A 65,368-nucleotide genomic window follows, 5' to 3' on the forward strand; every position below is an offset into this window, starting at 1 on the left:
AAAAAGAGAATTTAGTCAAATGTCAGAAAACTTAAGGGTACTTTAAATCAATTTCTAAATAGTAGGGGTGAGTAAGTTAATTTCCTAAAACTTAGGGGTATTTTAAGAAATTTTCCCTTTCCAATATAATTTTGCATATATTGTTAAAATCTCTCCAATATTTTTTGGCCGTTGCTGAAACTATGCCCTTAGTTCTAACTAATGTATCGTACATATCTTTGTTACAAATAAAAGAACATTTATTTCATGTGACATCGGGTTGTTTTGATAAATCCCGCTCATATTAGTATTTTGTATGAAACCATATAGTCATTATAATATGAACTTAAGTTATCACAACTAATAGATAGACTTATCCTAACAAGATTGTCATTCTCACACTACCAAAGGTAGTGGAGCAATGAGTCTCAATTATTTAGATTGTAACAAAATGTGTGAGTACAAGTGTTTACAAGAAACATTGAACTAGACCAAACCTAGTTTGTTCTTGAGCTCTGTGACAAGCGGAATAATTGGGTGTTGCTTTTAATCCATAAATTTAATATTAATATAAGATTGAATATCAAATTTTTCTATCATTGATATGCGAATGAGTAAGACCTTTTGGGGTCAAATACCTAGGTATGTTAGGATATTTAAGGATGATATGTCAATTGATGATGATCAATGTCATAAGATTTGCTATTATGTTAAGACATAGAGAATACTTTGTACAACTCTCTAAATTTTTAAATCTGCTAGTTATAGGATTATATGCATCCTTAATAAAGGATCCATTGGTGTTGGAGTTGGACATCATGTCATAAAGATAATTAGAGAAAAATTCCTTTCCCTAATGTAATGTGAAGTATTATTAATAGAGAGATTAATTACAAGTAATAAATTGGTTTTTATTGACTTAATTCTTATATAATGGGTTAAACCAATAGATTTAGGCCTATATGATGGGTCCTAAGTGTTTTAAGTATTTAGACACTTAATGGGCCTAGTACTTAAGCCTGATCGAATTAAAACATTAAGGGACCGGACCCATTAGCTTATGTGAAGCATTCTCTCATTAAGTTATGGGTTCCACGTCATATAAGATGGAGTCTACCATTTAGAAAATGTTATTTCCTTAATTATTAAGGTGCTAATGATCAGTTAAAGGTCTCATATAAACATCGTAGTCAAACTGTCAACTAGATAGTCTAATATGATTAGGATTTGACTAGTTTCACTAGAAAAAAAGATTCTAGTAGTTTTTGGGCTGGATTAAGAGGGAGATTCTCATCAACTTAATCCTAATTATATTACGAATCATATATAGACATGGAGGGGACTCTAGTGGCCCTCTATGGTCTATAAATAAAGTACAATATGTGGGAATCGAACTATGCTAGTTCTCCTTCACATTGTTCTATCCTTATGAGACAAATTTTTCTGTTAGGATGATGCTGCACGATTTGGGCACTCCTAGCTAGCTGTGACCTGGTTTCTGACTGGAACGAACGATACCTGAGAGGAAGGAAAAAGTGAAGGGTTCCCGGGGAGTTGTCCCGGTGGGAACACTCCGATGGCTAAGTTAGAACTGGAGGAAATCTCAAAGAGAGTAGAGAGTAAGAGTGCTCAAAGTGCTTAAGCTTCAATACCTTTTCTCTGTGTGGGTTTGGGTTCTTTTATGTTGGAGTTTGGTCATACCTGGCATAACCGCCATCGCCCTTGCCATTACTGTCAGGGCAGGTGTGGCAGAAGCAGGTTGCCACCACAAACTGTCATTGCCAGGTACGGGCGTGACAGACGTGTCATGCCTTCCAGAGGAGGCAAACAGAACGCCGCCTAGCAGGCAGAACGCCACCTGGCGAGGGATCAGAGCCCTGCCACTGGGTTCGGTGGGTACGGATGTTAGACAGGGCTCCCCATAGCCTACCGAGCTACCGCGCACCGGACTGTCTGGGGCAGGTTTGTCCCTGTACCGAGGTGCTGAGGTGCCTGCACTGGGGGGAGGGAGGACGATGCTGCCCCAAGGTGCTCGGGACACTTAACCACAAGCCAGGGTGCTTCCTTTTTGGGAAGGAAGAGCTCCGGGCCCCTTAGAGGGAGCTCGGGCCCCTGGGAGAGCTCGGGACCTTCCACACTTGGTGGAAGTCAAAATTGGCCAGACGTCAGTCCCCGGCGAGTTGCTTAAATCGCCGAGTGGCCAGCGTTGGACTCAGCGTGTCTCTCCCGTCGAGTTGCGGTCGTGTTGTCAGGCTGAGCTGTACACTGGGCCAGGTCATATACACGTGTCCCCGGGCTATGAGGTCGGGCCAAATCACCCTTCATCAATTGCCCCCACTCCCCGTGCTGGGGGTGGTGACCCAACGCGGAGAATTCATGACGCGCCGGGTGGATTTGGCTTGGTTCTCGTGCCACCCTGTCAGGTGACTCGTTGGCCAGACCGCTCTGGCATTCGATTCGTTCGGAAGGAAGACTTGGGTCGCGTACAGCTTACGTACAGACGTCACGCGATCTAGACTTCGCGGACGCCAAAAAACGTGCTAAACCGATTTCGCCTTGAGAGTCCCGCAACCGGTTTTCTTGAGGACCGTTAGATCGCTTCGATCCTGGCCATTGGCGCACGGGCCCATTGGCTATAAATAACAGGGGACCCTAGTCATTTTCTTTCGCCACTAAGTACCTTTCGTCTACCGTGAGCTCCCGTTTGGGGTCTTCAGCTCGGGTCTCCTAGTCCGGTTTCGTCATTTTCCTGGTGAGTCCCCGAGCTTCCCTTTCTCCTTTTTTCCCAGTTCATTCCTTTCTATGTCTAGCGGGGACAGTCTTTTAAACGAATCTGAGGTGGGTACCTCGGGTCGGGGTGACCCTGCCGTCGCCCGTCCTTCCCACGAGGCTCGGGTGACCTCGGGCAAACTGGTGTCTACCTCTCGTCGAGGTCGGGTGCCGGACCAATTCGGTCCATCTGTCATGATGCAGTAGAGGCTTCAGCACCTCATCCAGCAATTCAACCTACCCCAGGAGTACTCGTACAATCTTCCCATCGGCAACTTCCCTTGGGAGCACGGTCCATATGAGATTGTGATCTTCAGGGAACAACTCATTGGTGGGCTTCATCTCCCGCTCCACCACCTTATTCCCAAGGTGTTGAGGCTCTTTAGCATCACGTTGGACCAACTCCACCTCAATTCTATTCGGAACCTGGTCGGGACTATCTCCCTCTCTTCCGAACAAAACTTCCGTTTAGACGCAGATATCCTTTGCTCCATCTTGTTAATGAAAAAGTGTGCCTCTGGTGCTCCACCCGAGCACGGGTAGACCTACTATCTGTCCCCTCGCCCGGGTTTCAAAATGCTACACAAGTTCCCAAGCAAGGTCCCGGCTTAGAAGCGGGACTACTTTGTAGTCTGAAGCAACACAAAGTGGCCATTCCTTACCAACTGGAGGGTGGCCACTCAAGCTCCCAGCATTGCTCTTAACCAGAAGACGTGGGAGACCTTTCATTCATGGGCTCAAGCCGGGTTCAATCACAAGGACTACATTGCTGAAGAAAAGCTCATTCAGGCCGGTTTGAGCCTGGGTAGGTCGATTTCCACTTTAGCGTTTTGTTCAATCAGCCTAGTGTCTTCGAATTTTACTGACGCCGAGCTCTGTTGCAGGTCCTATGGAGGAAGAGAGGATTATCGGTCCAAGGCTCCTCCGTCAGATGAAGAAGAGGAAGGAGCGGGTTGCCAAGAAGGCGCACGTGGAAACCTCAAGGACCCCTACCCCTGAACCCGATCTCCCGCAGGTCCCCTCTTCGAAGCCTGAGCTCCCTAATGCCCCTCCCGTGATAGACTTGGAGGGGGACTTACCACCTCGGGGGCCTGAAGCGGCGGTAGAGTCAATCGCCGAGCCAGCCGAGGCTGCCGCTGAAGTCCCAAATCTCGTCGGGGCTGCTGCCAAGGTCCCAAATCCTGCCGGAGCTACTGCCGAGGTTTCTGAGGGGTCGGCCCATTGTGCCGCGGATACGGCGGCATCCAGCTCGGGGACTGAGGAGGAGGCAGAGAGCATCATGAATCCCGATATCAGCCTTGAAAGAAGTAAGAGGGTTGTTATCACCGCAGAGGTTGTAGATTGGGCCGAACTCTCTCCTGGTCAACTCGGGGCCCGCGCTGCAACCCATGCCATGGTGGTGAGTTCACTCCCTAATAGCCCCCTCTCTCTCTCTCCTTTCTTTCTTTCTTCTTTCTTTAGTATTGACCAACCTCCTTCTGCCAGGTGAACACTGTTGTGCACACGCTGACCTTTCAGTCCAACAAACACTTGAGGCGTGCTCTGGCTGCTGAGGAGTCATCTCGCGCGGATCACACTGATCTAAGGGTAGCTTGGGGCAAGATTCACCAGTTGGAAAGTGACGCTACCGCCCAGAAGAGCTTTATCGAAGCCTACTGTTGGAGAAGGAGGAACTGGCCCGCGAGAGGGATAGGCTGAAGGCCGAGGTGAACGGGCTCAGAGCAGGTCAGGAAGCCTTGAAGCTCGAGGCGGAGAGTCTCAAGGCGTGTCAAAGGGCTTTGCAGCTCGAGGTGCAGGGGCTCAAGGAAGCCAAGGGGGTCTTGGAGAACGAGGTGGAGTACCTCAAAGATGACATCAAGGAGAAGACTGAGATCTTCGACGAAGCTCTCGGAGAGGCGAAGGTCCAGGCCGTCATCGACTATGTCAAGTCGTCTATGTTTGACGATGTGATGTCGCAGGCCTACCGTAGGGGTTCAAGCTCGGTAGGTGGTGGATGAGGCGCGCATACCCTAACCTTGACGTAAGCGCCTTCACCACTTATAAAATTACCGACGACACAGCTCGTCAGGCCGTGGAGGACCCAGACTCTGACGATGAGGGCGGCAACGAGGAGGCCGATACTACCAACCCAGCTGACACCCCCGAGGAGGCCCCGAGTAAGGTTGATAAGCCTTCCAAGTAGTTATGTGTGTACTTGTATTTTCTTTTCTTGTTTCCTTGTACTTGGGATTCTGTAATGAAATTACACTCATGCAATGAGAGTATACATGTATATCCTGTTAAGCGCTTGTGTAATTTATTTATGCCGGAGTGTTTGCCTTACCCGAGCTGTTGAGTTAGTAAATTCGGTTCCCGAGGTGAGCGACCCTTTACCGCTGTCACCCCGAACTGTCTTCTTGTATTTAGTAGGGGCGGTCATCAGGTTTTGGCGACATACGCCGAGGTAGGCATAGTAAGGTGCGTGCCCGATCTGCCTGCTTGGCTATTTAGGTTGGCATTTACCTCTAGTAGTGTATATCGAGGTAGGCTAGGAGTCAAAAAGTCTGTTCTCGAGTCGCCTTTGGTCTTTGGCGTGCTAAGCCTTTGGTCTTCAGTTAACCAAGCGCATTGACCCTTAGGCTGGAGGGAGTGACCCGTGGTCACTCTAAACTGTTTTCCTGGAGTCTGCCCCTACTAGGGGGGTGACTGGACCTCGTGCTGCTGAGGTTGTCGCTTAGATCGGCGGATTGGCCCTAAGGCTAGAAGGGAGTGGCTCACGGTTCACTCAGTTCGGTGATTCACGGGCAATATAGTCTTAGGTTGACGATATTCCACGCCCGAGGTACTTGTTTCCCTTCTAGGGTTTCGAGTTCGTATGTTCCTTCCCCGAGTACTCGCTTTACTCGGTAGGGCCCTTCCCAGTTCGGACCGAGCTTGCCAACGTCGGGCTCTGGCACCATAACTTTGCGGAGAACCAAGTCACCAACGCGGAGAGTTCACTTTTTTACCTTGGCGTTATAGTACCAAGCTATCCTTTGTTGATAGGCTGCAGTCCTAATCTATGCGAGGTCCCACACTTCGTCTAGCAGGTCGAGGTTGGTACGTAGCTCATCTTCGTTTGCTCTGTCTTCGTATGCCTTTGATCTCAGCGATTGGACTTCAATCTCAGCTAGGATGACTGCTTCGGTACCGTATGTAAGGTTAAAGGGAGTTTAAAACTTATACTATCTTTATTGATTAAATTCAGTAAATTAATATGTAGATTATCATGATGTATTAATATATGGTTCAAAATGTGTTATTATGGTTTAAATTTTGTAAATATTACCTTATACATTATTTATTATAAACATTCAAATATTAAAATAAAAACAAATTATCAAAGCACTTAAGTAACTCCATGATAAAGTGAGACCATGGCTTTTGTAACCATGAGTGCTTGGGTTCAAATCTTCACATCCTTAGGAATATTTTGGGGTTTATTTGAAGGCAAGTTTCAGTTCCAAGGCTGATCCTACCAAGGCCAACCAAGACCAGTTTATTGGGTCGATTCGAGTAAACTCCTAGACCCTAGAATCGACCTTGCTGCGGATCGGTTCCATGAATTTGGAACCAAACCCTACCCTGTAATAGATAGGGTTAAGTCGGTTCATGCCTAGTTCGAGATCAATTCCATTCGGTTCAGGGTTGAACATACCCATTTGCTCACCCCTAAACATAACATCAACGTCCCCTCCCATGTGCTAGACCCATCAATTAAATCACTAACAAATTTAAGGGTGCAGTTATTGAGATTAAAGAGATGTTGAAGTTAGGAAGAGTAGGCAACAATGGATCTCCCTAGGTACAAATTTTTCACCATTGTCACCACTGCCTACTTTGCCAATAATTGGCTTGGATATGCTACCAACGATCTATTCCCACATCTCTACCTATAGTAAATTGGAACACTTAATGGGTAGTAGATCGAACTCACATGTTAAAAATTAAAAGGACAAATTTATTGAAGTACCCCTAATGTTAAGTTAATTGACTAAACTATATCCCTACTATTTGACTATTGTCTTAAAGCATTCCTACTATTTTTGACAATTGACTAGCTCTACCCTGTCGTTAACGTCCGCTAGTGTTTAGTAAAAATCCATATGCACGTGACACCACGTGCCATATAAATATTTTTAAAACCCAATACTACCCTTCATCGCTCTTCTCTTTACTCCCCTTGTTACTTACCTTCAACCTTCTCTTCTTTGGCAACAACACCACTAGTAGGAAAATGTGCCTGAAGCATCAGTCCACATACCCAATGACGGTAAGGAACCCCTTCCTTTGCAAATTCCTGGTTAAATAAAATCATTCATGGCATCCAAAATTAAACATGTAGGGTCAACAGATTTGGCAATTTCTAGAGAGGTTTCCATCCTCAGTACCTCGGTAACACTAGAGACTCCTTCCGTTTCACCACCAAAAACCTCAACAAGCCAAGGGAATCCATCTTCTAGCAATAAGACCTGAGAGCTTCCGCCAGACCCAGATTCGCACTTCATGTTTTCTCAAATTCCGTAAGGGTAGCTTCCTTCTCCTCTTGAGCATTGGTAATGGCAGCCAATTCATGCTTTGGAATCGATTTCTCTCGTTGTTCCAAGGCTTCTAGCGATAGAATCGATTTCCACAAACATTAGCTAGCTTGAGAAAATGTCTAGCGATGAAATCCCCATCTCTAGCCGACTTCATTCATCTTCAAGAGAATAATGAGTACTCAGTTGAAGTTGGAACGAAAAAAGAAACCCCTCCTCAAGCCCAAATGGATGAAAGAAACCCCGCCACCCCCGTTTCTTCCATTCTCATTCCTCTTTCTTCTTCCCTCTCCCCTTTCTACAATTGTTGGCCCTTCGCATTCGCATTGGGTCCCATGAGTCTTGAGGAGGGAATGTCACTACTGCTTCCTCATCCAAATTCAAATCTAGTGGTGTTGGGGCTCAAGCTATTACTTTGGTTCGGGCCAAGGGATTGATTCAACCAACATCTTGTTGGTAACTCGATCTGGTGTCTGTTCGATGGGGAAAGCGGTGGTGCTTGCAACAACTATTTGGGAGTGGTTTAAAGGCTTCTACTACACCCAGGAGAGCCAAGATTAATGTGTGAATGTATTAAGGAATCTAAGGAATTTGATTATAGGCTAAACTTGCTTCTTAAAAGGTAGGTTTAAGAATTGTGTGTAAACACACTGAGTATGCAGCTAGCCTATTAAAGGATGCTAGGGGTTCTAGCATAATAGATCTATCTAGTTGTGTAAGTAGGGAAAAGGTGGAAGTTAGTGGTGCATTGTTTTCAATTGGTTGGGTTGTCAAACTCTACAGGTCTTATCTCGTTTAGGCACAAGACCTATAGAGTTAATGGCTCTAGAGTCAAGTGTTTTTAGTGTGTTAGAGAATATCAATCTATTCAAGGACCTCACCTAAAAGCTTAAGCTTTTAGGTTGAATGGTTTTTTGAGATGGTACCAGAGCCACTTTGACCAAGTAGTCTAGTGTTCAATCTTCATTACCTGTATTATAATTAATTTAAGTTTTAGCACAAGGTATGGGTGGGCCTGTGCTTGTTCACACTTCAAGCCCAATGGGCTTTGTGTAGGGCGTGCTAGAGATTATCAACCTATTCATGGACCTAGCTTAAGCTTTTAGGTTGAATGGTTCTTTAAGAGAAAGTGGCAAGATGATTGACAATAGTAGCTTTGGGAGTGGTTGTGTGATAGAAGATGAGAGATTGGAAGAGCAAGGAGAGGACTCTTCTATTGTGAAGACACTTGGTTTATTCCTTTTGGTTGGGAAGGTTTTGCAAAGGAGCCTTTTCAGCAGTTGGAGGCAATGAGTTCTTTTGTGAAAAGTTTAATCTTTGAAGATGAGAAAGCAAGTAATGTCTAGTTGGATGAAGCTGGCAAAGAGTTTAACTTCGAGGATCTTCCAAGAAGTAGAACAGAAGTAGGAAGTTGAAGAAGATTGTAGACTTCATTAAGTCCTACCTCCAAGCGAATAATAGATGTGATGCTTTCTCATTGGACAGTATAAAAAAATCCACTATACCACCTTGGAACGAGAGGATGTGAGTTCACAAACACCCAATCCACCAATTATGCCCTTTAATTAAAATACCTCTTTGGGGGCATTCTATTTTTTGATTTTGAGAGCAAGTAAAGTTGGTCAATGGGATTTTGGTTCCCATTGACAAGAATCCTATGTTCTTTTTTTAGTTTTATGTGGAAACTAGGGAAAGTTTTTTTTCTTGAGTATCACTTACCCAAAAAAGTTATACCAATCACCTACATGGTAAATAACTTTCCCACATAAAGGAAAAGTTGCCAACACTTGAATGGGATGAAATGCCCCTTTTAATAATGGATTTTTATGGCTAAAATGGCCATTGCCTTATTTACCTGGGAAATAAAAGAACATGGGTAAATGCACTTACCCGGGTAAGAGTTTCCCAAGAAAAACTTACCAAGGTAATTGCATTTACCAGGTAAATAACTTACTGAAAAATGAACAGGGCCCTTGCACTAAAAGACTCCTCCAATTTTGACCAAGGGCATGGGTGAGCCCTTGCATGTATCATGTTCACTCATTCACGTAACATGCATCCTCGTTTATATATCATTTGATGACTATTCTAGGAGTCCATATCACCTACCAACAAAAATACATTTGTAACACCCTTCCAATATGATCTCACATTACATCTCATATATGGTGGGTCCCATATTATATTGGATCTTGATCTAGGTCTCTATCTGGATCTCATAGTGAGATATGTGGTGTTATATCATGTTGGAAGGGTGTTGGAACATGTTTTGTTGACAAATGATCCCAACTCTTGTACTAGGGGTATTTAATCAATAATGATGCCTTTCTCATTTTTTTTTTTTTTTTGTGGGTAAAAGTTGCTCCTGCTTTAACCTTGCATCCAAATAGGAATGGCAATGGGGTAGTGTGGTATTGGGTTTTACATGCCCCATCCTCAATCCCGAACTCAAATGCTCTGCCCCATCTCTACCCCAAACCCTACTGGGGCTAGAAATCCCAACCACATCCCCATCTCCGCAGGAAATGAGAATCCCTGAATTTGCCATGTCCCACCTTGGTCATTCCTAGTTGTTTCATGTTTCCTCAAAACCTACCCCAAATTCCAATCAATGATTAAAAAACCCACCCTGATCGAGGGTAGAGTGGGGCAAATCCCTATACAGATAGGGGAATTTTCCATCTCTACAACCAAACTGAGAGACTAAAGTAGTTGTGGGGTATATAAACAATACACTTTTTTGTTGAAGGAGTAGGAGTGCAAAGGATCAACTGGGACCGGATACAGGTTGATCCACATTTGATTCAATTGTATTATATTTTGAATATGATCTTATCTATCGGATACAAAAGGAATCCAGATTGTAATTGTAATTTGAATAGTATAAATAAAATAAAGAAAAAAATAAAAATATTAAATAGTATTGATAATTGGACTTCAAAATGATTATAGTATTATGTCAAACTTGAATATATGAAGTATTTAGTAGAAACAAAACATCCAAATGAGCTTGAATCTCATGCCCACAAGGATCCTACCCACACCTATCCATAGGCCATTACAACTATACATTGGGAACATCATTTATATTTACATGTTACCATTCATTGGGAGATGTTCCCAATGTACATCTATTGTGTCCTATGTGCCAATGTGGGTAGGATTCTTGTGGGTAGGAGATCTGGATTCATTATGATTAAAGTTACTAATAAATGCAATATAAATTTTAAGCATATACGGGCATATTTATTTAAGGAAAATTTTCTTAAAGTATCACTATGGTGTATGAAATTGACTAACTCTATCCTTACTGTTTACATATTGTATTAAAGTATCCTTAAGTTTTCTGACAATTGTCTTTAACCTTCATTACCATTAATTTTCCATCACACTCTATTCAGATGTAACATTATTTGATTGATATATTTTTAAAAATTCTTGAAATACCCTTTTATAGAACGAAAAGGAAAACCCACTTTCAAGTCCACTCTAGCTCCGACTCTGTCTCTATAAGAGCTGCAATTGGACATGATAGGGTTAATCTGACATCAAGGAGAGAAACATGGAAGCCGGAAAATGGCGAAATGTTTCTAGGTACGAAAAGTGTTGTGAGTGTAGGGGCTTGGATGAAGAAACCGGTGAAAGCAATTAGTGGTCTGGTGATGCCCATTGAACCCTTTACACATCACTGTGCATTAATAGAGGATAAAAGAGGGATACGAGTTGGAACGTCACAAGGCCTGAGCAAGTTGTACTTCAGTGGTTGCAGGTTGTGAATCACTGGAGAGTTCAAACAGTCTTTTCAGCATTGTATCGAGAAGATCTCTGAATTTATGTGATTTATTTCATGGAGAGATATTTCTAATAGAACGGTGTAGGCACGGGCTTACCCTGATGGAAGTCAATCTCAGTACTGGAACCTTCGATAAATTGCAACTGAAGTTAGAACTAATAAGATCCCATCGGTGCCACCGTAGTGTCACAGTCTGACACAGGCTTAGCCTTGCCTACGCTTGGCAAGCTTATATTAAGGGACATCACCGTCATTTTTGCTTGTAAGATTTTTTAGACAATTAATGTTATCTTCAAGTAGACCTCCAAAAGCTTAACGTACTCTTTGATGAGGGGTGGTCGACCTCCTTGGGTGCCTAACCTTGGCACTCCTAGACAAACATCCCTTACGGGGTGGCCCTGCTTAATGGCTAGCATGGCTACCAGGATTCCTTATGGGTGCACACATGCTCATGGGGACAGCGCATGGACCGACACTGTGCCACAGACACTCAAGGGAGGCTTAGCATGCGGGCCTAGCCTAAGCATGGCCCTTCATCATGCCAGTCCCTTGCCTAAGCTAAGTGAGCTATCCCATTGTCCATAGTGCATGGGTGTGTTCCGGCCCAGCGGTTGCCTATCATCATAGCATACAGGTGCCCATCATCTCAGCATACAGGAGTCCCTCTCATCAGCGCCTAGTCGCCTCTCATCATGGCCATCCCCCTTTAGCATGTAAGAGGCCCATCAGCCATGCAAATTGAGGTCATGATCCAGTGCTACTAACCTTGGTGGAGCTATCTCGTCAGACAACTCCTAGCCCTAAGCTCACATAAGACTTGTCTTAACCTACCTTAGCCTGGACACTGCACGGGTTTCTTCCGCTGCAGATATACCCCCGTGACACTAGTGCAAAGGCACCAACCCTGTTCTAAGTTTTCTTCTAGTCCTTTTTGTTAGGAACTTTGAGTAATCAACGTCAAGTAATTTCAAAATATATAACATAAGAACATCACCTCACCTCCAAACAACATCATTTGAGAACGTCTATTTCGTTGAAATTAAGGAACACCCATAACATCTACTGGTAAGCCAAACAATAACCAGCAGCAAACAACGCTCAATGCGGTCATTCCCTAATGAAGGAAGATATTGGTTAGGTACTAAACAACCTCGGCATTGTGACAGTCCACACTGGAACCCTGTCCTTGATTACTGTGTATACAAGATTCTTCTTAGTTCCAATTCCGGCTACATCTGCAACTCAATCACTATTCTACCGGTTAATCATCTTTACTTTTAAGTGGGTGTTTTTTTTTTTACTCTTTGGGATTCGGAGAGGGGGAAAAGTTGGCCAATGTGATTTTGGTTTTCATTGACCAAAAATATCATATTCTTTTTTCAGTTTTATGTGGGGACCAGAGAAAGTTTATTTTCCTCGGTATCATTTACCCAGGAAAGTGATATCTATTTCATAGGTGGGTAAATAACTTTTCTCACATAGGGATAAAGTTGCCAACACTTGAATGGGACAAAAATGTCCCTTTTAATAATTGATTTCTATGGATAAAATGGTCATTGCTTTATTTACCTGAGAAATAAAAGATATGGATAAATACACTTACCCGGATAAGTAACTTATTAAAAAGCGAAGGGGGCCTAAGGGTAAAAGACTTAAAACTTCTTGTAATGTTTTTCATAATTATTGAAACGTCCCCTCTCTTTTCAAAATGGACTAAGACCAGGCAATTATCTCTAGCTGCAGAATTTAAAAGTCTAGTACTACACCTATTTGGGCTAAATTTGTTTATTAGATGGAGTTTTAACAAAACAGAAAAAGAAAGCATCTAATCTAATCGTCATTAAAACCTTCAAATGATGGCTGATCCAGATCGTGATTCTTCGCATTGTCCCCTTGGCTCTGCCATGGGTACCACCTTAATGGTAGGGTGAGCAAGAAAAATCGGAAAACCAAACCGAATTGAAAATTCCAATTAATTGAATCAGTCAATTTGGTTTTGGTTCAATGTTTTTAAAAAATTGAAGGTACTGATTCGGTTTTGATTAACCAATATAAAAAACAACAGTAATCGAACTGACTAGTATTCATATATTCTATATATTTATATGTATTATATATATATATATATATATATATATATATATATATATATATTTAATATTATCCATAAAGTATAAATTAATAAATATGCATTATGTAATAAATATATATATATATAATATAATATATTATTTATTATTTAAAATATAATATTTTATATGTATTTCTAATAGGCATGGATTTGCATGATCATTTTGGGCAAGGAACCCAAGTTGACCAAGATAAATGTTACAACCTAGGGCTCCTCTATAAATAGTTGTTACTTACAACCAGGACTTTAGCTCTCTCTCTCTCTCTCTCTCTCTCGGTCTAACTTGAGCATCAAAGACTCGACCACAGGGAAGAACTCCAAGGATTCTAACACCTTTTGTTATTGTAGGTCACTATGGTCTCAATGTTTAAGGTGCCGTTTTTTTTGGTTTTGAAGTCTAGTATCTGAAAAGTGATAAAGCTCCTAAAATCATAGTGTTTTTTCTGTTATGAGTAGATATATGGAAATTTTATGAAAAAATTTGGAAAAATTTAAAATAACAAAAATTTTGAAAAAAGTATGTTTTTTATTTGCCTATAAAGACTTAATATGCTTTAGATCTATAGATGATCTATCACATCCATACAGCAATTGAAATTTATTGTACAATAGTTTTTTTCTTTTTTAATATTTGGATTTAAATAATAAATATTGATTAATTATTTATATTTTCCTGTGATATGTCCATAAAGACTATACATGTTGTAGATCTATCAATTATCTATCATATCCATCTAGTACTTGAGATTTCTTCTTCATTAGTTATTTTTATTTTTATTTTTTAAACTAAAAATAAAAAATAATTAATTATATTTTTATAATCTAATCATAAGGATTGAATATATTGTATATCTATAGATTATCTATCATATATATCGAAAGAGCAATTGAAATTTCTTCATAAATAATTTTTAAATATATTATACAATGTATATTTATTTTTTTATTTTTTGTAATTCCTTAAATAGATTTTTATTCTTTAACACTCAGCCAATAATAGGGCTTGAAGTGAGGGCAAGCACAAGATCACTCATATGTACCGTGTGCTAAAATTTAATTAATTATAAAAGAAGCAAACAAAGATCAAACACTAGACCCCTTGGTTAACAGGCTTATTTGATGCCAAGTCAAGGAACCATCATTCAATATATCTAAAACCTTAAACTTTTAGGTGAGGTCCTTAGATAGATTTTTATTCTCTAAAATTCCATTATAACAACAGACAGAAGCCCCATGATCATTCCCAAATTCCTTCTTGATTTTTCTTTGTGCTCAAGCTCCCTATATGCTTCTTTAATAAGGCTCAGTTTGGGAAGAATGCAAATATATATATATGTACAGTTGTAAATACAAAATTTAGAAATACAGATTTTGCATTCAATTAATATGTTTGTATTTTCACTCTTCCCAAACTGGGACTTAATAATTTTAATGCTTTATAAAGTGAAACAATATGTAGGTGAGACTGTGAGAGGAAAGAACAAGAATGAAAATTTTGCAATATAACACAAAAGCTATAACAGAGTATATAGAGGTTATCTGCTACATACCTATCTTAACCTTTCATTGAATCCAACGGGCGGTGACAACTTTCAGTGCTCCGGCTGCTCTCTCGCCTCTCAATCTTTGTGCTCAAGCCTCTGCAGTCTGTACCCAAGTAATGTACTTATATATGTGAATTCCTATATTTTTTTTTTTCTAGAAAACATGTCATTTGAATAGGTTTTTAATTTTTTTTCCTTAAAATGTCATACTCTTACACGACTTTTCAACATTTTATGGGCCACAGATTTGACTTGGTTTTCTTTGTAATGCACATCTGTTTGTTGGGCCTGGACCTGGCCTCTGTTTGTTGGGCCTTCTAGAAGTACAGTTGACCTCCAATTTGTCCAAGTGAAAAATTGGCCATTGATAGCTTCAACAGGGTCTGTTTGTCTGCATTGCTAATCTGATTTGCACGTTTTTTTTAACCATGAATTGTACTTTTACATGTTGCAAAATTTGCACTCCCTTGTAATCAATGGTCTTTAGCAGTATAAATTTTGCATATAAAAAATTTAGGTTCAGTTTGAAAAGAGTACAAATACAAATATATACAGTATAAATATATATAAAATAATATAAGTTATAAAGTTTTGTACTCTATATATTTATATTTGTACTCCTTCCAAACTAAGCATTTATACAAAATTTGCATCATCCTTTTCCTTCCATTAATTGTTTCTCATATAAAGTGAAGACTCCATCAATTTATTTCCCATTTCACCCATCACAAATGAATTCAACAGAATCGATCAAGAAACCAAAACCAAAATAGACCAGAACTTACACTCAATTCTTTTGCACTGCAAACAAATACAGCCTATGGTGCAAGATGAGTTACGGTCTAGCTATTTCTTTGCCGTCCTCTTTTCACCGAAGGCTAAGGCTTATTATAATTAACCTGATACAAGTATTCTATAAGGTGCTAGCGCAAATCGTAATTATAAATAATTGGTGTAAACTTTGTATTTGATTCAAATTTGTACTACAAACAGAGCCGGATTTGTCTTATCTTATATGTTAGTATATATGTAGATGATATTATTAAATGTGTGCATGTTCGAAATGTTTGATTTCATTTTTTTGAAGTCGCTTATAATATGATTTTTTGTCAAATTGTGCATATACATTTTAGATTTTTTTTTTATAAAATTAGAAATACGGGGCATGCATATATTTATATTGTATGGAGAGACCCAGACTAGACATTTGCCTTCTTAGTTTTTTTACGAAGATTTGCTTTATTTAATCGCTAACAACCAGCCTGTAATTTTCATTGAATGGCATCCAATATGTTTTTATACTAATATAAAAGATTATATTGCAAGGTGCCAACTGCTAGGTTGGTGGTATTGGTGGGTACCGATTAGACTTTTGTTTTCTTTATGAAACAAAACTGGTCTGAGAATTTTCATGGAAGAGAGTGATAGGGGAGGCATCAAAGGAACAGATTAAGGCCATGAAAGAGCAAGCTTCTTCATCATGAGAGGGCGGGCATTGGTGGAGCATACACAAAAGTGAGATGAGGGGCCCATTCAACCTGTTGAATAAACGCCCATCTATTCTAACAGCTATGGACAACTCCATGAGGCCAACGACTACTAATAGTTTGACGTTTCCATCATATTTAGCAACATCAGCCAGGGAGCAATGTTAGCACCCTTGTACAATACGAGGTCAATCAGAATGAGAAGGCCAGTTCCCCGTGTGTCTTCAAATACAGATTGACAAGGAGAATTTGCAGATAATTGTATTCAGGATAAACGCTTAGGATAACAAGAGGAACTTCATCGCTAGGAAAGAACACAATGTGATGAAACAGATGGACAAGGAGACGAAGGAGCTGACTTTTGACATGGGAGGAGTCCTTCTTTGTTCCTGGTCTCTAGAAGCAGAAGCTGCGCCACAAACACAATAATGCTGGACGATTGTTCTCCATCTTGTATTCCGCCGGTTTTTAGATAAACTGTAATTTGTAGGATGTAGGAGATAGACCTACTACTACTGTTGCTGCTACTTAGTATGTACTAGAGTTTGGATAGAGTGAGTAAACATCAATTGTGATCCTTTTTGTAGAAATAAAACAAATGAGAACTTCTGTTTTCTAGTTTTGCTCACTGATGAAGGAAGATTTGGCCCGACCTCGTAACCACTCAACACGTGGCAAAGCCAATAGCTCGGCACGACAATACGCCCAAGGCACGAGCTCCGAAAGGAGGAACCAGCGGTCCAAGCTCCCCAAAAGGAGCCCAGACTCTCCCGTTGACCCCGAGCCTTGAGAGGAGCACAAAAGGCAATGACCCGAGCTGGCCCATCCCAGGGCAGTTCGGTCCACACCTCTATTCGAACTCAAGACTTCACCTCACACACCACTCCAGCACCTCGTCTCCAGGACGCCGAACTAAACAACCGTACCGTACCTGACACCAAAGGAGTCTGTATCCTGAGGTGGTGCACCTGACTGATTTAGGATCTGACGCTTGACAACCACACTTCAACGGCCACCTGCCACCGCCACCTCCAGTTACAGAGACGGCTCTGACAAGGAAAGCAGTGGCGGTTCTGCCCTAGCAGAGGTGATGACACCCGAACAGGCAGAAGTGCAGAGGTAATGATATCTCACCTGACAGGAGCTTGGGAGTGAGTGCGCGAAGTGGTTATAAAAGGCCCCCTTGCCCCAAGAAGAGAGGTATGTGATAACTTTGCGCCATCTGGTTTTTTATCTTGCCTTCGAGGAAATACTAACTTGAGCTTCGGAGCACTCTCACCGGGTTCTTCCCCGGAGATTACTCGCTTTCTCCCCCGTTTCAGGCACCTTTTGCTCCAGCCCGAGGCAAGATCGTTGACAGCTAGGACCGGCCGGATTGCGCTCCATCAATTGGCGTCGTCTATGGGAACGCTTCTAAAAGCCTCCCTCTAAAACTCTCATAACCCCTTTTTTCCAAAAAACCCCAACACTCATGGCTTCTTCCAGCAATGCCGGACGTAGCACGGAGATGAACGCCACCGAGGAACAACTTCAAGTCCCCGTGGTGTGCATCGGACAGTTCACCATCCCCCTTCCGGTGGAAGGGATCCCCGGCCTGAATACGCCACGAACAGTGGTGCCCGTGAACCTTCCCTCCATGAATGTCCCCCTTCCTCTCCCTGTCGAAACAACCTTTACCAAACCAACTGTTGTCCCCCTGGCGACCAGCCAGAACCAGTTTGATGACTTGATGCAATGCATGCGGGCAATGCATGCCCAAATGCAACAGTTCTAGCAGCACCAAGTAGTGCACCACATCTCTCAGTATCACTATCAGCAGTAGTTCCCCCAACTGCCTCTGAATCAACCACAACTTCCACCTCGGCACCCTGCTCCAAAACCGGTTAAGCCCTACCCTCAGGGCGGACGCCATCACCGAGGAGAAGCCTCCCAACTTCAGAACCCCCCTAACAGCCAGGCCTCATCCCCGGGCCGGGGGGAAAGAAAAATCACCCCCGCCTCGCAGCTCACCGACAGGTCGAGAACCTTGTCCGCCAAGTTAGCACCTCGACGCTCATAGAGAACCGATTCAGCGTCCTAGCGGCGGACTACCAACAGTCCGGGCCCATCGAGCTCGGCAACACAGAGGCCAACAGCGCCAGTACCAGGCCCACCCAGCAACGAAGACGTCGGCGAAGTCGCCGAACTGCCACCCGTGTCCTGCCCGAGCTCCGAGGTAAAGAAGAGGAAAGCTCGAACGAGGTAAAAGCTGCCCCTATTCTCTCAGTCCCTTCCCTCCTCTCATCAGAACTCCTTGTAGTCCCCATGCCCAGAGATTTCAAACTCCCTCCTTTAGACAAGTATGACAGGTCCTTCGACCCCAACGACCATGTCGATGCCTTCCAGTCCCAAATGCACCTGGCAAGGTCTAGCAAATCATGCATGTGCATGGCCTTCACTACCACCTTCAGGGGGGTGGCCCGCACCTGGTACAGGAACATGGCCTCTAGGTCAATAAGAAGCTAGACCCAATTCGTGCAGGTCTTCACCACACACTTCGTTACCATTAAGCGGTGCCCTAGAACCGAGGAAAGCATCTTCGGAGTAGTCTAGAGGGAAGGAGAGTCCATCCGGGGCTACATCAAACGGTTCAATGATGCGTGCTTGCAGATACCGCGACTGGACCCCGCAGTGCAGCTTGCGGCAGCCAAGAGAGGAGTGACACACAAGGAGTTCAAGTGGCACATGGTAGCTATCCAGCCCGCGACCGTAGCTGAATTCCTCAAGCTCGCAGATAAATTCATGAAAACAGAGGAGGAGATCAACCAAAGGACCGAAAGCGGGATCGAGAAAAGGAAGAGGGAAGACGAGCCCTCCAACCCAGATGACAGAAGAAGGAAAGATCCAGCCCGGGAGACGAAGCCGAAACAGCTGTTCTGAGCTCCCATAGCGGCTCCGACGGACTACACACCCTTAAACACGAGGCGGGCCGAGATCTTGATGACGATCAAAGACGCCGCATATGTAAAATGGCCACCTCGCCTAAAAGGGAACCCAAATGAGAGGAACAAAAACTTGTACTGCAGTTTCCATAGAGATCACGGTCATAGTACCGAACATTGTAATAATCTCCGGGACGAGATAGAGGGACTCATCCGTCGCGGGTACTTGAGAAATTTTGTACAGCATAATAATAACAATAATAATAATAAGACAGGTCGGCAAGGGGAGCACGGTAAGGATGCCCCTGAGTCCAGCAGCAGGCCGGCCGAACCGTCGCAAAGACAGCCTCCGGAAGAGAGGCCAGTTCGGGGAACCATCCACGTGATAATGGGAGGTTCGATGGTAGCGGGTTGTACTTCGGTAGCGGCCCGGACGTCAGTTCCCGAAGTTGCCCGAGAAGGACAGAACCCTCCAAAGAGGCCAAAGACGGAGGAACTGATTTCCTTCACGGAAGACGATGCGCGAGGGGTCCATTACCCCCACGATGATGCGCTTGTCATAAAACTAAGGATCAGCGACTTCGAAGTTAGGCGCGTACTTGTTGATTCAGGCAGCTCGGTGGACATTCTCTTCAAGTCGGCGTTTGACCAGCTTCATTTGCAAAAAAGCGAGTTGAAGCCCGCAAACACTCATCCGTTAGGCTTCAGCGGAGAAGAAGTCAGGCCCCTTGGGAAAATAACGGTACCTGTGGAAGTCGGCACATGGCCCTATGCGGTCAGACTCAACCACGATTTCCTGGTGGTCGCAACCCCCTCCCCATACAATGCCATAATAGAACGACCAATCACTCATGTCCTACGGGCAGTGGTCTCTACCTACTACTTGGCAATGAAGTTTCCTACAGACTTCGGTGTGGGGGTAGCGCGGGGCGACCAGTTTGAGTCCCGCAAGTGCTATGTTGCCGCCCTGAAGGGAAAAACCAAGGTGGCCGGCGACCTCGAACTAGAGAGGCCCACGGAGCAAGGCGAAGAACGAGCTGCACCCAAAGAAGAAATGGTCGCGATCCCAACTTCAGCCACGGACCCAACTCGGATGCTACAGATCAGTGCTTTCGTCCAGGAACCTCTACGATCCGAACTAGTGAGTTTCTTACTTCAAAATTTAGATATTTTTGCATGGTTCGCGACCGATATGCCCGGTATTGACCCCAGCCTTAAAACTCACAAACTCAATACTGACCCTGTAGTCAGACCCATTAGACAGAAGAAACGCAACTTAGCCCCAGAACGCTGGAGGGCGGTGGACGAGGAGGTCGAAAAGCTCCTCGCAGTAGACTTCATAAGGGAAGTTCATTACCCGAGCTGGGTAGCCAACCCAGTGTTGGTAAAAAAGGCAAACGGCAAGTGGCGCATGTGCATCGACTACACCGGCCTGAACCGAGCTTGCCCGAAAGATTGCTTCCCCCTCCCCAGAATTGATCGCCTAGTGGACGCGACCTCGGGACATGAGATGCTAAGATTCTTGGACGCCTACTCGGGCTACAACCAAATCAGGATGGATCAGTCCGACGAGGAAAAAACCACCTTCATAACCGAGTTCAGCCTGTACTGCTACAAGGTCATGCCCTTCGGATTGAAAATGCTGGGGCGACCTTCCAAAGACTTGTGAATAAGCTGTTTCAGCCCTTAATTGGCGCAAAGATAGAATGTTATGTAGACGACATGGTCGTCAAAACACAGTTTTCGCATGAATTAATACAAGACTTAGATTCTGTCTTCCAAATTCTACGTCAATTTAGCATGAAACTGAACCCAAACAAGTGTGTCTTCGGTGTCACCTCGGGTAAGTTCTTAGGGTACATCGTCAACCGGCGCAGTATTGAGGCCAACCCGGACAAGATAAAGGCCATCCTAGATATGAGACCACCCCGAAATGTAAAAGAGGTTCAGAGGCTAAATGGCCGCATAGCCACTCTGAGCCGCTTCATGTCCAAGTCGGCAGACCGCTGCCTGCCTTTCTTCAAAGCAATCAAAGGCAAAGGGTTCGAATGGACCCGAGACTGCCAGCTCGCGTTCGACGAGCTAAAACACTACCTCGCTAGTGTGCCGATCTTAACCAGGCCCGAGGAGGGCGAGGTCTTAGAATTGTACCTCTCGGCAAGCGATGAGGTGGTTAGTTCAGTACTAATTAAAGAAGTAGATCGGGTCCAACGACCCATCTATTATGTTAGTAAAATTCTGCAGGGAGCAGAGACGAGATACCCGCAGATAGAAAAGCTAGCGTACGCACTAATAATTGCAGCTCGGAAACTCCGTCCATATTTCCAGGCTCACACTGTCATCGTCTTGACTGACAAACTTCTGAGGCAAGTCTTACTCAAGCCCGAGGTTTCTGATCGGCTGACGAAGTGGGCCATCGAGCTCAGCGAGTACGACCTCCAGTATAAGCCACGAACTGATATTAAGGCCCAAGCCTTGGCTGATTTTATCGTTGAGTGCACGTTCAGCCCCGAAGTTCCTAGGCCAGTTGAGCCCGAGGTCCCCAGGTCGGGTGAGCTCGGAGCTCCCAAGCCAATAGAGTCCGAACCCCGTGAAGTAGCAGCCAGGGTGGCATCTCTCCTAGTTAGGCCAAGCGCGAACTAGGATGAGGAGCCCTGGATCCTTCACGTAGATGGCTCCTCGAACCAACAGGGCAGCGGGGCTGGAATAGTCCTGCGCGGCCCGGGTGGCACGAAATTGGAATACGCGCTACGCTTTGAGTTCGCGGCATCCAACAATGAGGCGGAGTATGAAGCATTGATAGCCGGACTGGCCCTAGCGCAAAAAGTCAGAGCGAAACACATAGTTATCTACAGCGATTCTTAGCTTGTGGTCAACCAGGTTACAGGCGAATACGAAGCACGCGAGCTAACTATGATCGCCTACTTGGCAAAAGTAAAGGAGAATCTGCTCAACTTCCAATCACACTTCATCAAGCAAATCCCGAGGTCAGAGAACACTGAGGCCAACGCCCTGTCAAGGTTAGCCAGCATCAGTCACAATGCCATGAGAACCGTGTACATAGAGGACTTACCTCGGCCTAGCATTCTCGGTGGGGCAGAGGAGGTCGCTCCCGTCCTTGAAACAGAGCCGAGCTGGATCGACCCACTCGCGAGCTTCTTGCTAGATGGGACCCTCCCTGCGGACCACAATGCAGCCAGAAGGGTGCAGCGCCAGGCAGCCAAATATGTCATAATAGACGAACGGTTGTACCGACGGTCCTACACGCTCCCCTACCTGCGTTGCTTGCGACCTGCCGAAGTCGAGCTCATACTCCGCGACACTCATGAAGGTCTGTGCGGCGGACACTTGGGGGGCAGAGCCCTCGCCCAAAAGGCACTTCAACAAGGGTACTACTAGCCAACAATGAAGGCAGAGGCCGTTGAGCTCGTCAGAAAATGCGACAAATGTCAGAAGCATGCCAATATCCACCATATACGAGCACGAAACATTAGAGGTTAAACAAGTACCCCGAGCATGGAACATCGTTAACTTGAGACGATACTACCTATAGATCACCAAGCGAAGTGGACTAAGTCGCTACCAGAGCCTAAGGGCTAAAATGCCGAGCTAACAAGGACCTCGGCATGGGCAAGCAAAGGCAAAGTAATAACAACGAACTAATGAGGACATCGACATCTCAGAGGACAAGTGTTAACACCAAAACAGGTCGCACGAGTGCAGTAACCCGGGCAAAAAACGGATTGGGCATATGGTCAGTTCGGAAGAAAGAGTGACCAACACTTAGCCAAAAGAAAATCATTCCATTGAAAAATACTTTCTTTACATTTCCAAAAAAAAAAAAAAACAAAACAAAACAAAACAAAACAACAGAAGCGAGCTCACAGGCCCGGAGGTACTTCTTCACCATCAGAAGGCACTTCAACGATACCCGAAGGTCCTGCCTCGTCCTCAGAATCCGGTTCACCGTCTGCAACGTTGGTCATCTCCTAAGTAATGCGTGAAGTGGTTATGGCACTAATATCGAGCTCGGGGTACGTATTCTAGATCATCTAGCGGCTCAGTTTAAAGCCCCTTCTGTACGAGCCCACCATCAGGTCGTCAAAACGCGACGAGGCGATATAGTCATCGACGACCTTCTTCTTGGCATCCTCGATGCCCTGAGAAAAGATCTTTGTCCTCTCCCTAATATCCTCTCGAAGGTATTCAACCTGATGCTGCAAGTCCAGCCTCAGGTCCGCCATATGCTTCACCACCACTCCCATGGCCTCGGTGTCCCTCTAAGACCTCGCCAACCTGGCCTGTGCAGCGCGAAAAGCTGCTTCAGCAGCCCGAGAAGCCGCCTCGGCAGCGCGGGAAGCCTCTTCGGCAGCTCGTGCCCGCCTCGAGCTCCTTTCCGCTTGGGCCGCCAAGGCATGGATGGAGGAGTTCACCTACCAAAATGAAAAATAACGAGTGTTCAAAGAGCAATAGCAAGAAAGGTAATGACAAAGAGCCCGACAAGAAGTCGCTGACTTACCACCATGGCATGAGTGGCAGCACGACAGGCTACATGGTTCAAATGAAGCTTGGTTAACGCCGCGACCTCCTCAGGGTAAACGGCCTCCCTACTTTTTTGAAGAGCGTGGTTCGGCGACAACACGCTCCTGAACTCGCCTTGGCCTCCCGAGCCTGAAGGACCAGCTCGCGTATAAGCAGACTCGATGTAAGCGGGAGCCCCCGTATAAGCAGCCACGACGTAAGGGGCCCCTACCGCTTCTTGTACTGGAGGAGCCATCTCGGGCTCCCTGGGCGGATCCACTGACAGGTAGTCCGGTACCTCGGGCTCCGCATCTCGGGGCAGCTCGGCACGAGTTCGTTTGGCGACTCGATTTCTCCTCTTCATGACATGAAACAAGTTCCCACCGCGAGTCTTCTCTGCGTCCATCGCACCTACAAAAAGAGCTCGGCATCAGGAAAACAAAAGAACGGAAAGAAAAACAAAAGACAAGCCTCTGAGTAAGGAACCTACCCAAACTCAGACCGGCCTCGATGAGCTTGGCCTCCGTCAGATAATGGTGGCATTTTAGTCCAAGCCGTGCCCATTCCCAGAGGCCCTTCGCCGTCTCCCTATCAAGCGTAACACCGGCATCGGGGGCAGCCATCCCCCACCCGGTTTGGAACGGCCACCCCATTGCACTTTGCACCCCGAAGTAGTCCCGTTTCCACGCCGGGACCTTGTTGGGAAGATCATGTAAAAGCTTAAACCCAGGGCGAGGAGACAGGTAATACGCCCACCTACGCCCGGGAAGGGGACCCGCTTGCTTCTTAAGCATTAGAATGGAAGAAAAGATCTCCAAGTCTAAAGGCAAGATCTGTTCGCAAAATAAGGAGATAGTCCCCACCAAGTTACGAATAGAATTCGGGTGAAGCTGGCCGACAATAACGTCGAAGTGGTTCATAACCTCGACAATGAGGGGGTGGAAAGAAAGGCGCAACCCAGCGACAAGCAGCTCCCGGAATATCACGATCTCATCGGGACCGTGTTCCCAAGGTAAGTCGCCCGAGGGTATAAAATGTACTCCCTAGGCAAGTTGAACTGGGTAATAAGGGAGTAAAGCCCCTTAGGCGTCATGATCGAGGGCCCAAACTTGTCTAACGTCTGACCTCGACGGGAGGAGGACGCCAATCTACCCGAGGCGACTCGGCCTACGGGTTCGAACTCTTCCTCGAGCTCTACCTCAGGTTCACTAGGGCTATCGGGGGATGCAGCTCGGTTCGTAGAACCTGCATCTGACCCCCTCGAAGAACTGTCTGAGCTATCCGAGCTAGACATCGGGAGGAAAAGGATTCCAGGAAGAAAGTAGACTCACCCGGAAAAAGCAAATGGACTACGAGAACTTGGACGCGAGCTAAAAACTTGGACGCGAGCTGAAACTTGGACGCGAGCTCAAGAAGCAAAACGCAGGAGAATGACAATGAAAAGCGACTGGGGTCCCCCACTAATTATACCCACAGTAACCGAAAATCAACGGTTCTGATCAAGGCAAATCCAACGGCCCACAATCGCGCTGACAGCACGTCTCCTAAGACCAAGACGTGACTGGCCTTACGTCTTTTGAAACTGAAGGAGCGTCGGCGCACGTCTCCCCGCGTTAAAGATGGCAGCAGCGCATTTTTTCAAATTTGAAATAACGCCCGCTGTCACGTCTCCCAGCGGCGCATTTTTTAAATTTTGAAATGTACGCGCGTTGTCACGTCTTTCAGCATTTATAGACGGATTGGCACGTTTCCTGACTTTTTGGCGCTCGAGAAACCCGAAAAACTCCTGATGAACGCGCACTTCGTGCTATCAGTCAAACCAGTTCGAAGTATGGGTCAAATCCACCCACCACCTCGCAAACTCCATGCGCCAAGGCAAGCCCCTTAGCGCGAGGAGTGGGGGGCAATTGATGAAGGAAGATTTGGCCCGACCTCGTAACCACTCAACACGTGGCAATGCCAACAGCTCGGCACGACAGTACGCCCAAGGTGCGAGCTCCAAAAGGAGGAACTAGCGGTCCGAGCTCCCCAAAAGGAGCCCAAACTCTCCCGTTGACCCCGAGCCTTGCGAGGAGCGCAAAAGGCAATGACCCGAGCTGGCCCATCCCAGGGCAGTTCAGGCCAAACCTTTATCCGAACTCAAGACTTCACCCGGCACACCACTCCATCACCTCGTCTCCAGGACGCCGAACTAAACAACCGTACCGTACCTAACACCAAAGGAGTCCGTATCCTGAGGCGGAGCACCTGACTGACTTAGGATCTGACGCTTGACAACCACACTTCAACGGCCACCTGCCACCGCCACCTCCAGTTACAGAGACGGCTCCGACAAGGAGAGTAGTGGCGGTTCTGCCCTAGCAGAGGTGATGACACCCGAACTGGTAGAAGTGCAGAGATAATGATACCCGACCTAACAGGAGCTTGGGAGTGAGTGCGCGAAGTGGTTATAAAAGGCCCCCTTCCCCCCAAGAAGAGAGGTATGTGATAACTTTGCGCCATCTGGTTTTTTATCTTGCTTTCGCGGAAATACTAACTTGAGCTTCGGAGCACTCTCATTGGGTTCTTCCCCGGAGATTACTCGTTTTCTCCCCCGTTTCAGGCACCTTTCGCTCCAGCCCGAGGCAAGATCGTTGACAGATAGGACCGGCCGGATTGCGCTCCATCACTCACCATCTATGAAATAATAATGAAATGAAGGCTCTTTTAGGTAGTTCAAATAAAAAATATCGAAACAGAAGAACTTTGTTCGAAAATCGATGACTTCTCAATTCTTCTGTTCGAAAACAACGACTGTCTTCTTCCCCGTGCTCCTCCATTCACAGTCCGGTAGATTGTTCCCCATTGTTTTCTTCCCCATGCTCAAAAAAAGGAGAACTCTATTTGAAAATTAACGATCTATTCCTCTATTCGAAGACGACAACTGTTTTCTTCCCTATCCTCCTCCATTCGTCGCCCAGTAGATTGTTCCCCACTGTCATAAAATTACTACCATTATACCCCCTTAACACAACAACAGGAGAAGAAGAACTCCGCTCGAAAATCAATGCCTTCTCTATTCATCCGTTTGAAAACGATGATAGTCTTCTTCCCTGTGCTCCTCCATTAGCCATCTGATAGATTGCTCTCTGCCATCTTCTTCCCCATGCTTAGAAAAAGGAGAAATGAACTCTATTAAAAAATGACGACTTCTCCGTTGCTCCCAACTGTCTTCTTCCCCATGCTCCTTCATTCGTTGTTTGATAGATGACTTCTCTTGCTCCCGATCGTCTTTGTTTATCAGAGGCCTCCTATACTATCCATCCAAAGCAGCAGTTCTTCACCGTCGGAAGTGAGCTTCCCCAGTCATTGGGCACCCCCATCTGCCAGAGTGACTTCTGGGTGACATTTAACGGTGAAGACGTTAACATCTTTCTTATACTGAAATGAATTTCTTTTTTTTGAAATACATTTTAAATGGTTGTTTTTAAAACCAGTTACCTGTGATAACCCGTATTCACCAAAACAGAGAAGGCGAATGTTGATTGGTCCATCTCATTCATGAAGCCACCTCGTTATGATCTAAGCTTTCTCCCTTACCCCAATTGAGAACTCTCATTCCCTTCTCCCTCTCGCATTTTGACATTTCAATATGCCAAGCTCATCCCTCTTTCCCTTTGCTTATCCCTTTGGATATCCCTTCCCAAAACTATTCCTAAAATCTCCCTCATTTCTAATTCTCTCCAAAATTATCTCTAATTCCTATTTATCCTATCTCCACTTTTGATTTACATCTATCAAAAGAAAGTTTTTAATTAAAAAAATTAAGAATTCTTTAATTATTATAATGAAATTATTTAATAACTTTAAAATCACAAAAAAAATAATATATTTAACAATATTAATATTATTAATAATTTTATAATTTTACGAAATTCATAACGAAATTATGTATTAACAATATAAATTATAATTTTATGAATTACTCAATTTAATTATTGTGCAAATAATAAGAATTTAAAATTAAAAAATTATTATTTAAAAATTTTAATAACCAAACATTATAAATAACAAAATATTAAAAATAGGTTAATATTATATAACAAAATGTTTAATATTATGTAATAACATAAAAATAAATAAAATTTAAATAATAAAAAATTTTAAAAATTTTAAATTTTATTTAAATAACAAAATATTTAACATAACAAAATTTTAAATAGTTAAAATAAAAAATTATGTAATAAACTTAAAACTTTCATAATATTTGAATTAATAAAAATTTTATATTTTACAAAATTAATAAATAAATCATATCTTAAATATTATTTAAAAACAAATAAAATTGATTTAATAAAGAAATTATGTAATAACATAAAAAAATTTATCAAAAACAGAAAAATAATTATAATATATCTTATAATATTTTTAAATGTTTTAAAATAAAAAATTTAATACTAAATCATATTTTAAACACTATTTTAAAACAAAATAGGATTAAATAATGAAATTATGTAATAACTTTCAACATTTACCAAAGACACAATATTAATTATAATAGATTTAATAATATTCCATAATAAGAATATAAAATATAAATAATTGAAAAAAATAAATATTAATGAAATATTGAAAGTAGATTAAATAATTTTGAGGTATTGAAGTTTATTAATTATTTATTGTATTTTCACTATAAATTTTAATAATTATTGGAGATTAAATAATTGTTATTTGTTAGAGATTAGATTATCTATTTAGCTAAAATTAGGAGTGTTCACTAGGTGGTTTAATTCAGTTGCAGATTGTTTGGCCAGTTAAACTGATATGATCGATTTGGGGAGTTGGTCACTCAAAACTAACCAACCATTAGTGAAAACCAGTTCAACCATCCTGGTCAAACAAGTTAGACCTTTCAATGTCATTACTCTATATATTTAAATAAATATATTTTTATATACAAATATATAAATGTGCATATATGTATATATGTGTGCAAATACATATTTTACCAATAAATAGTGTATAATTATGTTTAACATATAATATATGTATTATTTTATATTTTATTTACATTTTTAATTCAATTTTTTTGTTTGCCTCGGTTTGGAAGGAGTACAAATGCAAATATGTACAGTGCAAATGCATACAAAATAATACAAAATATTAAGTTTTGTACTCTACATATTTGTATTTGTACTCCTTCCAAACTAAGCCTTTATATAAATTGTTAAAAGTTCCAATTTGAGGACAAAAAAGGTTCTTTTGCAAAATATAGAGGGGTAAGACACCCACGACACCTTAGGATGCATAGATATTGAAAACTTACCCAAAATCAAAAAAAAAAACAAATCACCTCAATTGAACATCGGCATGCAAAAGTTATGGCCTCTGAAAGTTGCACATGCATTAAGTATACAACCTGTAACCCAGCGATTGGGTCGAATGGATCAATAGTTGAACCCTCCGAGTCAGGTGGCTTTTTACCAAATCAATGGTTTTTGATTGAAGGGTGGGTTTCAATAGAATTAGACCAAGATCAAGTTCAAGTGAATGTTTAAATGGTTTAACTGGTCAGGCAATGATATTGGTTTGTGCAGGTTTTTAGTTTGGTTGGTTGGTTCAAAAGATTTAAATATAAAAAATTAAATTACATTTAAGAAATACAATAACATTATTAAAAGAATAAATCTAAAAATTTAAGTTTACAATATAAAATATTTTAGACTAAGAAATATGAGAATTTTCCCACTTTCATGTATTAAAAAATTATATTTGAAATATAAAATATTAATCTATATTTATAATCGGGTTGGTTTAATTTTGGTTGGTTTACAAATGGCCAAATTGAGACTAACCTGACTTGGTCGGGTTGAGAAATTGCCAAACTAAAGCCGACCATAAATACTAGAAAGTGTCCAACTTGAGGCAAGTTGAGTGATCAGTTTGGTTATTTTTATCAATTTTATGAACATCCCTACATGAAATTAATTAATGTTATTTTTGTAATGCAAAATAATTATTAAAAATAATATATAAAATATAAAATAATTAGTTAATTATTTAAAAATTAAATTATAAAACAATTGCCTAATGTTATTTTTGTAATGCAAAATAATTATTAAAAATAATATATAAAATATAAAATAATTAGTTAATTATTTAAAAATTAAATTATAAAACAATTGCCTACTATTATGTTTTTCTATTATTTAACTTTCGCTTAACAAAGTTTATGCATCGCACGGGTCCCCACTAGTATTCATTTTATGGTAAAATAAAAGGTTATAATGTAATGACTAGTGGATACTCAAACTAGTTACCCACCTCTACAACAAAATAGTGGTTTTAGTTGATGTTAAACTTTGTATTCCATTTTCTTCATTTATAAGTTTTATCTATTACAATGACTATATGATATTAGATATATGCCCAAAATTTTATAGTCTCTATTTATTTTAAAAGTATTAGTATTTCATTGTGACATCATGAATTGATTAACTCATTTAACCTAAATGGTTGATCCATTGACCCATCTCTTGTGGGGGTATAGTTATTGCTCCTAAAAACAACCTTACCACCACTAACTTCACATAGGAATCCTTCATTAAATTAATATGATATTTTTTCTTGGAAAACATTGAAGTTTTTAATAACAAAGGCATGTGAATAGTATTCTAATGCATTTAGTAGGGAATTAATATAAGTTATTTTTTGTTGCATTTCATTTCAATTGCATTAATGGGTGGCAACTCTGGCAACTTTATTTAATGCATAGGGCAGTATTTGTCTTTTAACATAATGTATTAAATAGATTTTGAAAAATCATTTTTATCCTTATTCTAATGTGTAGTTAACAACAAGAGGAAGGTATTTCATGTTAAACAAAAATTCCAAAAACAATGTTAAGCCACTCATACTTTTCATAGTAGTATAGATATATAGGAGTTAACCCTAATCCAACACCTCACTTACATGGGATTTGTTAAAAAAGTGGGCTGAGGTGGCAACCCTAATCTTAGACTATAATTAACCCAACCTAGGGAGAAAGGGGATCTCTTTTGACAATCACACAAACACAATTGAGAGTTCTCACAATCTCACACCACCACTTGTAATCACATACTCTTGCAAACTTCAATTCTACTACAACATCAAAAGACAAAAAAAAATGAAGGAATGAAAGAAGCTTCTTAGTTCTCTATTTTATACTTGAATCCAAGCTCTCCCAAAAAGATAAAGCTACTGCAAAAAGACCTTTTTAAAGAAGCATTTTTCACAACCAATCAAGCATAAAGCCCTGAGTGAAGAAATCTACACCAACTCTTCAAAAGCACCAAATTAAAAAAATCTACATCAACATCAAAAACACAAAAAACACACCAACAACCCTTGTTTTCACCAAACTCGACTGTTAACTAGAGGTTGCTCACGTCATTAGGTGAAATCAAAGAGAGTTTCATCCCATTGTATTTTTTTCTTTATTGCAAATTTATTTTGTAATTTGTCTCTATATTTGTGTTGACAAAGACTTAGGATTGAATCTCGCATGCACTTAGGTTAGGGGGTTTTGGATTTGGTGGGATAGGCTATCCTGTTGAGCATCCCCATAGAGCAAAAGAAAATAAAAGATTATATTGAAATACGAGAGAGAGAGAGAGAGATAGAGAGAGAGAGGGGAGATCTTACCCTCACACCAACTATATAGCACATTGCAGCTCAAGATGGATACAAAAGGATAGAGACAAAATTAGAGTTCACCATGCATTAGGGGTGAGTAAATGGGTAAGTTCTACTTGGAACTAACCTCGAATTGGCCTTGAATTGATCTCAAACTAGCCTTGAACCGACACTACCCAATCTATTACAGGGTAGGATCTAGTTCCAAATTCATGGAACTGACTCCCACCTAGGTTGTTTCTAGGGTTTAGGAGTTTACCCTACCCAAACTAACTCAATGAGCCATCCATAGTTGGTATTGGTGGAACCGGCCTTGGAACTAAACTTTCCTTGAAATAAACCCCAAAATACTTTTAAGGATGTAAAGATTTTAACCAAAACACCATGTTACAAAGACCATGGTCTCACTTGTTGGTTTGTTTCTTTTTCTTTTTTTTAGCTATTTTTTCACTTGATTTTAGGGGAAATGGTGCTACATGTCAATTATGGGAGAGGGATGCCTAACACCTTCCTTCTCCCCACATGGCACCCCATATATTGACTTATATTCAAATGACATGTGGCATCTATATATGATATCACATAGCATGCGCACCTCTAAAACATTTTGTTATATCCAAATGCCATCATTTATTTTTACTTTGAAAAACATGTTTTTGAAAAATTTTCAGTCAAACGATTTTTGAAATAAAAGTATGAAACCAAAAATATACCATGCATTTTGTACTTTGGTGTTGTTTAAAGTACAAAGCACAAAATACTGCCAAATAGGGCCTAATTCTCCATGGCTCTCGAAATGTAATTTGCATTTATGGATTGACCTCTAATCAATTTCTTGCTTTTAGTTTAGAGGTTTCATTAAGTTTTAAATCACAATTGAACAAATTAAAGTTCCATCTATGGCAATGCATTAGCTCTGCCTCCTAAATAGGTATGGATATTTAGACATGTATCAAGATTGGAAAAGTAGATAAAATCATAGAACTAGTAAAGAGGCAAAAATATATTGGCTACTACTCAAATTTCTTAATCAAAGAGAGGTCATTCAACATTTTATCGATTTCTTCATCTTCATGTGTTCGTCCTCTAGTCTGCAAAACAACTAAGACTTTGTAAATGACACAAAGGATAGAAGAAAATAAGGTTAGCAAACATCTAAAATGGTGCAAAGACTTTAGTAGGTGTTAAGTCCAAATCAATATAGAGAGAAATAATTGATATCAGGATATAACAGCAACAATTAACATAGAACACGAAAATATAGTGAAAAAGATGGATGCATGCCATGCCAAAGAACTTAGCAGTTCACTTGCAGACCTCTTTTTTCTACATGCTTTTGGCCTTTTTTCTTAGAAGGCTAACAGTTTTAACCAAAAATATTTAACTATAGAGTCCTAATGGGATTACCCATGCATATACAATGACAAAATACATTTTGCAAGTGCGGATGACATACTTACAGTCAAAATTTATTCGGTGATACAATGAGAAGTGATTTGTGAGTTAAAGGGTATAGAAGAGCTAGGGTCAGACAGAAAAAGGACATGGTTGAAGTAGTACAAAATGATTTGAGTGCCCTGGCACTGAACAGAGTGGAATTACAAAACGAGATTCATGTAGTTGATCTCATATGGTTGAGGAAAAGGTCTAGTTGTATTGAGCCAAGGCTAATTCAAGGAAGCATTTCTTTAGTGTCTGTCACCCAAGAAATATGTCCAAAAAATGAATATGGCAGAAATGCACATGCGGATATGAATGTGTGAAAAATTAAGAAGGATAGGGTTGGAATTGAGGTCATTCAAAGGTACCCAGGAATAGGTCCAATAGGTAATAAAGTGAGAGAGTAGACTAAGATGGTTTAGTAACATGAATAGAAGATAATCTACAATACTTGTAAGAAGCAATTTGTTGCAAGTTGAAGGGGATAGAAGGGCTACAGATAGACCAAATAAGACATGGGTTTAAGTAGTAAGAAATGGTTTAAGTGCTCATAATTTAACAATGGATATGTAACTATACAGAATGAAATGGTGAAACAAGACTCATGTAGCCAACCCCATATAGTTTGAAGGCTTAGATAATGATGATTTCCTCAGTTTCTATTTTCTAACTGTCATGCATCCAATGTACCAATCACAACTTTACTAATAAAATGGTCAAATAAAAATTAAATAATAAAGTAGATTTTATTAAACGTATTTATTTACATTTATCATGGTTATGTTTTTATAGTTTTTGATCAGCAACATAAATGATATTTTTAATCAATGACAAGATTAAATGAGATTTTTATAGATAAGAAGAAAGGACAATTTCCAGTTCCTAAAGGATGCAAATGAGAGAGAATAACCATAAAGGTGCACAACAGATATAAAGGGTCACTTTCTCATCTAGATGATACAAAATAAAAACACAATAGAGCATCTAACCCTGGATGGTGGTTCCCCAATACAATGAACTCTTTATTCCATTACTACTAAGGTTGTTAGAAAGGAAAGTTACCAATCTAATTATCCATTTGAACAAGTCATTCATTCTGAATGTTAGCAATCTTGCCTCCACTGATGAAGTGTATAAATGCCATGATCTGACTAAGTACAAGACTGCTTAAACTATTATGCCCACTTATGAGATCCCTCCTATACCATTTGCAGCCCCACTAGAAGAGACATAATCTCTCTCTTGATGGAGCCCTTCTCACTGATGGGACTGGATAAACACTACAATCACTGGATCTTTTAGGTTCCCACTCTCCAGGCGGGCCTAGGTTGCCCAATGAGCAACCATAAAAGTTGAGATTTATTAGTCATTAAAGAGGAGGGACCACTCCTCCTTGAAAAGTAGTATATCAAGGGTAAAATAGCAATAATCTGAACTCAATTCAACAAAGCCTTGTCCAAACCATATTAAGTTGGATATATAAATCTGGTTCTGCCATTTTGTTCAGTTTAGTGACATAACCATTATTAAATTGTGGACCCTCAAATAATATCTCACTACTTCAGAAGACAACAGTTGTCTGCCATCTAATAATAGAGTTTAATGAGATTCATCCAAACTCCTCCCTCATCACAATCCAATCCCAATGCACTACCCTGATGGTCACCAAATTAATGATAGTTTTTGCTTCCTGCCCTCTGTTATGAAAAGAATTCATACAATACTTGCAGCTTGCATTAATATCCCAAGAAAAAAATTCAAGTAACTTAAAATATGTGAAGTTATGAACTAATGAAATAATCGAGGTAATTTATATCCTTGAAGCTATATTTACCTTCTCAGTTTTGGTGGCCACCAGAATTCCCATTTTTCCCCTTCCCCCATTTAAGTTCATCAAGGGAGTGCTCTAATATTTTCATGTTCCAATTGTCTTTCAAAGAGAGAGAGAGAAAGAGAGATTCTAGGGTGAACCTATTACACATTCACCAAGAAATTCTCTAAATCAATGTTATAGATTTTTTAGCTACTCTGCATTCCAAGTACAGGAATACAAAAGACCCAGATTACATAGAACAGCATCCCACTGTTGTAATGCAGCCAGCTACAATTTTGCCCAAAAAAGAGTAAGTCTTTCGACCCCCTGCTTTGCCAGAGTATCTTCCAATCCATTTGCTGTCCTTTTAATTCTCTGAAAGCAAATCTGTATTTCCATGAAGATGAATTTACATGCTTATCCTAAGAAATGACCAATAGTGAATACCCCTCTACTTCCAATTCTCTAGCTCCTAGTAGTTCTGGTAATTTCAGTCCCTGTAGGAGTGCCATTGTCTCAGCCTGAATTGAGTCACCACTCCCATTTGGTCGTGAGTACATAACCAGAATTTCTCCAAGATGATTTTTGGGAAGCATGCCCTTTGTAAATAAGTGGAGGATGTTCACCACTTATTTATGCAATGCAAGGAATCAAATTAGATGTGGAGATTCTTTTTTCTTTTTTTTTTTTTTTCTATTCTATCGTGCAGGTTGGAGAATTTCTTCTTCAATTCATCTGGAGGTGGGACTCACTCAGAAAAGAGCTTCAATGTGTCAGCATTGTTTTTTAATTTCCCTTGTAAGAGCTGATGATCCTACGATCTTGGCATCTATAGCCTTTGAGACTAAGGGCTTATTCTTTTATGGAGGATGTCTCCTTTTGCCACCTTATGGGGAATAGAGAAAGACGAAAAAACAGAAGGATATTTGACAATAAGGCATAACCAATTCATTGGACTTACAAGGATATCGGCTCATAGATTATATATTATTGGACTTTGCACAGGAGTTTAAAAATGTGAGACAGGTGGAATTTGATGCAGAGTGGGAGGATTTTATGCAACATTGGTTCTTTAGTCAAATATATATATATATATATATATATTATTTTCTGGTCTGGTTCATCAAATTTATTATTTGAAGAAAGTATATTACAAGCAGCTTAAAGCAGGCACACAGAGAATGATGATATAACTTTTTTTACAATTTCTCGTCAAATCACTCTCTCCAAAAACTAGAATTTCTCTATTTACACTACCTGCCAGAACATCTGCCATTTCATTTGCTGATCTAGGAACCCATCTGAACAGGCAGTTCAGATTATTCGCTAGAGCAAGTCTCCCTCAGGATAATCTGAAAGACCAAGGCCTGTTCCCTATTGAAGTTAACCACCCTATCACAACTGTCACTCTCCACTGATATAGCTCCTTCCAACTCCTTACTACAGCAATTTTAAGCTCTTGCAAGAGTTCAGTACGTTCGGCCCTTAACATATTTTGTACACCCACTGGTCCACTGCAGATCAGTGGCATTATCATTGTGCCTGTAAGACTTCTGAAAGTGCCACCAAAATTCCCTAGGATGCAACTATCAAAATTCAATTTCAGTCAGCCTTCTTCTGGGGATCTTGTTTCTTGTTCCACAGGTTGTCTTCTATTGGGGTAGGTTGCAACTGTTATCATCTTATGATTGCATTTGTTGTGACCTCTTTATTTGCTACGTTTTAGTCTTGTTTATATTGATAAAATATGCCAAAAAAGGGTTCAAAACTTTTTTTCAACATAACCATTTTTGTCCTACACTCAGTTGACCTACGCAGGTTATTTCTTCACACTAATGATCTATACAGGAAGTACTGTCACAACATCATTTTGAGATGAAGGGGAGTGATAGAATGTTCAGTAAATGGTCTGCAATGACATCTCAAAATTAATTACCTTATTTAAAACTTAAATATGTAAGTTTACCTAATTCACTTATGAATCACTTAAGAGTTCATGTTATGATTTTTTTTATTCAGTGAGATGTGATGATACCCTAATCTTTTCCCCTTGGTGATTGATGGCGTTGTATATTTCTGAGTAAAAGAAATACCAAACATATATTTTATAAGGTTGATGCAAGTTGTAAAATTTGTGCCATATGTCTTTGATGTTGCTAATATGAAGCAATCCAATTGAAAATTATTTCAGGTTAGAGGGCTTTATTTTATATCAAATCCACACCCATTTTTCTCAAATATTCACTGGTCTAACCAAGAAGCTGAAGCCCATCATCTTAGAAAAACCACTCATTGTCTTAGGGTGATGGAACCTTCCAATGACCCTTGGATTCTATGGACAGCATATTCATATTGTAAGATTACATTTTGACATATGCATCTATCTAGTTCATATAAAAATATATATAAAAGCATGCATATATATATATATATATATATATATATATATATATATATATATATATATATATAATTAATGATCCTTTTCTGTAAAACCACTAGTAAAAACTAGTAAATCTCACAAGAATATCTAGCATAGAGAAAAGTGATGAATGAGTGAAGCATGCTACCTTAATAGATGGAACCATAGCTAAAGCTTCCTCTACAGTTTCAGGGCAAAGATTACCAAGTACACAAAGCTGCAAGAAAAGAAAAAAAAAAGGAATATGAATAAACTAAGTGGATTTTATTAAAGAACAAGGATTCTGGATTCTTTTAGTAAATAAATTGTTGCATTACCTCAAACTCAGCTAACTTGTGTCTGCTAAGAATTCTGAGGGCCAGTTAAAGAATAGAATTGCTTGAATGGAGATAAAAAGAAAAGGGTAAAATAGCCAAGCAATCATAATCAATCTCAGCTTCACAGGATAACAAACAGAATCCTGTCATGTTAGGAATGAATCAATTTCAATACTTGTTCTCAAATACTACTTAAAACATAAGACGTGATGGAAATGATGAAATCATGGTAATAAGTAATAACATAGTTCTATCTGTCACACCACAATCACAATCACAATATTTGTCTGAACACTGTAAACTGTAAGCTTTGTAGTGGCATTCTTATCAGGATACTTTTCCAATTGTCATACAAAATTTGTGTAGGATATTCACAACCATATTAGACCATCCAAAATTTCTTGTTAGACCAGGAAGACTGGCAAGGCTGTGTAAACCTCATGAAATTCCTTAAAATTTGAGTTTAAAGCAGTTCCATAACTCCCAGAAGTGATTCTACTGTGGCAAGTTTTCTGCAGAGAGGAAACTGTTTTTTCTATTATCAGTCATCATCCAAGCCTTATCCCAACCATATGCTACATGAATCCTGTTTCGCAAGTCAGTTCTGTTTAATTCCTATCTATTAATGTGTTATTTCTATTACTTATCTCTAATGTATTGAAGGATACTCTCGGACCTGCCGAACTGCATCAGGATTTTTATAGCGACTAAATCGTTTCACATACTGCAGTGACTTTTCAAAAACTCTGGATAAGAAGATCAGTATTATGACATTCCAAAAGTGTAAAAAGGTGAAAATGGACTGAAAAATGGAGAACATTACTAACTTTCTAGATTATTTTAGGGGAAAATGGTTTAATACTCACTGAGAAACTTGATTGGTAGGATCATCAGACATCTGCTGAAGCTGCTCATATCTCCGAACAAGAATTAGGGAAACTTCGCAATTCATTAAGCACTTTGCCTTCAAAAATTCTGAAAGGAACACATTCCTCAATGTTAAAAATTCTGGAAAACCTCACAGCAATGTCTTTTAATTAACTAACCCAAGTATCCTTTCAGGAAGATGTAAATTTTTCTATATCCATGGACATTAAATATTTGAAAAGGGCCATGCTATGACTATAGAGAATTTGTTTCATGATGGTAACTAAATGAGTAGCACTTACTGTAAACATTGCATTATGAGATTTGTATTGTGTATGGATGCGATTGTCTGAAGAAGGAACCGTGTTCTATTAGTTGCAGTAACATTGCATGTTTCCAAATTAGCATTTTTGGGCTATCACCAATGAAAGAGATGTAACAGAAAGTTCCAAAGATTAATAACCCCAGGGATTTGATCCATTACTGAACAAAGAAAGAAAAACAGGGATTGGATAGAAAGGGTGCGTCATTAATTGATGTTCTAAACCAAACCATTTTGAGCAGTATGTTAAGTAAACCATATATGAGCATTACGAAAAATGGATTTCTGAAGGTCTATCTGTATCTGCCCATCCACCACAAGCATCTATAGTTGACAGTCTTGCCAGAGGAGGAGAAGTTGCAAATAATTAGTTTTTCTGAGGTACATCTTTGCTGGATTAGTTTGTATCTTTTTTGTCCTGCAGATGTTCCATAAGGGAGCTCAAACCCATTTACTTTTCCTTTTCCCCAAACCTGAAAGAATTCTAAACATCATCCCGATTTCTCTATATTCAGGATCATTGTCATAGGCATCCGTTGGTTTAGTAACGGTAACTTTATTAAATATTGAACTCTAAAATCCCTATCCTCAACCTCCTCTTCCACTTCCAACATTTCCCCTGCAGCAGATATGTGCTGACAACAACCTTGATGAGTCTGTAATCTTTAGTGCCAAGCTCCAAAACATCCCTTGGTGATTTGTTTAACCCCAGATTAGATTAGAGAGAAAATGGAGGTTTTTAAGCACGTGCAAGACATCAAACTTCAGATTTATGAATTCTTCCTTTGATTAACAAGCTCGTATGCAGGTATGCTGTTACTGGGAATTTCTTTTATGTTTAATTTCCTCTCACTCCCACCTCCTCACCACCCACCCCCAGAAAAAGGAGGAAAAAAGAAACGGGAATATAAGCTTAAGGTTGTCTATTTCGCATCGAAAGGGTGCAAAGAGAGGCTTGAATATGAACTATTTTTTTCAAAGACAGAGCTCAAGCGAGTTCTTGAACTTGGAATGCTATGGAGAACTCATACAGAGCCATTAAAACTTAAAATATTTGCATAAAACCGCATGAATATATTAGTTAAGAAGTTTTCGACGGGAAAACAATGTCAAAAACACAAGCACAATGAAGAAGTTACTATCATACCATCTCCAATTTTCAGATCGGCAGCATTCTCATCCTCTTCTCCAGACATATTGAGGACTAAGTGGTACAGACAGATTCCTTGAGAAACTCAGCAGTGGAGTTCAAGGATTTTCTGGAATAAATGAAAAAGAATAAGGAGCTCACAGAACAATATAATAGAAGGAAGATGGGTAGAAAGAGATTGATTACCTGTTGCAGTAGGAAGCATGCAAAGAAGAAGAGTGTTTCCTTTGTAGCTATTCTGTTGGTTAAACGCCCTTTGAACTTTGATCCCGTAAACCACAAAATCTAAGTGTTTCCTCTGAATTAGGATCCACCTTCCATAATTTAAGAAGAATCCGTTGTTTGGGTGTTCACAAGAGTTCTTTGATTCTAACTTCTAAAGCAGCAGAAAACCGGTCTGTTCATAACTGTAAAGGATTGGGTCATGGCTAAACGGTCTGACCGGATCGGACCATGGTTGTTAATAATTAATTGAAAGTATAGGAAACCATCTAATGAAGCCTCTCTAACTTTATTGAGAATGCCCTTCAAGATATTTCCAAAAAAAAGATTAATTTCAATAAATAAAATAATATTATAAACATAACGGAAAGTAAAGCCACCCTTAATCCTCTAGGATTACTGTCATACAGTAACTTGTCACGCAGGAAGATCTCAGTGAACTGTATGGGCTGTGGACCGAGAAAATTTTCTTATCTTGTTAAAACCACATAAAATAAAGTAGTTAATTGGTATGTGGGCATATAACTCTATTAATTGAATTTTTAGGAGATAATATATAGCTATGTGGGCATATAGCTACCTTCTTCATTGACTGAATTTTTAGGAGATAATAACATAAAGTAGAAAAGATGATGCCAATTGACATTGGAAAATATGTTTAATTACAGACTTTGGATATACACAAATAAGATGGGCCAATCCAATCACAAGTATACATGCCATTAGACCTGTTCATGGGTCGGACTTTGGGCTCAATTTTATATTGTTTCGGGCTCGGGCTTTGGGCTGGGCCCATTAGAATCTGCACAAAAACCAAGTCCGAGCCCGGCCTATGAATAGATCTACATGCCATTAGTCAATATTGGTTATTAAGGTGGTGTTTGGCATTGATGATGTTTTTTGAGAAAATTGCACCACATCGGTGCTATATCAAAAAAAGTGGTATTTCAGAAAACAGGAAAGTGTGGTTTAAAGAAGCACCAAATTCAATGTTTTCTTAGAAAACATCCTGTTGTTGCCAGCGGTGCAAGGATGTGGCTTCATCTGGAACGTTGGATAATATAGACCAATGCTGAAAAAGCGGTTATACAGCACTGGTACCAAACAAAATCACAGCCTATGTGGCACATTGATGCCAAACAAAAAAAAGGAGCTGTTTTCTGCGAAAATGGTGCAACAGATCCTCATGCATACAACACTATTTTCTTAGAAAACATCTCTGAAGCGGCAACATCGATGTCAAATACCTACTAAATTACTAGGGAGATGAAATAGTAACTTTAGATATGAAACGAATCATGCATGTATATCCAATTTCAAGAGAAGGTTATAAGGCAATAAATTCTAAATTCAATAAACCCTAACATCTTTTTGCACTAGAACCCCCTAGTTCCTTAAAAAAATGAGGCTTAATTGACAAAATCGGTCTTATTTTAGAAATAGACCCAAAATAGCATTCTATACGGTATATAAGTACATGCTTCTCGCTCTCTCTTTGTGAGAGACAAAAAGAAAGGGAGAGAGATAGAGAGAGAGGAGGGGAGAGAGATGGATGTATCAACAAGAGTTTTGGTGTCCATGATGTTGTGCATGGTAATTGTGGCAATGCTAGATAGTTTGGAGGAAAAACATTGCTTGTCAGACTGCTATGGAGGTTGCAACATAGACTATAAGGTGTACAACCAGAACTACATCAGGTGGACCACTTGCGCTCTTGAATGCACCATGGGTTGTGTTGGCAGCAACATCGACTTTGATCTTGATATAGGTGATCAATTAACTTCATTACTTTGTATACCATTTTTTTGCCATGTCATATCTATCTATGTATATGAATCATATTATACGATATGCATTTGTCCCAACAACGATTTAGGATGTGATTCATGATTCCTGTTACACCATTCCATTTTGATGATGAGTGTCGTATCCATTGTTAAATTATGTGCCTTAAATAATTCCTTACAGTCTATATCATTTTTTTATGTGCCCTAGTTCTTCTAACCCCTTCAACTATGACGACTGTCACATCCCAAATTTGATTTCTTTATACTCAGATCCAATTCAAATCTTATCCTGCTGATTCATATCAGATTTGAATTGAATTTGGATTACAATAGTATATTGATTAGAACTAATAAAACGGATTAAAATTGACTATGGTATTTTTATCATATAACAACATGAATTGAAATTGACTTGTATGAAGCTTTTCCTTTTGTTTTTCTAGCGTAACATTATTTGCCAACCCATGGTGCAACATTAGTTGTGTACAGATTATTATGATCTATAAAAACAAATTAAAGTGCTAAAAGAGGGTATTTTGCAAGGATTTTAAAATCGCTCCGGACAATGAACTAGTCAGGGGTCTAGTTCCCAGGTTGAACGGTTTGACTGTTCGAACCAAATGATCGGCCCATTCTAATAAAAATAAAAAAAAAATTAAAAAATGGTCTAAATTATTAAACGGTTTGAATGGTTCAACCACCCAAGTCAGCGGTTTATTGATCAAATCAATATTTTTGGAAAAAATTTGATTTTGGAGAAAAATGAAACTCACCTGACCGGTTCCCGGTTTTTCCAGTCCGACCGTCCAGTCCAATCCGGTTTTGAAAACTATGGTATTTTATACAGATATATACATGGGTGTCATGGATACTTGTTGCCATGGTTTAATTTTAAAACTGTACATCATTGACCTGGTTTCTAATGACCCTAGCTATTCGGTTTTGTTTTTGACCTGGCCTAGATTTTCTCAAAATACTGTTGAATTAGTAAATGAACCATTGATCCAGCCATTCAGGCAGTAGAAATATTAAAACTTTCAAGCCAGCCATCCAGCCATTGATCGGATTTTCTCACAGAGGGCGTCCCACATGCACATCTCAGTATATACTGAAAACATTCCCCGTACTTGTCATTGGGAGATGTTTCCAATACACAGTTGGGATGTAAGGGGAGATGTTCCCAATACAAAGTTGGAATGCACTGTGGGACATTTGTGGGACATCTTATGTGGGGCACAGATGTGAACTCTTCGATTAAATGGTCAAACTATCTGATCCAAAAACTAATGGCCAAAGTGGTTTCATTTCCATGTTCATTTTTACAACCTTGCTTATTGCATTATTAGCCCGAACACTATAAATCAACAACAAAATTTATATATATATATATATGCTCCATTTAATTCGTGTATGCATATATTGATCTTAATCTTTTTTTCTTTCTTTAAGCAAAATATTGATCTTAATCTTCTAATGTTTTTTTGTAGCACCATCTTCATCATCATTTAATGCAACAAAAGAAGCATTAAAGCTTTTGTCAAAGGCTTATATTCCAAAGCAAGGTATTCATTCATGAATGCTAAGTTTAAATTTTCTCCACTTTTACACTTCTATTTAGTCACCTCTCCTTTATCATATCCTTTTGACCCCTATTATGGATAGGGGTAGATACCCTAAAGCTTTGTTCACTTTGAAAGAAAACGTAAAGAAAGGAAAAGAAAAATAGAGAAACCTATACAAGATTTATACACAAATGGTGGTCCACGTTAATTTTCTTAGATTAAGAAGAAAACATAAGCCTAAACCTAAGGTTGCAATTTGGGCGGGTCAGGGTTGAGCATTTACTAAAAATTTGAATGGGCAATTGGGCCCTACCTAAATCCATCAATATTAATCCAAGTTAAATCTCACCTTGATGTATTGTCTAAACTGATAATAAATTGATGGAGAATGCTACTTTTTTTTGTTCAGGGTTAGGTTTTAATCTTAATATGGCCTGACAACTGTTTGATGTGAGATAATTTCATTGGTCACATGAGGAAATATCCATACAAACATGTATCTTAACATCTTACCAGTAAACCCCCTAATTCTGTGAAGTAAGCAAGTTCTCGACACAACCCGAGCTATACTACATCTTTTGAATTCACATCTGCGCCTCATACAGTATGCCCCACAAACCTTTTACAGCATTTCTACTGATAATTTTGGGAGATGTTCTCAATGCATGTTGAAATGTGCATGTGGGGCGCTCTCCATAAGGTACAAATTTGATCTCATATCTTTTGGAGGATAAAAAGTATCACTACCCCCAAAGTACAGGGTACATATCTGTAATTTACCTAAAAAAGAAATTAAATAGAAAATTGGCTAAGCTAATGCTCAATAAGTTGCTCTAATCCATCCTTATTTCATTTTCTTGATCTTTATCTTGGAATTACTTACAGTAGATAGCATATAGTGACTTGGTCTTTAGAATGCAAAGTATTTTCTGAAAAAAACCTATTAATGAAGTCCTAAAGGGTGCATGAGATCCACTTCACTCCTCTACTAAAGTCATCATGAAGCAATTTGATCTGTCTTTTGTTTTTTCAAGAAACCATTCAGCTTAAAAGCTTTACTTGCTAGGCAAGGTTATTGATTGGGTTTTTATTCTCTAACACTCTCTCTCATGCGAAAGCTCATGGACATAAAGCAGGGACAAGCAACCTATATCTTGTGCTGAAATTTAATTAATTATAATGGGGCCATGAAGATCAAACACTAAACCATTTGATCAAATGGATTCTAATAAGACTCTGATACCATCTTAAGAACTGTTCAGCTAAAAAGTTTAAGCTGTTGGGTGAGGTTTCTGAATAAATTTTTATTCTCCAACGGTTATAACCTTAATACTTTGTTAGGTGGATATATATCAGTTCTAACCTCCTACCTAAATTTAGATATAGACAAACTTTAATTACCTATTTTATGGTGTTGTTTGCAGATGGGCTTCCTGAAGAAATAGTCGAAGAGATAGAGATAATAAAGAATGAAAATCCAATTCCTCCAAACATCACTAAGGGACAGTAGGACAGTTCCTTCAATTCTTTGTTAAACAAAAGTCTCCCCTCTCTTTCCGTCTTGTATTTTGCTCTTTATAAGTCTCTCTCAATATATAATCTGTTCAATAATTTGAGTGTACTTGAACTTTGATAATTCATTTTAAAGTGTAGTTCATGGATCACTTGATAGGGTCCAGATTTCCTGCTCACAGGGCTCGCATGGAAGATTGAAAGGTAGAAATTCCTAGACTCCTATCTTGTGAAACTCTCCCCAACAGAAGTTAACGTGATCAAGTTTTTGGTAAAAGCCCCTGCTGCATGGCTTTTTGATAATGACCCGATTAATCATTCAAAGGGGGAATCTAACACAAGTCCAAATGAATTAATATTTACTTTACAAACGGGGTTAGGTTAATTCGTCGCCAAAACCCTAAAAATCCTTTTTCTCTTTCTTTCTCCCCCTTCTCTGGTTGACGTTCAAATCAATTTAACACACCGCACATATACTATAATACAAACAGAAAGTTTGTGTTGGAAGGAGTAGATCTGAGTTTCCAATCCTGAGAATAATCCATATAATACTTCCTCCTTGATTCTCTTTAAGCCCTAAAGCACAATCGTGCAAGTTAAGTAAAAGCAAATTAGACATCACAGTCCATGCCGTTTTGCTCACAGCATTGCAATCATTTTTTGGTTTATAGTTACCACCGGGTCTAATATTTTGTTGTAAAATAATTAAGATTTATACCTAGCACAGGATAGACTATGTGGGAGTGGTGTTGTAGTTATTCAGGTCCAAAGCCATGGGAGTCATCATGTTCATCTGTCAATACTTGCACCCAGCCAAACCTTCAGCTCTGATACCACGTGTTGTGCCTTGGGGGTCATGGACCATGTGGAATTGCCAAAATCAGGGGCTCGTACATGTATCCACGTGTAAGATTTATTCACAAGAGATGAGCACAGCTTATTATGAGTGACTCTTGTATATAAGTTATTCACACTTCTTGTGTCTTTCCAATGTGGGACTATGAGGGGCTGTAATTCAGAATTCTATATTGAATTGCAGTGTACTTAACCCTTCGATATATATCTTCTTTACTTGTCATTAGGAGATATTCCTAATACATGAACAGAATGCTGTGGGGCACAAAGGTAAACTCTGCATAGACGAATAAACCCAACTGGCAGGAGGTTGTCATTGTGGGTACCAAACTAGGCAAGTTTCTGTCCGGCCCTACATTTAACAAACAGTTGTGCATTAATTATAAATGTGTCTGTGTTGGAAACTAATTCTATTCACTCCTTGGAGGAATATAGTGAAACTGTGGGGACGTGTATATATGGAAATTGATAATACTGCAAGAATTCAAATCAGCCTCCCACAAATTAACCCCGCACAATATCCCACAGCACATCCCTGCCGTGTATTGGAAACATCTTCCATTAATGTCTCATCATTTTTGGTACTATTATCGGAAGATATTTCTAATACACAGCAGGAATGTACGGTCGGACGTTGTGGAAAATTATCTTGTTGGGGGCTGATTTCAACTTAATAGTTCAATGTCGAATGATTATAGTCAAACACATGGATGTATTTGGCCCCTTTGCAATCTACTATAATCTATATAACTACTACGGTTGTTGAATGCAAACAAACAATTAATAATGATCCAGTCAATTTGAGCGCTCTAGTAGTTGATGTTGGCAACTGATCAAATGTTGTTGACTAACTCGATGCACTTGCACAAGGTCCTAGTTATTACGAAGCAACAACCCCCCAAGACCACATTGGAATTGCTTACCGTATATTTTCAATAAAATACGTACACCATGACTCGTATATCACGTGGACAGATAAATTAATTCATCCAAAGAAAAAATGAATAAAGTATCGGTATTGAATATTGTATTGGACAATTCAGATACACATACAGACACATTTTGGAAAGGGATGGATATAAATGAAAAATATGAAAGAATATATTATAATTAATATACCAGAATATACAAAGATAGATATATCCAATGTATATTTTAATGGTATATATGAAAGAATATATGCACCTATTGTATTTTAATTACTATATCAATTATTTTTATTTTACTATTTTAATGTTTTAAAATTAACAAAAAGTCAACTAAGTATTAAATTTTCAAATGAAAATTAAAATATTAATTAATAATTTATAAAAATATAACCTTAACTTAAAGTATATCAAATTTGTTAAAATTTATAATATGCATACCATATACAAATTCATACTTTTTAATTACTAAAATAATTATTTCATTATTAATATTATTATTTATTTAATTTTTTAAAAAATAAAAAAAAATCATTTCTTGAACTAAATGTAGATTAATGGATTTGGTAGATTAAATTTAATGTTATATTCTTGAATATTTTATAAACAATACTTTTGTGTTTTGTAAATACTAAATATGTTGTTATTACTTATTAATATAAATTAAAATATTAATTAATAATTTGAAAAAATATATAAAAATTTTAAGACATATCATATGCAAATTTATAAATTTTAAGTATTAAACTAATTATTCTATTATTAATTTTTCATTTGTGTAAATTTCTTAATATAAAAAAATCATCTTTTTATATAAATATGGATTTGATAGATTATTTATTCTATTAGTTTATAAAATACTGTTTTTGAATATTATTCTTTTGATTTTTTTAGTTAGAACTGTAAAATATAAATGTGTTTTTGTTTAAATTCCATGTAGAGACAAAAAGTTAATAAAATTTAAGAAAAAGCGCACACAGCTCAGTGTTTTAAAATCACATTTAAGGTTTAAGGCATTGAACGTGCTCTAGTGACCTGAACTCAAATTATCATGCATGCATTTTTATAGAGAAACATAACAGGTCGATGTATATATCAGATAATATAATGTGATACAATCCAATACACATCTGTATTGCTACCGATGGGATCGTTATAGGCCAATACTGCCCTCGAATAATTAAATCCTTGGAAGGAAAAGGAAAAGGCATGCTGAACCAAATAATGAGTATATTATCAATTGAAGTATTTAGCAAGAATTAATCCAAATTCCAAAACACTCTGTGAAGTTGTAATCCTAATTAAAATTATCCAAACTGATGCAAAGGTGGTGGAGGCACACCCCAATCACCCTCTCAGCCATGAAAATCTTAGTTTGGAACTATTAAGAAGCTCCTCTTCTACTCTCCAAGACTAGATGCGACACTGGAAAGTCTCAAAAGTTCTACAATTCTCTAGCAAACTATAAGGGTATCTGGGGACATCTGTCAGACACCTCTGCAAAACCATCTGTGATGAAATTACTGAATTTAGTAATTCTTAATTTTAACATCCCATCCAGTGTATTTGATTGGATATATCAACACAATCTCTTCCAGTAATGAAAAGGATGGCATCACTTCTTTCTCAGCTTCGCCATTATGTCCAATAATGGTGGATCAAAGTGGCCTAATGAAGTGATATAGAGTTTTCTGGTACGTGAAAGATTGGATGATTGGTCAATTATGTACCACTGATTGGCTTCCCTTGTACCCTCATGCCAATGTTTTTGCATCTCCAGCCATAACTTAGTTTGGAAGGAGTACAAATGTAAATTTGTAGAGTGTAAAATCTTATATTTTGTATTATTTTGCATGTATTTGTATTGTACATATTTGCATTTGTACTCTTTCCAAACTGAGTCTTATTGTTAAGGTTGCATTTGACATTCTAATTAATTTTAAGCACTTCTCTCCTTTTTGTAAGAACAGATCAGCGCCCCACATGCACTTCTCAATGTGTATTGGGAACACATTCCATATTTGTCATGGGAAAATGTTCCACCAATACACATGAAAAATGAAGATTAAATTAGGAAACTAAGGCTGCATTTGGCATTCCTTATTTTAAGGACCTACCTCCTTCTTGCTGTTAAAATGCCCCATAAACACTGAGATTTCAATGCCTACACCCTCTGATCTGTTTAAATTGGTTTCAATTTAGATTGGTTCTGACCTAAACTTGATTCATGGACACCTGTATTCTTATATTCTATCAATGAACCGGATATTGTTTCAATCTAGCCTAATCCAATATAAACCCATTACGGATGAACCAGGTCCAATCCAATCCAATAAACACTTTGGACCGTTAAGTCTAGACTGGTCAAATTCATGACTTATTGATCTATCCAACCCATGCAAATTGATTTTAATTTAGATAGGGTCCAACTCAAAACTAGTCCATTGACACCCCTAATTGCACTTAGGTTCATGGGGGACATTCTCCTTTGTAGAATGCATTTACACTAAGGAGACAAATGGTAAACCACATTGTAATTACTCATGAGAAAACAAATTAAATCCCATGAAAGCTAAACGAGGCAAAAATGGCTACATTTTGCTTAAAAGTAATATAGCAAAAGCTTATGTCCACGTAGCTAGAATGGGATTTTATTTTCAAAATCATGAGTTATAAAGTCCTAGCTATTTTGCATCTTTATCAAGCACTCATTATCCTCGTCAACTATAATTGTTCTTATTAATGGCTATCCTAGCAAACCATTTACTGGTTGTTTAATTATCATTTATTTTGAATCTCTTTCTAGCCTTTCGCTTCAATAGTTATGTTCTTAGGATTAACCGTCTATAATGTTTGTTGATGACTTATTCTAGTTTGGAAGACATCTCTTGTGGAAGCTAAAATTTTGAATGAAGCTCTTAGTACTTATTATAGATGGTTAGGGGATGGTTAGGGTAGGTAATTAATTATAATAAGGCCATGTTTGGGAGTATTTAAAAACAAGTGCTTATTTAAAAGTGGTGCTTATTTGAGCCATTAATCACTTATTGGTATTTGGGAAATAAGCCTGAAATAAGTGTTTATTTTTAAGCCCAAATTTCTAGCTTTTTTAATTCAATTTTTTCTTCCAAAATTATCCCTAGCTAAATTTTAAAATACCACTTATAAAATTATCTGTACTTGAATTTTATAAAAATACTTTTACAAAAGCACTTTTATGAAAGCTCTTTTGTAAAAATATTTTTATGAAAGCATTTTCCTAAAAGTGCTTTTGTAAAAAAGCTTTCATAAAAGTACTTTATTAAAAGTGCTTTCATAAAAGTTCTTTCATAAAAGTACTTTTATAAAAAGTTATTTTATAAAAGTGCTTTCATAAAAATACTTTCTTAAAAGTGCTTTCAAAAGATATATTTTGAAATTTTGAAAGAAAATGAAGAACAAAATAATCACAAATGCCTATTTAAGTGCTTATTAGAGAAAAAGACTACCAAACGCTCAATATAAAAAAGTATTTATAAGCATTTAAAAAAGTTAGATGCCAAATACAAATAGGTTCTTATTTGAATAAGCACTTAATTTTAACTTAAGCACACCCAAACATAGATTAAATCAGCTATCTGCAAATTTCTTCAATCTTGCTTTCAGGTTTGTCCCCTCTCTAGCGTTGACAAGTACGTTGGCAATTCTCTCTTGTTTGACTGCTCCAAAAAGGATCATATGAAGTTTATAATTGAGAAGGCCAGACACAAACTAGCTAGTTGGAAGACATGATTGCGAGTTGCGACATGCAGGAAATTCATCAAGAAAATTCCTCGGTGCTCAATTTCATACACCCCTAGAATTTGTAATTCAGTTAACCATACATTGGCTCAATACGGCATATCATACCCTAGGTCTTATGTTTTGGTATCGTCAAATTTTTCATTTTTATTTGAATACGGTGTCAATAAATCGACTAGACTGGTTTTAGGTTGGACCCCCTCAAATCAAAATCAATTTGAAGGGATTGGACAGACGAATAAGATATATTGAATTGGACCCATACAGACTAAAATGGTCCAAGTATTTATTGGATTGGATTGAACCTGGTCTGTTCATAAATGGAAATCTAAATTAAAACCAATTTGAATAGATTGGATGGTCCAGACATTAAATTGGACCAGTCCAAAAATGGTCCAAAATATTTACTGAATCTGATTGAAGCTGTTCCATTTATAATAAACTCATATTAGATGACCGGATTGGATTGGATAAAATCTGGTCCAATTGACACCCCTATATATTTGAACTCGATCATGGGTGATTAGTCAAGCTTGAATTTATGTTGAATGAAATTAGTCCGTGGAGTTTGCTATAATGTTAAATGCACCTACTTTGGGCAGTTGTCTGGTGCATAAAATTTAATTGTGATGGAGGTTAGGGGTGAGCATGGGCCAGTTCGGTTTGATTTCATGGAAGAACCTGGAATCTACCCTGTAGGGGTTGGTTCCAAGTTTTTGGATCTAGAAAACCTATTCTGTGAAGGCCGGTTCAAGGGCCTACCAATGGAACCAGTATTTTCTTTACACTCCCCCTTCACAAAAAAAAAAAAAAAAAAAAGAAGCATGTTTTTTAAAAACTTGATTTTTAATAAATGTAATATATAGTTTAAAACTTATATTACCTATATTGATTAAATTGGATAACTTAATACGTAGATTATCATTATATGGTTAAAAAATTATAAGTTAAATTTAAATATTGTAAATATTAAAATGAAAACAAATTATCAAATGAGACCACAGCCTTTGTAACCATGAATGCTTGGGTTCAAATCTTCACATCCCCAAAAATATCTTGTGGTTTATTTTAAGACAAGTTTGGTTCTAAGGCAGATCCCAACAAGATTAGTTCCACCAAGGCCAACCAAGGCCGGTTGATCAGATGGTTCAGTTAGGATAAACCCCTAGACCCTGAAACCATCCTGGGTGGGGATTAGTTCTATGAATTTGGAATCAGACCTTCCCTATAACAAATTGGATAGGATCGGTTCAAGACCAATTTGAAGTTGGTTCCATTTGATTTTGGATAAAACCTACCCATTTGCTCACCCCGACCTAATAATGAAAGCTATGATGAAACATATATCGACTCTTATAGTAGTACTGCTTGAATGATGGAAGACAATTATTGCAACATGAGGGACTTGCAGCCTCTCTCTCTCTCTGTTATGTGTGTGCATATATATGTATGTGTGTCCATGTAAGAGTAGGAATTGTTAGCTTGACAACAAATAACAAAGGAAGAAGTTCTAGGGATTCAGAAGGCCGAGGGTGAAACTCTAGGGTTTACAAGCTGAGTTTATTAAGTTGTCCTGAAGTCATAGATGACGATTTTAGAACATTATTGGACTCCATTTTGGAAATTTGTTTTGTTAATTAGTTTTCTTTTATGTTAATGCATGGACTTTCAAATGGGTAGTTGATGATGGAGTTTTCTGACATGAACAAAGCGCTACATCTAGGCCAACACCCCTAGAATTTTTCAAGGAAGCTAAAAACCTTGTTGATGACATGGGATGGATTGACATTCCAAATGGCTTCGTTGCTATTTGGATTTAGAATCTCTATTGCTCTTTCTTAGTTGTGCATTAATTTCCAAGAAAATATATATATTAGTTGTTTCTAACACTCGAGAAAAAAAAAATCAATAAAGTAAGTTTTCAGAAAGAAATAATGTATGTTATTAGATAAAGCTCAAGACACTTAAAATGGAGTATGGGATTCGACACGTGCTTGTCATCTAAATATGTGAGAATATATGGACTTTAGATCAACTACAAATCAGATGTGTAAAATCCAATCACAAGCAAACATGCCATTATTAAGCAGAAGCTGAGGTGTCTACATTTGATTGGATTTTGTAGCACATTGTTTTGGCTTTGTTTATAACGTAACAGATCCAAATATAGATGCCCCAGAACATTTGCTATTTCTACACGATTCTTGTTCATGGGTTGTGGAGCTTGATAAAATGACAACAAACCATGTGTACTGTCCAAAAGGAGAAACTAAAAATAGAGAAATAATACTGATAATTCCTTAAAAAATGACCGACAAATTCAGCTTTATTTTGAAAACAGATCCAAAATAGAATTCTATCTCATATATAACTATCTGTCTCTCACAACTTTACTTTCTGAGAGACAGAGAAAGTGATAAAGGGAAAGAGAAGGGAGAGAGATATGGAAATGTCAAGGAGAGTTTTGGTGTCGACAATTTTGTGCATGGTAATTGTGGCATCAATGCTAGACAATTCGGAGGCAGAACACTGCCTGTCGAACTGCTACAGGGCTTGCAACATAGCATATGAGTTGTACGACTGGAGCTACATTTCGTGGAGCAAATGCGCTCTACAATGCACCATTAGTTGCATTCGTAACATCAATTTTGATCTTTCTAAAGGTGAGCTCACTTCATTTTGCCATAAAATATTTATCTATACATGTATATACATATTCATGTATGTATTACATCATCCAAGTCAAGGTTTAAAGCATCGATACGGTTGTGCTAGGATCTTCTCAATATGCCCCTATAGAGATTGTATCGAGTCAGACCATGGTTCAGAGGGTAGTTGGGATTTAAACTGACCCTTCTGAGCCGGTTTTAAAATAAATAAATAAATAAAACATAAAAAAAAGCCCAAACAGGCCGATACGCCCTACCGGCATATTGGCCTGTATCAATATTTAGAACCTTAATCTAAGCCTTCTCCCAACTTGACCAATCTTATTTTCTATCAATGGATTGAAAATTATTGATATAATCTGACTCAATCCAATATAAATCCATTACTGTTGGACCAATCTAACAAACTCTTTGTACCATTAAATTTGGACTGAATTGATCCGTCCAAATTGATTTAGAACCTAACCCAAAACCAGTCCGTTGACACCCCTAACTGGCTACATGAATTCCTTTTCACCATTCTAGTGTCTTCAATAACATATCCATTGTCAAATTATCGCCCTATTCATACTTTTTTTTCATCGATCTCCAGAACCCGAAAAGAAAATTTCTTTTTCATAAGCCCTAAGTGTTTATTTTCAAAAAGTTTTGCAAATTCATAAAGCATGAAATACTTGTCCTTTCATAATACACAAATTTATCACCATTATACACTAATGCAACATTGTTTACGTCTGGAACTTAGGTCCAATTTTTATATTTTACTAATTGGATCCAAATCAAATCTTATCCTTTATTTATATATATATATATATATATATATATATATATATATCATATTCCAATCTCAATTCAGATCTATTGCAAAAAACATTTTAAATAGCATTAACAACTTAATTAAACTAATAAAACTGATTAACATATATACTATATGTTATATATAGTATAAAAATATGTATAGTGTAAATACATACAAAATAATATAAAATATAATGTTTTGTATTCCACAAATTTGTATTAATACTCCTTCCGAACTGAGCCTTATGAGTTATCAAGCAAAATTGCTATATGCTTCATTTAATTTGTTTACGTGTTGATCTTAATGTTCTAATGTTTGAATTGCAGTCCCATCTTCATCCGAAAAAACAAAAGAAGCGTTATACAGTTTGTCGAAGGGTTACATTCCAAATGAAGGTAATCATTCTTGACCATATACACTAGTTTGAATCTCTAAGTTCAAATTTTTTCCACCTTTGCATTTTTCTCTTTGTCATCATATTTTTTAACATCGTAGAGGGGGAAGACACTTTACCCATACTTTGACTCATGTGGGAATGAGTCTCTTAGAGAAAATGGGAAAATGCAGACCACGTTCATTTAGGTTTCATTTGAAGTGATTTATTTCCTTTTTGCAGTTCATAACTCAGAATTGATAAGGGTATTTTAACTACAAAAGGGAGATAAAATAAGGAATGTCTTATGCAGTCTTAGATGGACTAAAAAAATTGATAAGGGTAACTGGCCTAAAACCACTTTTGGCCAAAAGCAACCTGCTGACCTGGGTGATCAAACTGTCAACCCATGATCTGGACAACGGTTTTTGTCTATCTTTTATTTTATTTATTTTTTAATTTTTTAAATTAGAACAAGTCAATTATTCAAACCGGAGGATCGAACCGTTTGACCCAGGAATCAGTCCCCAAAACGATTCCGTATCGGATCCAATTTTTGTTCTTTATCTAACTTGACCACTCTTCCGTATCCGTATCTAACTTTTCAGTCTTACCTGTGAACCCCGAATTATGTCAAGCAAGCTAGCTTTCCTCCCGACCCAAGTTACACCAGATCCTTTAATTTGGGGTGGGGAAGAAAAAAAGAAATTAAAAAATGGATGAGATATTACTCTTACTCCCCGAATTATGTCATCTCTATCTCAAGGAAGATAATAATTCGAAAAGAAGATTTGATAAACTTGAAAATCTGCCCTCATGTTGCTATGGTATGTCACACAATTACATTCCTTTAGTTGTGTGAATTGTGAAAATTCAATCCCTCTAGCATCTAAATTAAAGGGTGCATCATACCCACTTCTAAGGGTGTTAATGGACCAGTTTTGGATTAGACCCCGTTCAGTTTAAAAATAATTTGGACGAATTGGACGGATCAAAAGGACATATTAGATTGGACCAATCTAGTCTAAAATATTTATTAGGTTGGATTGGACCTGGTCCATCCGTAACAAATTTATATTGGCTTGGGTTGGATTAAGCCAATATCTGATCCCTTAATATAAGATAAGAATATATGTATCAATGGACTATATTTAAGTTGAAACCAATCTAAATCAAAATGAATTTGAATTAATTGGACGGTCCAAACATTAAATTGGACCGATCCAAATTGGTTCAAAACATTTATTGGATTGGATTGGACCTGATCCATTTATAATGGATTCACATTAGACTGGATTGGATTGAACCAAATCCAATCCAATTGACACCCCTACCCACTTCTCTCCAACACAGAAGCCATCATGGAGTGCTCCGATCACAGTCACTAAGATTATTATCTAGTGTCCCCCATAGGCCCATACCCATAAGAGAAGTTAAAAGGAGTTTTTTTTTCTCCTTGAATATTAGGATAACATTCTTTACCCTTCACTTCTCCCCAGATTCCCTTAGAGTTCACTACTTTTTAGCTTAATTTTCCTTTGGCTCCATCCATCTAACCATAAATTCGATCAGTACTTTGTATAAATCTCCACCATTATAATTTTAATTCTTTGTTAGATGGATATATCAATTGCAATCCCATACCTAAATTTCTATATAAACAAACTTTAATTCTCTCTTTTGCTGTGTTATTTGCAGATGGACTTCCTCAAGAAATAGCGCAAGAGATAGAGATAATAAAGAATGAAAATCTAATTCCTCCAAACATCACCAAGACACACTAAGACAGCTCCTCGATTTCTTTGTTACTCCTCTCTCTTTATCCTCTTCTCATCAATTACTGTAATGAAATATAATAAAGTCTCCCTCAATTAATTCTAGCCTACTTATAACTTTCATAATTCATTTTAAAGAGTAATTCATGGATCATTTGGCAAACATACATGTCTTTATTAAACATAGAGGAATGAGATCCTTGTCTACAAATCAATTAATAAATCATGTATAAATAAGAGTATCAAGACATGTTGAAAAGGAAGCATACTTCGTTAATTATCCATATGAAAATTCCATGCAATGATGGTACGCTCAATAGTATTGGCTCCCATATTATATGTCCCTTTCAATGCGTTTTTCTTAAAAGACTACTCATTTATTCAAACTGTATACGTTACTTGTGTTTCATTCAAGATATAAAATTTTGATATAATATGCTCAATTTTTTTTTTTTTTATTAATCACTGTCTCACACACCCATAGGGTTGTCACTCTCTTTGGTAAAGAGTAAAAATCAATTTTCTTACAAGCGAGATTTGAAACCACACCACAACAACTGGGACAATTCACCCAGAACATCAACTGGGTACCCGTCAATTGGCATGATATACTCAATATGGGGAGACTCACATACACCTGTTTAAAGAGAGTCTTGAGAAATATTATTATTTAATGAATAAAGTATATTTATATTATTTTAAAAAGCATTGAATGGTCTTAAGAATATTTATAAAATTTTCTAAGGATAAAATTTATCTCTCTATATTTAAATTATTAAAAAAAATAAAAAATAAATAGGGTAATTGGTTCTTTTAATATTAAATGAATTAAAAAGAAATAATTTAAAAATAGGGGCTCTAGCGGATAAGGGCAACTTTTTGACTGAATATAAATAAAATATAATATTTTTATAAAATAACAAAAATAAGATAACTTTTTTTTTTTTTGAAAAATATCAAGAAAGGGCAATGTCATCTTTCATCGCTTTCTCTGCGTCTGTATTCATTTGAACCTGAACCTTACAACTAAATCGGAGCCAACCGCGGAGCCGTCCAAAACAATGTAATCACATGTGTTCCTCATTGATGTACAGCACCCTCGACCAGTTAAACGATCTGACCCGTTTGAGCTTCAAACTTTTGCTCGCAATGTTAACAAGAATCGTCGAGAGCCGTTGGTAGAAAAACGTGATGTAAAGAGGGCCGGGGCTGTGCTCGGCTCGAGGTTTCGTTAACGAAGGAAAACTTCTGCGTCTGTATTCATCCTCAACCTTGTCAGCGGAACCGACCACATTATCGGAGCCAACCGCAGCTGGAACCCTGGAATCAACTATACACTCTGGGAGCGGAACCACGTCTGTATTCATCCAAACCTCCTGTCAAGTTTCCAAGGATTCAAGCATATAAGAACTTCCCTATCTCTTGCTTCTAGAGAAATTTAGGTCTTCAGAGCTCGAACACCCACATGAAAAATCTTCAAAAGAAACCTGAGCGAAGGGAGCTCCACCTACAGTGCCTGAATACTCAAGATCATTCGCAGAGTTTCCACAATTGCTCGTAGCCAAACCAAACGGAGAGGGGGAAAGACGAATACAACGTCCTGCCGTCCTGGTACTGGTTTCACGGACCGGATGCTTTTGTCTCAGACCTTTCTTTATTAAACGAGAGAGAGAGAGAGAGAGAGAGAGAGAGAGAGAATTTCAGGCGTTTCAAAAGAGTTTTGGTGGAAAATTCTCCCACAAGAAATGAACAGTCGTGGCGCTGCAATGGTCAGACACAGTCAAACAGGTAATGCATTGTAAAACAGTAGCGATTTCATGTAGCACGCATCAGAAAACAAATGCGAATCATAAATACCGGCCGTTAGATTTAAGGTGTTCGTGGCACAGTGGGGACAACCGTGTTTGTGTTTCGATAATACTTCACCGGTACAGTAAGGGAATTCCAACCTCCATCACTAGAGGAAGGGCAGAGGAAGACAATGAATAGTGTCACTGTCCGTTGATATTTTTCAAAATAATTTATCATATTTTAGTTATCTTATAAAAATATTATCTTTTATTGATATTCAGGGCAAAAAGTTGTCCTTATGTCCTATCTAACATTTAAGTTATTACCTTTATGTTCATTGAATCCTATATTTAAGTTATTTTTGCTTCTTCTCGTCGTTAATTTCTATTAATTAAATTTATACTTAATAAATTAATAAATTCAATAACATAAAATTTTATACTTTTAAAATCTACCTAGCAAAAATAGTGTTTTCATCTAGGTTGTGGTAAGAAATTAAATCATTTTGGGTCAACTGTGAGAGTTCATGTTGTCACGACTAAATAATAAAATTAAAAATAAATAAAATTAAAAAAATTGAGAACATTTTTAACATACATATTAAACAATAATAAGTATGATAAATAAGAAATGTTATTATTAATGATGGAAATGGGATGTAAAATTTAAAACCAATTGGAAACAAAAATATTTTTCTATTCTCTCTCATTAAATCATATATTTAAGATATATTTTTCCCATCATTAAATTCTTATAATAATTAAATCCACAATATTAATTTTAATAGTATAAAAATCAATATTTTGAAAATTAATTTGAAAACAAAACCATTTTCTTCCCTCTCAGTGGTGGACAAGCAATTCGACCATCTGGGGTCAAATGGATTAATAAATAATGTCATAATTAAATCATAAAAAGTTAAAATAAATAACTATGAACTATAAGAAGTACTTTTATTAATGATAAAAATTGAATGTCAAATTCAAAATCTACCTAGAAATTAAATGATGTCATAGTCAAATAATAAAATTTTTAGTAATAGAAAATACAAAGAATCACAAAAATTAAAAAAAAAAAAAGATAGAGAAAATTTTGGGCGCATATCTAATGTTATATATTTATTAAAAATAAAATATTGGGTACATCTCTAATGTTGTGCATTCATTATACTAAACAAAATAAGTTTTATACATAAGAAATAATTTTATCAATGATGGAAATGTAATACAAAATTTAATGTCAACCTGGAAATAAAAAATATATATATTTTTAGATTGTGGGTTAGTGGTTTGAGTCAAATGATACCATAAACACAAAAATTATAGTCAAAGTCGGTTGTACATTTAAACTTATATTGCAGGTTGACCTAGAAACCAACAAAACTCTAACAACCGGTTGTACATATCAAATTATAAAAACCTTGCCATGTCATTGGAGGCTTATGCAGTTGTTGCCAACACGAGACTTTTAGTCCATATTGGACATACCAAAAAACATACACCAAAAATAGGTTTTCAATTTCTCTCACACTCCCTTTGTCTCTCAATCTCCCTCCCTTCTCTATCACTCTCATAATCATCTCTCAATCTTCCACTCCCTTTGTCTCTCCCACTCTCTCAACTTCAGTCTATAGACAAATCAAAACCCCTCTCACTCTCTTGTTCTCCCTCAATCTTTCTCATTCTTCTCTCTCACTCTCCCACTTGGTCAATTTCTCCTTCTCCATCAATTCTATTATTCTTCAATTGGTGTAAATTTCATAACCAAGTGTTTCTTGTGAATTTTTATCAAATTAGTGTAATAATTTTTTAACCATACCAAGTTAGTCCCATGTTCTTTTATATGATTTGATTAATATCATATAAGTGTGTAAAAAAATAAAACAAATGAGAGAAAGGAAGTGGGAGAGAAACTGAAGGAGAACAATAAAAATTAAGGGAGAATGAGAGATCGACCAAGAAAGAGAATGAGAGACATTGAGGGAGAATGATAGGTAGAAAGAGAGATAATGAGAGAAATTCATATAGAGAACGTAAATACAGAAACCAAAAACCATTTTTATTTCTTTTCAAATCACATAGTAGTTGAGCAAAAAAATGTGACTCTGAGTGAGAGAGAGAGAGAAACTAAAAACCCTTTTTTTTTTTTTTTCCAATCACCCAACATGATAGGGTAATTTCAGTATAAGCTTTTGTTGTGTTTAACATGGATTAAGAGTCTCATGTTAACAACAACCACATAAACCTCTGGTGACATGGTGAAGGTTTTTATAATTTAAAATGAAGAGTCAGTTGTCAGAATTATGCTGGTTTATGGACCAACTTGTAGCCTAATTTTAAATGTACAGCCGGCTCTGACTATAATTTTTCCTAATTTAAAACTAATCCAGAAGCAACGCTATTTTCTTATCTAGATGGTGGATCAATGATCCAACTTTACCAAAAAAAACCCATGATGTAATAATTGATTAACAAATATTTATGTTTATTTTTAATCTTATTGTTACTTTTGTTGATTTTTTATTTTTATCTTGACTATGATATATCTAAAATTCAAGTAATTAATATGAAGAAAATTTTCTCATGTGCAACACATGTACTTAATTACTAGTAAGATAATATGGTTGTATGAAATTTTGCAAAAAAATTGAAAATTAAAGGTAAAATGCTCAAAGCACCATTACGCCCCGTCCACTGTATCAGGGTGTATTGATATTTTTAACGTACGTGTACTCCTGTACCACAAGTTGCAACTCCTTAAAAAATGTAAGTGTAATTTCTGTTTTTTTTTTTTTCTTTTGTTAATCTAAGTGTAGTTTTGATTGAGTAATAGATGTTAGGACTGTAAGCGAATTCAACAGAATCAGATATAGGTATATCCAAATTAAATTTAATTTATATTTGAATTTGAATCAAATGATCTAATTAACAATAATGGTGTTATTAGTGACTTGCATGAATGAAGGTATTTTGAAATGGAGAAATAAACCCTAAAGACAAAAAAGCTGTTTAAGGCATGGTTTTTAAAACTGACCTGGAGATTGAACCAGTCAGGGGTCCAGTTACTGGGTCAAACGGTCCAGTAACTGGATGCTTCTTCGCATTTGAGGGATGCTTCTTCACATCCAAAAGGGAGAGAGAAAGCAGAGGTTGAAAACTGAAGCAAATAAGTGCTAGCTAAGCCAACCATGACTAGAGATAGAGTTGAGAATTAGCAGTTATAACATCAATGTAGTTCTTACTTGTTACATGTACTTCTGATTGATTTCACAATAATGAAATTACATGAAAGCTGATTTTGTTCTAATGATTCACAGTGGGAATTCAAATCCTTCAGAATTGGAATCGGAATGATCTATATTCCCATAGCCATAGATCGAAAATGGGAGTTGCAATGGGATTTCATTCCCAAGGGATGAGGTGAGGGAATGGAGTTCTGATTGCACCCAAACAGTTAAAATCGGAGTGACCTGATTCAGACCCCTACTCCTGAAAATCAAAGGGGACCTTTCTTGTTAAATATAGATTTCTGTACAATTTTAAAATATCTATCCCTGACTCTCTCTCTCCGAGAGACAGAGAGAGAAAGGGAAAGAGAAGGAAGGAAAAAGAGAAAAAGGGAGAGAGAAATGGAACTAACAAGGAAAGTGATAGTGTCGACAATGGTGTGCATGTTAATTGTAGCAATGATAGAAAGTTGTGAAGCAAAAAATTGCCTGTCGAACTGCTATAAAGATTGCAAGGTAGCTTATGAGTTTTACGAATGGAGCAGATCTAAATGGAGCAATTGCGCTGAACAATGTGTCGTAGGTTGTGTTGGCCACCGCGTCGACTTTTTGAATGATGATCATGAAGGTGAATTAATAACTTTCACTTTGTATCATTTTGCCATATATTATCTATGCTTATGAATCATATACTATGTATATATTATATATATCATCGTTGCAACTATATGGATTAATTAATATTTCACTGTATTCCCCTTGTTCAATACAGTGAAATAATATATATAAAAGGCCATTAACGATTAATTGTTGGTTTCAGTTATCTGGAGTCGTGGGATGGATTCGTAAAACTGATGCATTCTCATACCTGAACCAAATTAAGTTTTAATGCTCATCAGTCTGAGGTTTTATTTTGCACAAAGTAATAACTATTTTTTAAAAACTGAGATCATAAATCAGTTCTCAGTGCTTCAATATGTATATGTCCTTTTTGGTCTGCCCCTATTTTTCTAGCCAATGTTCAAAGTATCGATATGTATCGATCCATATCGGTCAATACCTATTGCTTTAGGAAATCCCTGACACGCTCCTATAGAGGGTGTATCGGGGTTCAAAAAAAAAGTGCTGATATGGCCCGATACACCCCTCTACCGGCATATTGGGCATATCGATCTTTTGAACCTTGCTTCTAGCCCCTTCAATTATATATATATATATATATATATATATATATATATATATATATATATATATATAAAACTAGGAATAGTGGTAGACAGAAAAGATTTTGTCATACATTTTTTTTTTTTTTTGCAAATTCATATGAGCTCAGATCGACTCCGGATCTCCTGCCCATGCCTACCCACAATACACTATCCACCGTGAATTGGAACATCTCCCCCTGCATAATACTATATAGATGATGAGATGCTCTCCATGTCTGGCTGCGACAAAACGTGGGCAGAGTTCTCGTGGACAGGAGATCCGGAGTCGCTCAGATCTCTTATCCACGGACTCTCCCTACCCACAAGATGGCAATGTTTCCCTTGTCATTCAAAAGGTGTTCTCATGGGTAGGGATGTGGCCCTTTTTTTCTCCTTTTTCAATAAATCATAGTATCATACATTACCTTTCTCAAAAAAAAAAAAAAAATTATAGCCCAAGGCTCAGTTTGGAAAGAATAACACGTACAAATATAAATACATACAAAATAGTACAAATTGCAATCAGATATTGAATAGTAGTAATAAACTAAGTAAAATTCATCAACATATTATGTATTAGTAATAAAATGAACTAAAATTAGCTCTAATATTACACATCACGAACAAATATAAACGATCATACCAGATAGAATTCAAATCCTGGAATTCAACAAAATTATTATATGCTTTCTTTATTTTGTGTATGTTTTGATCTTAATTTTCTGATGTTTGTTTTGTAGGACCATCTCAATCTAATAAAACGAAACGAGCGCTAAAACTTTTGTCCAAGGGTGTAATTCCAAAGCGAGGTAATTATAATCATTCTTAACCATGCATATATAAAAACTAGTTAATTTCACTCTAACTTTAAATTTTCTCCTTCTCTCTGTCATCTCTCTCTTATCATATTTTTTTATGACACTATTTGATTCCTACCATGGGCGGATGAGATATAGTTCCTTGTCAAATAAGACTCCCCCTCTCTTTTCCTCTCCTGTATTTTTCCCTGAATGTTCTTCTCGATTAATAGAATAAGTCTCTCGGCTCCTAATATATATAATGTAGTTCATGGATTACATATAGCATCGCATGTCTCTTAGGCTATGTTTGGTTTGAACTTTGAAGGAAAAGGTAGGGAAAGGAAGGGAAATATAGGGAAACCTATACAAGGTTTGTAAAGATTTTTCCATATTTCCCTATTTTTACCTTCATACCAAACACAGCCTTAAAAGTCTAATACGCATTTAATATATATAGCATGGATCAGAAAGGGTACTTAAAAGTTGAGAGAAATAGGAATTGGAACCTTGCTTATGAATCAATTCATAAATCAATTGTAAAGAGATTATGAAAACATTATGGTACCCAATGTTTAAAATATTTGTGGCTTCAAAGTAAGTTCCAAAATATTTGTGTCGTGTATTGTATCCGTAATCATATAAATGAATCCCTACCAAAAAAAAACATGGAAATGAATATGTATTACAATACGCTTTGAATACGTATAGATATGGTGGAAAGATATAAATATGATTAGATTAAAAGTCACACAGTTTGGTCTGATCTGATTTGTAATTTGATATTTGAATTATATTTTTTATTTATACAAGTATCTAATTATTTTGGGCTTTCTAATTGGGTTAAACCCAATAAAATGGCTCAAACGACATTAGAAACCGGACCTCAAACGACCCTATCTATATCTATAGAAATGCTTTGACAAGATTTATATATTGTTTCTTGGACAGAAATATCCATTTTTTTCATATTTACTGCAAATCAATTGAGGGCAAAAGAAGTCTTTTTTGGACTGTTTCTTGTGGAGAAATTACTCTCCCTCTTGACATTTGATGCAGTTCAAATAAAGAAGAAGTAAGTTACCAAAAGTTATAGGCAGAAAAGGCCTTTGTGAACGTGTTTGAAACTAGAGGATGTCATACACCACTTCCTTGAACAGTGGCGAAACAATTCACATCCACAATTATTCTTTTGTAAAACAAAAAAAATATATATATAATAATAGCAAAACCTAAGGAAAAGTTTCTATTCATACTTTAGGATTTATGGCTACTAGCTACTCCGTAGTCCTATATTTATAGTTTTATACATTACAATAATAGAAAATCCATGGGAAAGTATCTAACCCTTCAGAAGCTCAAATAGCTCATAAGGGCAATTTCTGTGAGAGTTTATAGTTTTATTCATTACCAATGAAGGTAGATTTGACCACAGGAAGCATGCATATTAATTTTAAACTACCTATTTCTTGTAACATTAAAGATGTCGGTTTCTTGCATCTACTTTTCCAACAGTGCCAGAGGATTATAGCAAATTTACTGAAAACACCAAGACCATCCGTTGGATTATCTCTACTTTGTTCCCACCAAAAGAACATCCAATCTGGTTTTTCCTCCGTGCGCATAGCTAAGCAAGATCCAAACCAAACTGGTCTTACAGCTTGGTAATGGATGAATACATGATCTACATCCTCTCCCACAGACACAAAGGACAATATCTGTCAGTTTTATTAGAGATTTTCTTTTAAAGGTAAAATTCCTTTTAAGACAACGCCATATGAAAACTTGGATTCGGTGAGTTATTTTTTAAGGTTCCAAAAGTCTTTCCAAGAGATGCCACTGCAAGCTATATGACTTGAGGATGTTTCAGTTATTTCATCGCTAAGAATCTTATAAGTAAATGCACAAGTAAAATGGCCATGTGGCATAAATTTCCATATCACTCGACCTTGTAGTAATCGTGCATTAGCAGGAAGCTCAATACTAAGAATTTGACAAGTGGTAGTGGGCTCAAAATTTGAATGGATGAACAGAGAGTTCTAGGTACAATTAACAGAGTTAAGTAGATGCAATAAGGCAATAGAAAATAAAGACTTTAACTCAGTTGAAACTATTTTATGGGCCCATGCACATATTGAGGAACTAACTTCACTAAAAAGGAGAGGGAGCATTCTTGCCTCTCAAAACAACCAAATGATCAACAACCATTGTAGATGCTCTCCTCCCTCTCACCCATTCTTAAAGATTGATGTCGATGGTGCAAATATAGATTCTTTTTTTGGGATTGGCATTATCTTGAGAAATCACATTGAAAGTTTTGTGTTTAGCAGCCATTTGCATGGAAATGATGAATCCTACCATTACTGAGGCGTGAGGTTTCAGAGCTGGACTCCAAATGACA

The 65,368-nt window shown here is 38.0% G+C and overlaps 3 protein-coding genes across 3 annotated transcripts; 2 read left to right on the forward strand and 1 right to left on the reverse strand.

Annotated features, from left to right (window-relative positions):
* Positions 1–32,142: 32,142 nt before the first annotated feature.
* LOC148845272 (DNA-directed RNA polymerase II subunit 4-like) lies at positions 32,143–40,010 on the reverse strand. The gene is made up of 7 exons (XM_088955753.1): positions 39,875–40,010; positions 39,686–39,797; positions 38,216–38,324; positions 38,018–38,095; positions 37,350–37,383; positions 37,181–37,249; positions 32,143–32,448 (listed from the first exon to the last, which is right to left on the reverse strand). The coding sequence occupies exons 2-7, from the start codon at positions 39,732–39,734 to the stop codon at positions 32,371–32,373; spliced, it is 417 nt and encodes a 138-aa protein (XP_088811879.1). The 5' UTR covers positions 39,735–39,797; positions 39,875–40,010; the 3' UTR covers positions 32,143–32,370.
* A 1,394-nt stretch (positions 40,011–41,404) lies between these two features.
* Positions 41,405–44,950, forward strand: LOC148845273 (uncharacterized). Its single transcript, XM_088953742.1, has 3 exons — positions 41,405–41,678; positions 43,185–43,259; positions 44,684–44,950. The coding sequence occupies exons 1-3, from the start codon at positions 41,459–41,461 to the stop codon at positions 44,767–44,769; spliced, it is 381 nt and encodes a 126-aa protein (XP_088809868.1). The 5' UTR covers positions 41,405–41,458; the 3' UTR covers positions 44,770–44,950.
* Positions 44,951–52,549: 7,599 nt separating this feature from the next.
* Positions 52,550–56,111, forward strand: LOC148845274 (uncharacterized). The gene is made up of 3 exons (XM_088953743.1): positions 52,550–52,995; positions 54,127–54,195; positions 55,872–56,111. The coding sequence occupies exons 1-3, from the start codon at positions 52,776–52,778 to the stop codon at positions 55,955–55,957; spliced, it is 375 nt and encodes a 124-aa protein (XP_088809869.1). The 5' UTR covers positions 52,550–52,775; the 3' UTR covers positions 55,958–56,111.
* Positions 56,112–65,368: the final 9,257 nt, after the last annotated feature.

Source organism: Nelumbo lutea, chromosome 7 (assembly GCF_056320005.1).
Source record: "Nelumbo lutea isolate HS-2025 chromosome 7, American lotus-T2T, whole genome shotgun sequence".
In the NCBI taxonomy this organism is placed as follows: Eukaryota; Viridiplantae; Streptophyta; class Magnoliopsida; order Proteales; family Nelumbonaceae; genus Nelumbo; species Nelumbo lutea.

What these genes read in the sequence shown, in the direction of transcription:
- LOC148845272 (XM_088955753.1), bottom strand. Translation starts at nt 39,734, where the DNA reads ATGTCTGGAGAAGAGGATGAGAATGCTGCCGATCTGAAAATTGGAGAT. An exon ending in CCTACCAATCAAGTTTCTCA is followed by an intron (nt 38,096 to 38,215) that starts GTGAGTATTAAA and finishes CTTCTTATCCAG; the next exon opens with AGTTTTTGAAAAGTCACTGC. An exon ending in GCAGTTCGGCAGGTCCGAGA is followed by an intron (nt 37,384 to 38,017) that starts GTATCCTTCAAT and finishes ACTGGCCCTCAG; the next exon opens with AATTCTTAGCAGACACAAGT.
- LOC148845273 (XM_088953742.1), top strand. Translation starts at nt 41,459, where the DNA reads ATGGATGTATCAACAAGAGTTTTGGTGTCCATGATGTTGTGCATGGTA. An exon ending in CGACTTTGATCTTGATATAG is followed by an intron (nt 41,679 to 43,184) that starts GTGATCAATTAA and finishes GTTTTTTTGTAG; the next exon opens with CACCATCTTCATCATCATTT. An exon ending in GGCTTATATTCCAAAGCAAG is followed by an intron (nt 43,260 to 44,683) that starts GTATTCATTCAT and finishes TGTTGTTTGCAG; the next exon opens with ATGGGCTTCCTGAAGAAATA.
- LOC148845274 (XM_088953743.1), top strand. Translation starts at nt 52,776, where the DNA reads ATGGAAATGTCAAGGAGAGTTTTGGTGTCGACAATTTTGTGCATGGTA. An exon ending in CAATTTTGATCTTTCTAAAG is followed by an intron (nt 52,996 to 54,126) that starts GTGAGCTCACTT and finishes TTTGAATTGCAG; the next exon opens with TCCCATCTTCATCCGAAAAA. An exon ending in GGGTTACATTCCAAATGAAG is followed by an intron (nt 54,196 to 55,871) that starts GTAATCATTCTT and finishes TGTTATTTGCAG; the next exon opens with ATGGACTTCCTCAAGAAATA.